This window comes from Helianthus annuus, chromosome 10 (genome assembly GCF_002127325.2).
Source record: "Helianthus annuus cultivar XRQ/B chromosome 10, HanXRQr2.0-SUNRISE, whole genome shotgun sequence".
NCBI classification, from domain to species: Eukaryota; Viridiplantae; Streptophyta; class Magnoliopsida; order Asterales; family Asteraceae; genus Helianthus; species Helianthus annuus.
In genome coordinates, this window is record NC_035442.2 from 32,820,632 (window position 1) to 32,892,720 (window position 72,089).

The 72,089-nt window shown below is 38.4% G+C and overlaps 1 protein-coding gene, 1 long non-coding RNA gene and 1 pseudogene across 2 annotated transcripts; all 3 read right to left on the bottom strand.

Annotated features, from left to right (window-relative positions):
- Positions 1-3,496: 3,496 nt before the first annotated feature.
- On the bottom strand, positions 3,497-34,212 carry LOC110881240 (annotated as a pseudogene).
- A 2,935-nt stretch (positions 34,213-37,147) lies between these two features.
- Positions 37,148-37,624, bottom strand: LOC110881070 (proline-rich receptor-like protein kinase PERK2). Its single transcript, XM_022129444.1, has one exon. It carries the CDS (start codon positions 37,622-37,624, stop codon positions 37,148-37,150), a length of 477 nt encoding a protein of 158 aa, XP_021985136.1.
- A 14,367-nt stretch (positions 37,625-51,991) lies between these two features.
- Positions 51,992-53,566, bottom strand: LOC118482954. Its single transcript, XR_004869340.1, has 3 exons — positions 53,396-53,566; positions 52,721-52,950; positions 51,992-52,621 (listed from the first exon to the last, which is right to left on the bottom strand). It is a non-coding gene; the product is annotated as an uncharacterized LOC118482954 (long non-coding RNA).
- Between the last annotated feature and the right edge of the window lie 18,523 nt (positions 53,567-72,089).

Genomic DNA, 72,089 nt, shown 5'->3' on the forward strand with positions numbered 1-72,089 from the left:
GGGAATAGTGACCTAAGTAACTCTAGTACACCTACTCATGAAAATGACCCTAGTACACCAACTCAAGAAAATAATAGTGATACCCATACAGAAAGTCTTACTGAAAGCGAAAATGTGAATGTGAGTCCCCAACCTACAGGAACCATTCGAGCCACAAGGATTAATCTCAACCGGGTCATTTAAAGGATTACACAGTGAATCTCCCACCTTCGGTAGACCATGCAAGCTCGTCTTCCAATCAAGGTAACTCCACTGTACATCCCTTAGCTCACTACATTTCATATGATAAATTTTCTAATGATCATAAGGCTTTTCTTTCGGCCATCGATTCACATGATGAGCCTAAGAATTTTCAGCAAGCTTCACAAGATAACAACTGGTGCGAAGCCATGAAGAAAGAGATCGCAACTCTTGAACGAAACGGAACATGGACCTTAGAACCACTACCCATCGGAAAGAAAGCGATTGATTCTAAATGGGTTTATAAAATAAAATATAAACCAAACGGTGAGATCGAAAGATACAAAGCGAGGCTCGTTGCGAAAGGATTTACACAGATGGAAGGTGTTGATTATCACGACACTTTTGCACCTGTTGCAAAGTTAGTAACGATGAGAACGCTTTTAACATTGGCGGTGAAAAGAGGTTGGTTCGTACATCAGTTAGACGTCAATAATGCGTTCCTTCATGGAGATCTCAAAGAAGAAGTTTACATGAAACTACCCCAAGGATTCTTAGTCGAAGGTGAAACAAGAGTTTGTCGTTTAAGAAAGTCCATCTACGGGTTAAAGCAAGCTTCCCAAAACTGGTACCACAAGTTTACAGCTGCGTTACAAGAATTGGGATTCAAACAGTCAAAGGTAGATTATTCATTGTTCACATACAAATCCAAAGAGATACATGTTGCAGCCCTAATATATGTAGATGATGTTATACTTGTGGGAAATGATATGAGTTGGATTCAAAAGACAAAGTCAGACCTTGATAAGAAATTTAGCATAAAAGACTTGGGAAATTTGAAGTATTTTCTAGGAATCGAGGTTTCAAGAACAAAAGAAGGTATGGTCCTAAGTCAAAGAAAATACACTTTGGACATACTTAATGACATGGGTCTTGAAGGCTGTAGACCTAGTTCAATCCCCATGGAACAAAATCTAAAGTTGGGCAAAGGAGAAGAGGAACAAAAGGTAGACGCTAGCCGATACAGAAAACTTGTTGGACGTCTGTTATACTTGCAGGCAACTAGACCAGACATCACATACTCCGTTAATGTGCTAAGTCAGTTTGTGGCAGACCCTCAACAGAACCATTGGGATGCGGCGATTCGCGTACTCAGATATCTCAAAACAACATTGGGCCAGGGCATCATGTTACCAAAGGAAGGAGGAACAGATTTAGTCACTTTTTGTGATTCAGATTGGTTGGGTTGTCCATTCTCACGACGGTCCAGAACTGGGTACGTATTACTAGTAGGAGGTGCACCCGTTTCATGGAAATCAAAGAAGCAATCCGTGGTTTCACGGTCCTCGGCTGAGGCGGAATATCGGGCCATGGCGACGACTGTCAATGAGGTATTATGGGTTCGATGGTTGTTAACAGAACTGGGGGCTATTCAAGACGGCCCGACTACGTTGTTTTGCGACAATGAGGCTGCCCGACACATAGCGAATAATCCGGTATTCCATGAACGTACAAAACATATAGAAATGGATTGTCATTTTGTTCGAGATCGGGTGGAGTCAAAGGAGATCATGCCAACTTATATCGAGACAAAACTCCAGGTGGCAGACTTGCTTACGAAACCGCTTGGAGCACAACATCTTAACTCATTACTGGTCAAGTTGGGCGTTAAAAATCTACACGCTCCAACTTGAGGGGGAGTATTGGAATTTACGTAGTTATCTTTTATATTTTCTTTGTTGTATCTTATCTTTTAAGTAGGCATGGTAGGTCCATTCTAGTAGGTGTTAGTTAGCTAGTTTTAAGCTAGTTTAGTTTGACTTTTTTGTGTATATTACTGTTTTCGATGAATGAGATAGTGTGAAGAATTATTCCCAAAACAACACCTCTCTGATTACCAAAATTTATAAAACACTCGTAATAAACACCCCCTAAACCTTTTAAAGAATATTCAAGAGCTTATCCTCAATCTTTGGCTCTTTGCATAGAATGACTCACATATCATGCACAATTAAGGGATTCTTTGAGTTGTATCATACAACCTACAATTAAATTTGGTATAACTGGTGAACCAACAGCCCAATTGCTCACCACGCGACCTAGTCTAATGGCGCCGAACAGTAAACCAACAATCTAAATAACACAAGATCCTTTGGTAGATGTTGGAGACTTTTAAGCAAAGCATACCACCAATTTAGACATTCAAGACTTTGTAATTGATAAAGATGAGTGCTTGTTGTTTTTAACAGAAGGTAATCCTTACATTTTATTCAATATATAAGTTTTGCCTTTAGATGTGATTATATAGTTATTTACCACATCAGCAAAAGCCCAACCAGATCAACTTCAAAAACTACCCTGAATGCTCAACTATAACACTTCACATACTTTACATAATAAAAAAAGAGAAATAGAATAAAAATAATAATAAGCAAAATTTGCAACCATCATATGAAGATTAAACTTTGCTCTAAAACAAAGACCCCATTCAACCGTCTTTTGAAAAACCGAATCTATGGAACCTGAAACACTACAAAAACACTAAATAATCATAATACGTGTGCGTACGTCTACGTGACCGCCAGACAACCGGAGCTAGAAGATAAGAAACTTATCAAAGGGTGGCGGCCAGGGATAATATAACCTTGGGTGAAAATTTTCAACTCCAAGTAACAATACATCTGTCTTATTCCACATAAACATATTCCTCCTACAAATGCATTAGTCTATTGTATGATACTAGTGAACCACCCCCTCCCCTTATTATAAATGGCCAGGGGTATCACATACGGATGGAGGATATATAGGCAATAGGCAGTGGAGTGGCCTATGGGCTATGGCCTAGCTGTGTGCATCATAAGTCTCATCAAATCTTTGTATGGATATGGATGTACGTTTGCTTCAGATTTGTAGACCCTTTAGGTATTAAATAGGGGCAAATATGTAATTTGTCGGTTGCACCGACCTTTGATTTTAAGAGTATATAAATTATTTTGACAGATTAATATCACATCCATCCAACAGAAACCATTCCAATCTGATAACAAACAAACGTACATGATAAAATTCCACTAGATAACAAACAATCTTGCATAGTAAAATTCCACTCAAGCAATAGTTATAAGTGTAGTGTATGTATGTACGTATGTATGTATGTATCCGTGTATATAATATACTTAGCATGCTTAGTGATGTAAAAACAACAAAACACACACAAACAAGATACCAAAAGATTAAACTGATATTAATAAGCCAACAAATTTACATCCATTAATCTGCTACAAATCCAACAATCCCAAAATCTACGTACCACTTTTCAAACAATCTCTAACCCATAAAGAACACCAGCATACTTCTCGGGTCCACCTGCGCAACGCTCCTTAATCTTCTCAAACACATGCCATGTCAACAAACTATCCGAACCCGCCTGATGACACTTCCCAACGACCCGCTCCACTTCAAGACTCTTAGCGACCCAATCCAACCAACCATACAACCCTTCACAATACCTCATAATATGCTTCACATCATACACATTCTCCCCAAACAACAACTTCATAACTTCAACAAACCCGCTCAACTTATCGGGCAAAACCCGACCCGTTAACGCCTTTACCAAGTACCCGAAAGCATACCCACTGTGAAAACTCACCCACCTCACATTCTCATTCAAGGTTTAAAAAGGCGGAAATGGGTATCGAGGCGTTTTCCCTTGGCCTCACGAGGCGTAAGCCTCGAGGCAGGTCGAGGCGTAAACCTCAAAACATTATTAAAAAAATTTAAAAAATATATATCTCATAAAATCACAAATTACCATAAAACAAGCATCATAAATAGAAAATAGGAAAACAAACAAGGTTTAACATAAAACAAACATCATAAAATAGTTCGAACAACTGAAATTAGTAATGTTATGGCATCTAAATATCATAGAACTCGTTTTCCTCCACACCATCATCCTCAAAGTTTTTATCTGGCATATTTAGATCGTCATCGTCATCAACCAAATTAAGAACTCTTTTCCTTTTCCTCCTAGACGATGAACTCTCACCTTTTTCCTTATTTGATATTATGACCCGCCAACTCCACCAATGCCATCTTCATCCCCACTCGGGTTAGCTATCCACTCATCATCTGACAAAACATCATCGGCAACTATCGGGACTTAATCATCTTTTAGATTCATCTTCTTTATAAACTTTTGCTTCAATCTCCTATTGTACATAACGTACCGATATCTTCTTTTCGATTAGGTTTTTTTAACCTATTAGATGTTTTTAAGTGAACTATTGGGTTGGCCCACCAATTATGTCACACCCCAACCAATGGCGGAATCATTGGAGTGGGACGAAGATAGATGCTCATCACACATAACGCTAATTGTGACAATATTTAAATCAAAACAGTTTTCATTGCATAACTCAAATTGTCAAATACATTACATGAAATTCAAATTACAACAAACAAAAGACAATACAACGAGTTCAACATAACATAATAAATCAAATCTAGTAATTTCTTGAGCGTGTTTCTAGTCATCCCTACTAGATTCATACGATCATCATCATCAACCTGTAATATGTTTAAAATAAAGTGTCAATGCGAAAGCATTGGCGAGTACACAAGGGTTTGTATAAATATAGCATAAGTATAAAAGCATTTTCTCGAATCCACATGGCAATTTGTAAACAAGGTAACTAGCATGCATCACAATATGTCAAACCCAAGTGTCCACTAGTATTTAGCATCCCTTGCCACAAAAGTGACGAGACCGTTTTAGAATAAAGACTTAACAAGACCCCGACGGGCGGCGTGCTACTCCTACAGCGCTATATATGTTAAGTTAGGGCTTAGCAAAGTTAATGACATAAAGCATGTATAATCTAGCATGAACCTAAGTAAACAAGTAGCATGCATATAGAATTGAGAGTATAAAGCATGTTTAAGTGTGTGAATGTGAAGTTTGTATATTACATGTTACAACCCAAAATGTTTTAAAAGTAAAACGGGTCAAGTGTACTCACGCTTTTGCAAGCTTCCACTTCTTAATCCGTGAAGAGTTTGTTGGTTGGTTTAGGATGGAACACCAAGTCCTTCTACACGAGGAAACATAGGTGTATGAGTATATAGATGATAACGGACGATTTAGATTTAGAATTAAAAGTATAACAAAGTAAATATACAAGAAAATAATCACTTAGACTTCGCACTCGTTCTTGACACTATGAAAACCCATAGGGGTTTTAATGATTTCTTAGGTTTAATACCTATTAGAATCGTAACGAGGAACTAAGCACTTAGGTGATGTAACTTAGTAACTTGACAAATAACCATTTGGTTATCATCAAGGGTTCGGTTTCTTACATGTATTATATGTATTTTTATATATATTTCATATAGTATATTATAAGTTTAGTCCAATATATAACAAGGATTATCATAGAAGTCATGCATAGAGGTAGGAGGATAAATCTTCCATTTTAAAACCTAGCTCTTTTGTATATTCACCAATGCACAAGTTGTCATAAGACAACAAGGATGGTCATGAATGAACAATAAAGAAATGAAATATACATATTAACTAGGAGAAATCATCAAGTGAAGTGTGGATTGTAAGTAGGATAGCCCAAGCTTTCCAAGTAATCACACATACACAAGTTCAAGCCTTGTTCAACACTTGTGGGTTAAAACCCTTTTAAAAACAGAAAGTTTAGAGGATTAAAACCTCTGAATTTGTATGTTACAACCTTGCTTTTTGTCACACCCCGATTTCCACGTGTCTCACCAGTGGGCCCGGTGGGGGATTACCGTGACGTAGTTGGCAACAATATAGTCAAACCACACAATTATATGAATGCACAGCGGAAGCATAAAGATAAATATATTTCAACCTTTACCGTAATATCAAAGTATCACTGTTCGTTGAAATAATATCCACAGGGGATCAGTTAATACATAAAAATATTGTTCAACAGACAAGGCATCAAAAGCTTGCGAGACTCTTTAAGATGCTAAGGAGCTATAGCCAGCCGATTACGTTTAGTACCTGCATTTAATCTTTTTGGAAAAATACGTCAGTTTACACTGGTAAATACGTTCAACCGACACTTTTGTAAAATGTTTAATAAAATTGATTTGAATGCACAAGGCACAAACTCTTTTATAACTTGGGAGAATTATTTAAATATATAATCTTGTGAACGAATTACATGTTTCTTATGCGTTCAGTAGCCCGGGTCAAAACCGGGTTAAAGATTAATAGACACACCACATGGCATAAACCGTGGTGGGTAACCAACGGCTATACCTTTATAATAATAGACATAATGCCGAGTGTACGCCTACACTCGGATGTCGAGGTCGTGGCCATTTCGTAAAATGCTGCCAAGGATATCCGGGACATGGTCATTAACCCCCCAAAGGCTTTTAAGTAACAAGACTGTTTAAATGAGTCACATTGATAATACCCAACTACAAATGAGTTGGGGTCAATTGCCCGATCAAGCGGTATGCTATATACCGTAACCCAAGCCCGTATAACGGAAAATAAGTTAAAAGTATTTACCTTTGCAAGTATAGTCCTTAATTGATTAAATCATAGATATCTTTTACTGGGCTCCTATTCTGGAATGAAGGTTTTAAAATAACCTATTAGAATCCTAACGGGTCTTTATATTAGCCGTAGCCTAGACCGGTCAGTTTCAAAGGATAGATACGGTTTACTCGCGTGAAAGGCGAAAACCGGGAATGGAATGTGATTCTGACCCAACAAGTTTGAAGGCTTGTTTTATATGGGTTTAATATTCACACTCTGGATTTTGGGGTCAAAACAATATGGTTTGACCCGTATCGGCTAATTTATGTAAACTAGTTACATAAGCCGAGCCGTGCGCGCAAAAGGCGCAACGGGTAACCGTAAGAGTCCTACACCGTTTTTCTAAGTCAATATACTTTAAAGAGGTTGTGGTATCAGTAGGATACCTTCCATAATGCCCGTAACGAGTTTAAGTTGATATTATGCCCCGTAGGGGTATTTCGGTCTTTTTAAAGATTAAAAAGATGTTTTTAGAGTTCGACAGGAAATCTGAGTTCCTCGAACAGTTTATAAAGTCTAAAATACTTTATTTATTATTTAAAATCAGTAGCAACTGGAATCGGGTCAAAAGACCTTGTAGAACTCAAGTTATGGCCGAAAAGGGCATATTCGGTATTTACCGAACCGTAGCCATAACCGCAGGTTATGAGCAGGTTAAAAATAATTAAAAATCTTTAAAAATCCCAAAGTATTATTTTACAACAGTGAGTAAAAGGTTTGGTGTCGAAATCTGGGTTTAGATAGGCGTTATGCTAATTGCGCTATTAAATTACTAAAGTTCCGTAATTTGCGCTATTTAGCATAACTCTTATTCTGGACCTCGGATTGACATGAAATTTTAGGGACATGTTTAGAAATCAGTAACTAAGGTTATGATTCCTTCACATGTCCGAAATCCTCGTTTTAATTTAAAAAGGGCGTTACGGTCAACTTTTAAGCAATTAACGGAAACGCGTAAAAGACTCGGACTAACAATGAACCGGTCACAGAGGGTTATACCATCATGTAACCTGGTCCTAAGAGAGTCCTAAGGCATATCTAAATCAAACTTTAACGGGTCAGAACTGAAGTCAAAGGAAAAGTCAAACTTTTGCGATATTCGGCTCCGAACCGGGTCAATATAGCAAATGGCCGGATCAAACAAGCTTAGACGTGTTAATATACTTATTATCATGTTTTATAAGTGTTCAAACAGGTTGCATACTGTCTACATTACAGATTATATGTAAAATCGCAAAATAGCTTTCTGTTGACTTTTTCTAAGCACGTTTGACTCGACATTTGAACTAGTTAGAGTGGTGATCAGAGGGAACCCTTCTAGGGGTTTATTACCCACATAAATACCAACACATAACTATTTTAAATTCGAGATATGACTGAGCCATTGTAGACTAATCTCGAAGTCAAACCGTAATTACGACGGTTTGATTTCTAGATAAATAACTAAGCTAAACTCAATTTAGAAAGGACTTGAATACTTACTGAAGTCCTAAGCTTGATTAGAGAACACTTGAGAGGAATGTTGAGCTCCAGAAGTGATCAATGAATGCAGAACAAGGTGTGAGGAAACTTGTTGCACAATGAGGCCTTTTATAGGCACTTTGATCCATTGTGATCATGACAACAAGGCCTAAAATGGGTTCTTGATGATCAACAAGTGTCCCCTGATGTCTAGGAGGTGTTTAGAGGTCGCCCATATCTTTGGAAGATCTCTACATTTATTGTTTACCGTTTTACACAGCCAACAGCCAACTTTCTGTCGCTGGGCATCGCTTACGGACCGTATGGCTTGGGCCTTGCGGTCCGTAAGCCTGTGGCGGAAAACTTTTACCCCTTCACCCTCCTTACGGTCCGTAAGGCATAACCCTTACGGTCCGTAAACGATCATCAGTGGCAAAAAAATAACCTTTCATGCATTGAACGGTCAACTTACATTATATAATTTTGGGTATGGGATATGTCAGTATAAGGCCCTATTTAACCCATGCTTGATCAGATTTTATAATGGGTCATGGGTTTGCATAACTAATTATTTGTGTTGCATTTTTCTTAAGACCCAATTTAACAACTTGGATGCTTTTGATTATTAATAATGACCCGATTAAGATTAGGTGCTTATAAATTCGCTTGGGGTCTCGGGATTTATAGAGTCGAAGTCGCTCAGAGGTATAAAATTAACATGTCGACATATTCGAAATCCTACCGCATATCTTAATTTAATTCCGGGTTTATAATATTTTGTCGTATTTGACACGTGTCATTTATTTATTGAACACAAAATTTCGAGGTGTTACATCCTCACCCCCTTAAAATAAATCTCGGCCCGAGATTTACTCATACAAATAAGGGTATTTTTCTTTCATCGTGGATTCAACTTCCCACGTGAATTCGGGACCTCTCCGGGCATCCCACTTGACCTTTACTATCGGTACATATTTCCTTCGAAGCTTCTTTACTTGTCGGTCTTCAATTGACAAGGGCTTCTCCACAAATTTCAAGCTCTCATCTATATGCACATCCGTATGTGGTATCACCAATGATTCATCTGCGAAGCACTTCTTTAGATTGCAGATGTGGAACACATTGTGAATTCCATGGAGCTCTTCCGGTAAGTTCAACTTATAGGCAACTGACCCGACACGTTCGATAACCTCGAAAGGTCCTATGTATCTCGGGCTTAGCTTGCCTTTCTTACCGAAACGCATCACCCCCTTCCAGGGTGATACTTTTAATAACACCTTATCACCTACTTCGAACTGAAAATCCTTACGCTTTGGATCGGCGTAACTTTTCTGCCTATCACGGGCAGCTTTGAGACGCTCCCGAATCTGGACAATCTTGTCCGTTGTTTCGAAGACTATATCAGGTCCTGATAATTGGACCTCTCCAACTTCCGCCCAACAAACAGGTGATCTACACTTCCTACCGTATAATGCCTCGAAAGGCGCAGCCTTTATGCTGGTATGGTAGCTGTTGTTGTAGGAGAATTCGATTAGTGGTAGGTTCTTATCCCAACTACCACCCAAATCGATAGCACATGCACGCAGCATGTCTTCTAACGTTTGAATAGTACGCTCACTCTGACCGTCTGTCTGAGGATGGTAAGCCGTACTAAAATTCAAGCGTGTGCCCAAAGATTGCTGGATGCTTTTCCAGAAATGAGACGTGTACCTAGTATCTCGATCAGAGATAATAGACACAGGTATGCCGTGTAAGGCTACAATCTTATCAACGTATAACTGGGCTAACATGTCGGAGCTATACGTCTCCTTGATGGGTAAGAAATGAGCTGACTTAGTCAGTCTATCGACTATAACCCATATTGTGTCATTTCCTTTCCTCGTCTTGGGTAACTTGGTAATAAAATCCATAGTTACACATTCCCACTTCCATTCAGGAAGTTCAGGCTGTTGTACCAAGCCAGACGGCTTTTGATGCTCAGCCTTGACTTGCGCACAAGTCAAGCATTTGGCTACATAAGCGGCTACAGACTTTTTCAAGCCTATTGTAGGACCGGTTTTGCGACCGTTCGATTGCGTAACGAACTTTTCACGTGCGGAATCCGTGAATGAACGTGACCGAACACACGATAACGTACTACTAATGTGATTCCATTGCTAAACTTGACGTGTACGGTACAAGAATCACAAAATACAATACTTTCTCTCTCTACTTTCTCTCTCTAGAAGTCTTCTCCTCCAAGTCTTCTCCAAATCTTCTATCAAAATCTCTAAATCCTGACATAATTCCCTATTTATATGGTCAAGGCTTTTTAGTGAAAGTTCACATTAATTACAAGTTTACCACCTTGCCATTTCTAACTAAATATGACATTATGCGCTTGATTCCATCGTTATCTCGCTACGGCTCGAATTGACGAAGGCGATAGACATTAAATGCATCAACAATCTCCCCCTTGGATATTGCCGTAGTCAATCTCGTAGCGACTTGTAGCGGCTTGTCTTTCTCTCTCTCTAAGACTCGAACAAAGATGTAGTCGACGGATAACTGCACTAACAAACTCCCTCCTTGAATGTTGACGGAATCTTTAGTGAGAGTCTTCAACTCATCTAGCTCGAACAGAATCCCGGTGGATCTGTCTTCAGCTTCCGTTGCTCTTTTTCTTCAGAATCTTCAGGCTCCCCCTTTCGTCAAGCTTCCGTGCTTTTGGGATCGACGCCTGGCTTTGCGTATCAACAGATTAAGAAACCTGCACATCTCAAACTCTCTATTACAAACCAATAAAGTTGTGATTCAACTTAATGAATCAACTAAACATTTGAGAATTATCACATTTAAAATTTTTAAAATTTGAAACATTTCAATTACTGATTCAAATTAATGTATCATCTTAAACATTTCAAATCAATTAACCAACCTGTCTGTTCATCATGTTTAGCCTTTGAGATTTTGAAAATCAGCTCTCCAACATCAGTTGTCGAAAATCTTTTTGAATTTTTGAAAATAAGAAACATAAATGCAAAAATTATATGCAGAAATGAAATATATACAAACATATTTTTGTGAGTTTGTGTAAGAGGATCATATCAGTTTTTGAGACACATCACACGCACCGTTAAGCTTCTAATCGTTTTAAGTTCTAAACGATTCACATAGATTGACGATATAGTTGTCCTCTTAAATTTTCATACAATTTTCAATCTATTCAGGATACTATTTAAGTGTTTTATGAACTTAGTTCGATTCATGTGTCCCACCTCTTGAATATACTCCCGTATCCAGAATCCCAATATTCAGTCTTACAGGTATGAACACTACAATGATGTCTGTACATAAATTAGGGGAAAGATGCGAGAACTGAGGGATCTCAGGTCAGAACTTCCGTTCAGCAGAGAGATATCAGCTTCGACTTAGCAGTGTGTCCCCTTTAGAGGATCTTTTCAGCTACAACAGATGATTATCAATTTTATTGTCTACTCAACTGAGGGCTTTATGCTATATTTCAAGCATTTTGTGGAAAGTATTAGCCAAGGACTAGGTCAGAACTACCGTTCAGCAGAAGTCCCGGAATAATACCCCAGACATCATAGAGTATAAACACCTAGTATATCAGAATACGAGACCTTTCAAACGAGATTTCAGGGGTTACCTATATATCCAAGTAGTGTTCCCCACGAATTTCATAAGTTTGAAATTTTAGGTTTATATCCCGAATAAATCTACTAAATGTACAAAAACCTATCGTCACATCATCAGTGAGACCGTTTATCACATTTGACATTACATTTCTTTAGCGTGCTGTGATAGTCCACTGATTTACTATCATTTCCTCTTTTTCACAACAAAACTCGTTTTGACTTTTTCAATGTTTTTGACATTTTCAAATTTTCTATTTTTTAAAAATTTTTCTCACCCTAAAATCAAAATATGTTTCAATTTTGATTTTCTGAGAAAATTTGAAACAAACTGTACAAACTTGACAACATGATGAGAATCACTTCAATTCTCCATCCACTTTGGCGTAAACAATCAGAACTCCCCCTCACAACAAACTATTTTCCCATTATGATTTCAAAACACTTAAGTTTGTTTTAATCAAAATGGTTTTTCCGGAAAATATAAGTTTGAATGATTTTACCAATTGTAGGTTACCATTTGTAAGAATATCCAATAAATGTTCGGGGTTGTGGTTCATCATCTTGTCTTTCTACCAATGTAGGAAAATACAAGTACAAGTTAATGTCCTCGATTTACCATTTGCAGTTCAGAATCCTCTGTACCACTTGCAAAAATATAAACTCATCTAATACCACTTGAAAGAAAAACACAAACAAACCTTTTTACCGTTTGTTTGATTGACGTTACCGATTAGAATTTTAGACAGATGCCGATTCATGATCCACGATACCATCTTGGGATCTCCGGCAAGTCAGGTTTTTCTATTTGAAAAGTTTCACCCAAGCCTGACTGTCCTTGGGTGATTTTGAATTCTTGTTCAACAATGGTGGAAAGTTTGTATCATCCATTTTTAAACCTGAATTCTCAGATTTTACCTCAACAACTGGCTCTTCTGGTTTTGACGAACCAGAATCATTGCCTGAAAGTGGCTTGTCTGACTTTATTGAGTCAGATTCATCGCCGACATGTGGCTCCTTTGTTTCCGAAGAAACAGATTCATCGCCACGAAATGTTACCTTCTTCTTTATCTCTTCTTTTGTCCTCAGATTTGCATCTGACGAATTCGGTTTACTTGACTTTGTTGTCGAGTGAATCGATTCATCAGCACTCTTATTCGATCTGTCGGGTGAACCCGAGGACAAAATCTTCTCGAGATACTCTCTCGCCTTTTTCCTCTTCTTTCGCAGTTTGTCTTTTTGCCCCTGAGAAAGCTTCACTTTCGTTTCTTGAACTTTAGGTTCTTGGACCTTCTGTTCTTTGACATTCTGTTCTGAAACTTTCAGTTTCTTGGGCTTGATAGTGACTGGTTTCTTTGCCAATTTCTGAGAATTACCCCTCAATCTTTCACTTGATTTCCTTGAGCAATCTCTGGCAATATGTCCTTTGATTTGGCAATTATAACATCTCCTCGTCTCAAATCTCTGTCTCTGGCAGTTAACAGCAATGTGTCCGTGATATCCGCATCTGTAACACACTCTGTTATCGTACCAATCACCATTTTCATACCAAACACTCAGATCAAAGCACTGTTTGGCTTGGTGATACTCTTTCCTCTTCTTGATTGTTGGATTTGACTTTCGAGCACTGTGGTCAAACCTGCACCACTTATTACCAACAATTTTTGAGTTTTCATTTTTCAATTTTTGTGCTTTTTGAATGCGATTGGATGATTGATCTGATGAGCTTTTATTTTTGTTTTGAACATTTTTCGATGTTTTAACAATTTGTTTTTGTTCAACAATCTTCTTAACAGGTTTCTGCTTTGAACATTCACCTATTTCAGTAGATTGCAAAACAGTATTTTTGAATTTTTCTTTTAATTCTAAAAACAATTTTTGTTTTTCAATTTTTTCATTTACATCATCAGATTTCTCATCACAATCTTCAACTTTGACATTGCCAAAGTTTGTGACATCGTCACTTATTGGAACAGAATTGATTGGTTTTGGACAGGGAAAATTCAAACTGTCTGATTTAGTCACAAAACCTATCAATTTCTTCTCAAGTTCATCAATTTTGTTCCTCGAATTCTCAGCTTCACTTTCAAGCTGAGATATTCTCCCAAAATGAGACTTGATTGTTTTTTCATTATCATTCTTCAAATTTTCAAGAACAGATTTTTCATTCATCAAAACTTTTATCTGTTCCTGAAATTTTGATTCATTCGCTTTCAGATTCTTGTTTTCAAGCTTAATCCAGAAATCTAAATCTTCTGAAGATTTCTGTTTGCTTTCAAGCTCTTTTTCCAACTCTTTGATTTTCTTTTGAGCACATTCACCTTCTTTTTCAAGTTCGATAATTTTCTGAAGATGGGAATTTATCATTTTCTGTTTTTCAATGTTGTTTTTACTGAACACATTTCTCCCATCTTCAAGAATTTTCATTTGCCCTGCAAATTCTTGATTTTTCAAAGTCAAACTGTTAAAATCATTTAACAGTTTGTCATTTTCTGCTTTTAGTTTCTCACAATTTTCATGTAACCAAAGAATCTGGTTTTCAGCAGCGTGCTTCTCGTCTTTCAACTTTTTGACTTCAGATGCCAAACTGGCCATGTCTTTCACAAGTTTGTCATTATCAGTCTTGACGTTATCGCATCTTGAGCACATTGTTTCATTCTTCACCGATTCTTCAGCTTTTGGAGTTTCTTCTTCCTTTGCTATGAATGTACCTGCACAAAAGATTTTAACGAAATCAAGAGGACTTCCATCATTATCAATATAACAACCTCGTTTGAAATCGTATTTCAGCACATATTTTGCCCTGACACATTTAGCAACCCTTTTGTGCATCTCTTCAATCACATCTGAACTCAGATCTAGCACATTATTCTCCAAAACCTTGATCATTTCTTTCTTTTTCTTTCTAACTTCAAGTTCATGAGTTTTAAGTTTGCTGATGAATTGATTTAGAGGTAGTTTTAAAAAATTTGAGTTCTCCCTTAAATTCTTCAAACATTCACCCCATTCAATCGGTAATGCATCTGCAAATTTATCCAATTTTTCAACATTTGACGGGTATATCTCATGATCTTTCATATAATTCAGTAAAACACTATATCGGTCTTTAAGATCATCCAACGTTTCGTCTTTCAAACACACAAAATATTTGAACCTTTTTGCCCATCCATCTTTGCTCACTTTCCTATACCCCTCATCTAGAAATCCGTGATGCCAATCATTAAATCTTTCGAAATAATAGTTCTCCTGTTCATCAAACACCATTGCCATTTTTCGCAAAAACCCGACACGTGTTTGTTGACAAATAAGCGAACCAAGGATAACGGAAAAGCGGACCAATCAGCAATTTGACACAAAGGCGGACCGGATGGGTTAAATGAGCGGACTGGACACAGTGAATATGTGATCTCAACACTTGGGCCTCTATGATTAAAGGGCGGTGCTGTAATGGGTTGTAACAAACACTAACAAGTTATCACACTTGGGCGGTGATGGCAGTGATGTTGGGCTGGGATTGGGCCAACTTAGTCAGTGGGGCAGTGCCTTTAGACAATCAACAACGACAAGTCAAAAAAAATGGTATGTGGGCGGTGTAAAGAAACTATAATTGGACCGATTTTAACATGTCACATGGGCCACTATATGTAAATGGGGGCGGTGCAATTGAAGAGCTGCCATTGGGCCAAATAATGCTAACCAATTATCTTAGTGGGGCGGTGCATTAAATCCAAACAAAAACACTATCAAGTCTTAGTGGGGCTGCACATGGATCTAAAACACATCACATGGGCTTGTGGGCGGCAACAGTGAACGGCAATGCATAATTGGACCTCTATTATAACAGACGATAAAATGACGGCACTTAAACAGTGATTGGACTTCAAACCGATTGTGGGCGGTGAACAAAGGTTGTCTTTGATGGGCTTCACATGGGACGGTGGACTTCACATTCAATTCAACAACATGATCACATTCAATTCTTAACACTTCAATTTACGAGGACTGTTCTGTTACTGAACTGACAATCTGTTACGCTCAGACAATTATGTGAAGAAGGTGACTAATAAGCGACCCAACATTCAAACCTTATAAGCGAACCACGTTTCACACAAAAGCGGTTCAAGAGTTGACTTATGAGCGATTCAACATGTGTCACTATGAGCGGTTCATAATATTTTCTTAAGAGCGAGTCACAGTAGTTCGTATAAGCGACCCTTAGTTGTTCACAAAAGCGAACCACCTCAAAACCAAATAAGCGATCCTGAATAATACCTTTCGAGCGGTCCTACTTGTTTGACGTGAATCGGACCGAAAAATCGCGATATCTCCAAAACGGCTTGGAGTTTCGAGCTGAAACTTGGTAGGGTTTTAGATCGGGTCTATGCGCACAACATATCCAAAAATCAGACGAAACGGACCGTATTTACCCGTTCAATTTGACGAAAAACAATGAAAAACGTGAAAAGTAGATAGAAGATGAAGAAATAGGTGAAATTGGATCTGAATTGGCTCAAATCTGGTACGAGAACGATGTGTTTGATCATGCAATCGAGCTCCTAGCTTTGATACCAATTGTAGGACCGGTTTTGCGACCGTTCGATTGCGTAACGAACGTTTCACGTGCGGAATCCGTGAACGAACGTGACCGAACACACGATAACGTACTACTAATGTGATTCCATTGCTAAACTTGATGTGTACGGTACAAGAATCACAAAATACAATACTTTCTCTCTCTAGAAGTCTTCTCCTCCAAGTCTTCTCCAAATCTTCTATCAAAATCTCTAAATCCTGACATAATTCCCTATTTATATGGTCAAGGCTTTTTAGTGAAAGTTCACATTAATTACAAGTTTACCACCTTGCCATTTCTAACTGAATATGATATTATGCGCTTGATTCCATCGTTATCTCGCTACGGCTCGAATTGACGAAGGCGATAGACATTAAATGCATCAACACCTATCCACCAATAATTTGCCTTTAGATCCTGATACATTTTATCTGCTCCAGGATGGACAGAATATTTGGAGCTATGGGCTTCCTGGAGGATAACATCCCGTAGTCCTCCATAAATTGGAACCCATATTCGCCCATTCAATCACAAAATTCCATCCTTGCTAAGAGTTAACTGCTCCTCAGTCACTCCCAGCTTCTCCTTAGGATAGTTAGCTTCCAACACAACTTCTCTCTGTGCAGCTAACACCCTTTCAATCAGATTATTCTTTACTTCAATGCTCTTAGCATTGATTCGGATGGGTTTCACCCTTTCTTTTCTACTCAGGGCATCAGCGACTACATTCGCCTTGCCGGGATGATATCTGATTTCACAATCATAATCATTTAAGGTTTCCATCCAACGGCGTTGCCTCATGTTTAATTCCTTCTGATTAAACAAATGTTGAAGGTTCTTGTGATCTGAATAGATCACAAACTTGATTCCGTACAGATAATGCCTCCACAGTTTTAGTGCGAACACAACGGCACCCAGCTCCAAGTCATGGGTGGTGTAATTCTTCTCGTGCACCTTTAACTGTCTTGAAGCATAGGCAATAACTTTGCCTTTTTGCATGAGCACACACCCCATGCCAGTGTGTGATGCGTCGCAGTAAACTACGAACTCTTCGGTACCTTCCGGTAGTGTCAACACAAGGGCGTTGCTTAGCTTTTGCTTTAAAATATCAAAGGACTCTTGCTGCTTAGGGCCCCAAACAAACTTTTCCTTCTTCTTGGTCAAGGAGGTTAAGGGCGCAGCAATCCTTGAAAAATTTTCAAGGAATCGCCTGTAGTATCCTGCTAACCCCAGGAAACTACGAATCTCAGTAGGCGTCTTTGGCTCTTGCCAATTCATGACAGCCTCTACTTTAGCGGGGTCCACCTGGATACCACGCTCGCTGACAACGTGTCCTAGAAATTGGACTGCTCGTAGCCAGAATTCGCACTTAGAGAATTTGGCATAGAGTTTCTCCTGATGTAGCAGCTTGAGAATACAGCGAAGGTGTTTCTTATGGTCAGCTTGGTTCTTCGAGTATATAAGAATGTCGTCAATGAAAACGATGACGAATTTGTCCAAGTACGGCTTGCAGACGCGATTCATGAGATCCATGAACGTAGCCGGTGCATTTGTGAGCCCAAAAGGCATCACTAGGAACTCGTAGTGACCGTAGCGAGTCCTAAATGCTGTTTTATGTACGTCTTCATCTCTGACTTTCAGTTGATGATAGCCTGACCTCAAATCGATCTTCGAAAAGTAACTTGCCCCTTGTAACTGATCAAACAAATCGTCGATCCTCAGCAAGGGATATCTATTCTTTATCGTGACCTTATTAAGTTCGCGATAGTCGATGCACAGACGCATCGATCCGTCCTTCTTCTTAACAAACAAGACAGGTGCTCCCTAGGGAGACGAACTAGGTTTGATGAAACCCTTTGCTAACCGTTCATCCAGCTGGGTCCTCAACTCTTTCATTTCGGTCGATGCTAGCCTGTAGCGCGCTCTAGCAATAGGTGCTGCTCCAGGGATGATATCAATCCTGAATTCCACTTGTCTATCTGGTGGCAACCCAGGTAGATCTTCAGGGAAAACTTCTGGATACTCCGAAATGACGGGAATGTCTTCTATCTTTGGTTTAGGCTCTTCAATAATCACTTGTGCCATGTAGATGACACAGCCTCTTTTTAAACATCTTGAAGCCTTGAGCATAGTTACGTTCTCGGGCAATCCATACTGCGTATCTCCTCGAATGGTAAGCGATTCACCAGTCGGAGTCTTTAGCACTATATGTTTTCTGTTGCAGACGATCTGAGCCTGGTTGTGGGATAACCAGTCTATACCCAGAACTATGTCAAAACCAGCCAGTTTAAAGGGAAGTAGAGATAGAGGAAAAGAGTGGTTCTTAATGGATATCACGCATCCATCTAGTATAGTGGAGACGGTTTCTACTGTGCCATCTGCTAGCTCTACCTCGTAATTCACATTTAAGGTTTTGACAGGCATATTCAGCAATTTGCAAAATTTTTGGTCTACGAAGGACTTATCAGCGCCTGAATCAAAAAGTACTCTTGCAAAGATATTATTTACGAGAAAAGTACCTGTGATTACGTTATCGTCTTGCAAAGCTTCCTTCACATCCATCTTGAAGACTCTTGCATTATTCTTTTTGGCTTCTTCAGGCTTCTTGGCGTAATTGGGGCAGTTGCTTTTAATGTGCCCCTTCTCATTGCAGTTATAGCAGGTCGCATCTTTTATCTTCTTGCAGTCCACAGTCTTGTGGTCCTTGGACTTGCACAGTCCACAAGCATACGACTTCGACTGGGACTGTGAGTTTGACCCGAGCCTACACTTCCCAAAGTGATACTTCTGGCAGTTTTTGCACTTGGGCTTCTCTCCAGATTGCTGCCCATCTTTCCTCGACTCTGACCCTCTCTTGCTATCACCGTTCCCACGGTGTTTCTTGCCCGACCTTCGTGAGGTATCGTCCTCACGCTTCCTCTTCTCGGCCTCTTTGTTCCTCAGCGAGGACCGCATCCTGAGTGAGGGACAAAGACAAGTCGGTCACAGATCTGAAGGTCGTTGGCCGAGAGGCCTTCACGCTTGCCTTAATCTCGGGGGCTAACCCACCGATGAAACGAGCGATTCTCTTTGGCTCCGGGGTTACCAGATATGGAACCAACCAAGACATCGTGTTGAAGCTCATTAGGTAAGCTTGGCAGTCAAGGTTTGTCATCACCAATGATATAAAATCGGATTCTATCTTTTCCACCTCATGTTGAGGGTAGTAATTTTCTTTGATGAGAGAAATGAATTCCTCCCATGTCATGCTGTATAGCACAGCCTTTCCCGAGGCCTGAACCAAAGCCCTCCACCAAGCCAGGGCCTCGCCCTTAAACGATTGCGACACAAACTTTACCACGTCCCTTTCCACACAGCCACTGATGTCCACCACGGTGTCCATCTCATCCAGCCACGTCATACAATCGACTGCGCCTTTCTCCCCAGTGAAGTCTCGGGGTTTACAAGACACAAAGTACTTGTAGGTGCAGCCCCTGGCACGGGATGCATCAGTATACTCCCTTTCATGACGAACACTGTTCTCATTGGACGAGTGATTATCATCGTCCTTTTTGGGCTTGGACAGTGGTTTGCTGTGGGATTTTGAGTGTGTCTTCGGCTTGGAGAGTGGTTTGGATACGGTTCTGCTCCGAGATTCGGTATGTTCCTCGTATTGTCGATCTAGAGCTGCCTGAACAGCGTTGTCGACAAGAGCCTTTAATTGAGCGCCCGTTAAATGTACTTGGGCGTTATCGTATTCGTCTTCATTCGTATGACTATTTTCTCCATTAGGGTCAGCCATGGTAACTTGAATCTGTTACAGAAGATAATGAAAATTTCATTTAGGAGTTTATTATGGAATTGTCTTTTATGGCAATTCTTTAACCATGGTAACAGAGACCATATCTGGTTAATTCGTTACTCACTTTTATTTAGGATTTGGACATACTTATCCTAATTACAATTAATATTGCTAGTGTCATAAAAGCCTAGTCACGAGGACGTTATTATAATATTAGCCGAGATTACAGAGAATCAAGGTATGAAGGTTTGAACCGTAGTCCTTTTTACCCTTTCTGACAGGGAGTCATAGACCACCACTGTCTTTTGTCTTATTATGACAATGATTATGGCCCATAGGCACTACATCACTAATGGATGTTTGATAATTCGGCCCGTAGGCACTACATCGCTAATGGATGTTTAACAAGTGATCATCTTCATTGATGATTTAACCCATGATTTATTATATCATTAATTTGGGCTTTGGAATCCTTAAAAAGGATTCTTATTCAAGAATGACGCGTGCGATTTTAACGAATCACATCTGCCACGAACGTTAACATGATTACAGAGGTTAACAGAGAAGCTGAATCTTTTAATCAGGTCTTACCATCTTGGCCGGATCTTATAAAGACACCTGGCTAGGTTTCACTCTTAAGATTCTTTATTTAGGCAGATTTAATTTAAAAGGAATGATTTTGATTTATTTCATATATAGTAATAACAAAAATGAAATTATAACATAACATTCCATAACTTCAAATACGATTACACGCTGCCCTAAACGGGACTTTTAAACAAGTACATACCTACATAGAGGTTAATAAAGAGACAAGTCCACGCAGGGACCAATACAAGATAGATGTCCGCGCAGGGACTGAAAGATAAGTCCACGTAGGGACTGAAATGCGATAAATGTCCACGCAGGGACTTGATTTAAAATAGACACTACATTAGAACATATATAAGGGCTAATGGTCACGTTTCTTCTTCTTGCCTTTCAACAGGTTCGCTAGACCCTTAAGGAATCCCCTGTTGTTCTTTCATTCTTCCTCGAAATCCCATTCCACACGAGTTAAGCGGTGGAGGATTTCTTCTTGTTCAGGAGGAGAGAAACGTGGTTGTGGCACCGGTTGCGGAACTGGAGGTCTAGGAGGCGCTGGATACCCATGAGCTGAGTAGTCCGGTATCCCTAGGTTTCCAAAAGCTCCGTCGGGATAGCGGGCATTATACCTAGCCGCTATCACATATGGGTCACGATCATAGTTGTAATTGTAATGCGCGTGCGACGATGGTTCGAACGGGTTGTATGCCGTTGGACCCGTGTATGCAGGTATTGGGTGGTCATACCCAAATGGTGGCGAAGACGGTGCAACTGGTGCGGAGTTCGCCTCCTGTACTGGACTTGAAGGTCCTTCTTCAGGTACTGACGGATAGTGACCAGCACTCGAGTGGCGAGGGGTGCTGAAATGAAATTCCCCTCCTCGGGTAGACATCCGTGCGCCTGATCTTCTACACCTTGGCGGATCTGGAACTACTGGTTGAACCGGTGGCGGTGGTGGTGGCGTAACTGCCATGAAACGTGGATCCTCGGAGGGATCTTGTTGTTGTTGCTGCTCGTGTTGCGATGTCTGATGGGAGGGTGTGAAGTACCACTCGTGTTGGTTGAACAACGCTTGAAAGCTATCTGGCCCTTGATAAGGTGTGCCATGAAAAGAAGATCCATCAGAGATCTCGATAGGATGTGTGGGCGTACCACGAGCAGGTTCTATTGGATCTGTGTCCTCATCCATGTGGTCTTCTGATGTGACAACTGGCACCAAACCGGTAACTTCCGTACACTTTAATTATTATTTAATAACTACAATTATGTGCTTAATTGTCAGCAATGTCTGAACACATGTTAAACAAGTGAATTCATGCACGTTGTATACTACAAAATATTGCTTTATGCATAAACGAGAGCGTTGCGTCAAAAAAAAAAATACTAAGCAAACTCACCGGTAAGACACAATGTGTCAACAGAACTGCAGAAAGCAGTCAGACATTAGAATGGAGGCCTAGGTGTAGGTCCTACGACAAGAATACATTAAAACCCAAGAATACATATAAGGGTTTAATTTATAGACATTGCGAAAGCAAAAATAAGCACTAAAAGCACCCGAAACACACATTAAGAGCAGAACTAATTACGACAAAACTGCGAAACGAACGTTGATGGCCGCCCGGATAATATTTAATCCCACAAATATTCTGTTATGATTAAAATTTAATTTTAATCAGGTTCGTGTTGAAAAAATAAGTTAAAACGCTTAAAAACGTTATTTTTTTTCATGTTTAAGCGCGTACCGTGTGTTCCAACGCGACACAGTGCTTACACTGCAAAACGCAGACAACGCAGAAAACCTAGGAATATGCTAGGAATATTCCAGGAATATGCTAGGAATATTCCAGGAATATGCCAGGAATATGCTAGGAATATTCCAGGAATATGCCAGGAATATTCCAGGAATATGCCAGGAATATGCTAGGAATATGCCATATGGAATGTCTATAAATACCTTGAGATGGCACATTAGACAATTCACCACCCAACACCATAAAACTACTCTCTCCTCTCCCTCAAAAACTTTCGGCCAAACACCCCTTGATCATCCATCATATTTTTCGATTTTGTTCTTCACATTCCAACATCATACAAGTGTCAAGTGTCACGCATAAGAAGGCTTGGTACACTCGGAGATCGAAGGACCTCATCCTCTAGCTTTTATCCACTTCATTTGCGCTTAGATTCCTCCCTAGCCTCGAGCTAGTGGTATGTTACTTAATACACCTTCTTGAACTATTTTGAAGTGGTTAATGTGATGTGTAATGATTAAAACTCGAAATCTTACAAAATGGTTCATTAAAGTCTACTAAAACATGAAAAACGATGGTTAAAAGCTCACTAGTTGTGTAAATGTTGTAGTAATTGAAATTTGTGATTATTTAGACCCGGTCTATGTTGTGGTAGCTCGGATCATCGTTTAACCCGGTTTGGTCGTGATCATGAATCATGACATAAGGTTGTTTTGAATGAAACAAGGGTTAAAGGGTGAAGCTCTACCACATACGAATCATGAACTTGTGTAAAAGCGTTTTACTTGTGAAATAGTGTTTAAAACTAGCCGATCTATGTATCTACAAGTGGTATTTTCAAAAGACCAAGCGTCAAAAGAAATCACATGTTCTAAACCGGATCTTACACAAACAAAAGTGATTTTTGTGAACAAACAAGTGTGTGGACACTTGTGTAACAAAAGTTTTTAGCAAAGAAATAATTTTCGTAAAAACTGACTAGAAGTTGTGAAACTTCATATTCTTTAAAAATAAGGTTTTTAAGAAATCAAACTTATTTATAAAGATAACAAGACTTACTAAATGTGCTAGTAAGTTACTACACAATTTTGGTAAGTATTCAAGTTCATGAAATGGGGAAAATTAGTGATTGTTGTTGATGATTATTGTTGATAATTGTTGTTGATGATTGTTGACGATTTAAAAGAAAATAAACACATGTTTTGAAAACATGGGAAACCTCCATTTTTAGGGGAAACTCTGTCAAAATTTTTATAAATCTTGACACTTAGAAAAATATAAGTTTTTTGAGAAACTTATTCCCTAAAAATGTATTTAAGAGTATTACCAAGGTTTCCCTAATTTTTGGTGATAAGAAATGAGGATTTCTTCAAGCATAAAAAGGGATATAAGTATGCATTTTTGAAAGAAAAATATATATATTATTTATCACCAACTTTTGTGCTAAGTGTATACCATATGTGTTATACATGCTAGCGTATTAAGACGTAAAAAAATACACTAAATACTCATGAGGAGTATAAACATGAAGATACACATACAATATACTAGACACATAATTCGGGTGCAAAGTACAAAACACAAAAGACTTACATTTATTTGTGAGAAAATAATATAAGTAAGACATTTAGTTAAAAATATAAAATATTTTTAACACAAGAAAATATACACAAAAGTGAGTGACTGAACTTGTGCGACGCAAGTCTAGTGACTAACGATAAGAAAACGCGTATAGGTTACGACGTTAATTAAGCAAATCCGGTGAAGTTTACGACGCAAGGAACGCAAAGTTGTGAGTTCATGCTCCCCCTTTTCTTTAACTGTTTTTGTTTTACACTTCGGGGGTGAAATACATGTCACAAATTGAATATTGTTTGCATATGTTATGATGGGTACAAAAACATTCAAGTGAAACATTCCAGACCATGTCTCGAATAGGGTACCATAAGCACCATTAATCAACGTATACATTCAGACCGCGGAACAAAAGGTTAGATCTAATGGGTTTCAGGCAACCCCACTCTTGGCCTACTTCTACCAATGAGTGCTTCTGTGTCTCAGTCAAGTCGACAAAAATGCCTAGGTTTGGTGGCTTCCTATGTCGTGACATATGTTAGTGGCCTTGCAAACCACTAGCAAAACTCACACATTCAAACAGTCATAGTACCCAGTTATACATACGTTTTACGAGTTACATTCAAACATTCATTCATTCTACCAGTTTTATACTATGTTTTCATTCAAGGATATTAAACATTCAAAAACAATCACTGCATGAATTCACACCAACATTATGTTGATGTTTTTCCAAAACTCACATGTATTTCAGGTAACTAAAGGTGGATGTGCGCGTGGTCCTACGCATGCTCGTGGATGTCGCTTTGTTTATCGTTAAATAAAGTTGTAACTTTTAAGACAATATGCTATCATGTGTTGTAAACACTTGACTTATGTTTTCGGTAATGTAATGTTTAAAGTTATTTTCGAGCATATAGTATGTTTACCTTTCGTATGCAATGAGAACCTTTCATGATCACACCTCGTGCTTCCGCCGCAGAAAAGGGGTGTGACATCTGAGAAGTGATCCTGTGGTCCTAACGGGACAAAGCCTGCACGCTCCTGAATGTAATCTGCTGGGTTAAACTGACCTCTGAAGTAAGGAGTGGGATCATCAAAAGCACGGTGCGATGCAGATCGCTGTAAAAAGGATGGTTGAGGGTTATTGGGATTATTTTCGGATTCTGGCCCGAACAAGTGACGGTACGATGGCGTCGAGCTATGCGAGGTAGAATGTCGAGCAGGTTCAAAAAGGTTTCTCCGTCTCTGGGGTTCTTCACTCCTTGTGCTGGAAGGAGCTCGAGTGTTTGATGGTCGTTCCTCTGCCTCTTCTTCCTCCTCCTCGTCTGATTGCAGGTGGCATTTTCCTGCTTTCAAAACTTTAAATAATAATAATAATAATAATAATAATAATAATAATAATAATAAAAAGACAAACTTGGAATAACAATTCGAATTTGTCCTAGGTTCTTGTCTAGACTCAAGTATGTGCAATTGTGTCACTGAGATTAAACACATTAAGATAGTGTTTAATTCACTCAACGTTGGCTCTGATACCAACCTGTCACACCCCGATTTCCACGTGTCTCACCGGTGGGCCCGGTGGGGGATTACCGTGACGTAGTTGGCAACAATATAGTCAAACCATACAATTATATGAATGCACAGCGGAAGCATAAAGTAATATCCACAGGGGATCAGTTAATACATAAAAATATTGTTCAACAGACAAGGCATCAAAAGCTTGCGAGACTCTTTAAGATGCTAAGGAGCTATAGCCAGCCGATTACGTTTAGTACCTGCATTTAATCTTTTTGGGAAAATACGTCAGTTTACACTGGTAAATACGTTCAACCGACACTTTTGTAAAATGTTTAATAAAATTGATTTGAATGCACAAGGCACAAACTCTTTTATAACTTGGGAGAATTATTTAAATATATAATCTTGTGAACGAATTACATGTTTCTTATGCGTTCAGTAGCCCGGGTCAAAACCGGGTTAAAGATTAATAGACACACCACATGGCATAAACCGTGGCGGGTAACCAACGGCTATACCTTTATAATAATAGACATAATGCCGAGTGTACGCCTACACTCGGATGTCGAGGTCGTGGCCATTTCGTAAAATGCTGCCAAGGATATCCGGGACATGGTCATTAACCCCCAAAGGTTTTTAAGTAACAAGACTGTTTAAACGAGTCACATTGATAATACCCAACTACAAATGAGTTGGGGTCAATTGCCCGATCAAGCGGTATGCTATATACCGTAACCCAAGCCCGTATAACGGAAAATAAGTTAAAAGTATTTACCTTTGCAAGTATAGTCCTTAATTGATTAAATCACAGATATCTTTTACTGGGCTCCTATTCTGGAACGAAGGTTTTAAAATAACCTATTAGAATCCTAACGGGTCTTTATATTAGCCGTAGCCTAGACCGGTCAGTTTCAAAGGATAGATACGGTTTACTCGCGTGAAAGGCGAAAACCGGGAATGGAATGTGATTCTGACCCAACAAGTTTGAAGGCTTGTTTTATATGGTTTTAATATTCACACTCTGGATTTTGGGGTCAAAACAATATGGTTTGACCCGTATCGGCTAATTTATGTAAACTAGTTACATAAGCCGAGCCGTGCGCGCAAAAGGCGCAACGGGTAACCGTAAGAGTCCTACACCGTTTTCCTAAGTCAATATACTTTAAAGAGGTTGTGGTATCAGTAGGATACCTTCCATAATGCCCGTAACGAGTTTAAGTTGATATTATGCCCCGTAGGGGTATTTCGGTCTTTTTAAAGATTAAAAAGATGTTTTTAGAGTTCTACAGGAAATCTGAGTTCCCCGAACAGTTTATAAAGTCTAAAATACTTTATTTATTATTTAAAATCAGTAGCAACTGGAATCGGGTCAAAAGACCTTGTAGAACTCAAGTTATGGCCGAAAAGGGCATATTCGGTATTTACCGAACCGTAGCCATAACCGCAGGTTATGAGCAGGTTAAAAATAATTAAAAATCTTTAAAAATCCCAAAATATTATTTTACAACAGTGAGTAAAAGGTTTGGTGTCGAAATCTGGGTTTAGATAGGCGTTATGCTAATTGCGCTATTAAATTACTAAAGTTCCGTAATTTGCGCTATTTAGCATAACTCTTATTCTGGACCTCGGATTGACATGAAATTTTAGGGACATGTTTAGAAATCAGTAACTAAGGTTATGATTCCTTCACATGTCCGAAATCCTTGTTTTAATTTAAAAAGGGCGTTACGGTCAACTTTTAAGCAATTAACGGAAACGCGTAAAAGACTCGGACAAACAACGAACCGGTCACAGAGGGTTATACCATCATGTAACCTGGTCCTAAGAGAGTCCTAAGGCATATCTAAATCGAACTTTAACGGGTCAGAACTGAAGTCAAAGCAAAAGTCAAACTTTTGCGATATTCGGCTCCGAACCGGGTCAATATAGCAAATGGCCGGATCAAACAAGCTTAGACGTGTTAATATACTTATTATCATGTTTTATGAGTGTTCAAACAGGTTGCATACTGTCTACATTACAGATTACATGTAAAATCGCAAAATAGCTTTATGTTGACTTTTTCTAAGCACGTTTGACTCGACATTTAAACTAGTTAGAGTGGTGATCAGAGGGAACCCTTTTAGGGGTTTATTACCCACATAAATACCAACACATAAATATTTTAAATTCGAGATATGACTGAGCCATTGTAGACTAATCTCGAAGTCAAACCGTAATTACGACGGTTTGATTTCTAGCTAAATAACCAAGCTAAACTCAATTTAGAAAGGACTTGAATACTTACTGAAGTCCTAAGCTTAATTAGAGAACACTTGAGAGGAATGTTGAGCTCCAGAAGTGATCAATGAATGCAGAACAAGGTGTGAGGAAACTTGTTGCACAATGAGGCCTTTTATAGGCACTTTGATCCATTGTGATCATGACAACAAGGCCTAAAATGGGTTCTTGATGATCAACAAGTGTCCCCTGATGTCTAGGAGGTGTTTAGAGGTCGCCCATATCTTTGGAAGATCTCTACATTTATTGTTTACCGTTTTACACAGCCAACAGCCAACTATCTGTCGCTGGGCATCGCTTACGGACCGTATGGCTTGGGCCTTGCGATCCGTAAGCCTGTGGCGGAAAACTTTTACCCCTTCACCCTCCTTACGGTTCGTAAGGCATAACCCTTACGGTCCGTAAACGATCATCAGTGGCAAAAAAATAACCTTTCATGCATTGAACGGTCATCTTACATTATATAATTTTGGGTATGGGATATGTCAGTATAAGGCCCTATTTAACCCATGCTTGATCAGATTTTATAATGGGTCATGGGTTTGCATAACTAATTATTTGTGTTGCATTTTTCTTAAGACCCAATTTAACAACTTGGATGCTTTTGATTATTAATAATGACCCGATTAAGATTAGGTGCTTATAAATTCGCTTGGGGTCTCGGGATTTATAGAGTCGAAGTCGCTCAGAGGTATAAAATTAACATGTCGACATATTCTAAATCCTACCGCATATCTTAATTTAATTCCGGGTTTATAATATTTTGTCGTATTTGACACGTGTCATTTATTTATTGAACACAAAATTTCGAGGTGTTACACTTTTAAGCACACCTAATCATAGTCTTGATTAGTGGCATAAGGACATAGGAATGTATGAAGAAAACATGAGTTTTCTTCCAAAACATGTTTGTGAGTGTTTTTGAGTGTGTTTGAAACTTTCTGAAATGTTGTTGAAACTCAGCTGTGTTTGGGAGGGTTTTTGAGTGTGTTTGAGAGTGGTAAAAGTAGGATAAAGGATGGGGAAGTGCTTATTATATAGGGAAGGGATTAGGGTTTCAATGGGTTGGGCTTTGGAAGTGTTTAGAAGGGGTTAAACATTGAAAAAAGTCCCCAAAACTCAGCCCAAGGACCATCTGGTCGCTGATTTAGGCAGCCCCTTTTCCTTTTTATTATTTTTAAAACATTATAAGGTGTAATTTGCTTATTAAGTTATGTAAATAATATATACCAATGTTCCCCTAACTTGTAACAAGGTATAACATGAAATAAAACACGATTTAACTAGACAAAAAGTGTGATGTATAAGTATGTAACATGTTTGCAAGTAACAAGTATATGTCACGTATTGGATGATTAATCGTTGTGTAATAAAAGCATAATATTAGGGGTTTTTAAGTATCATTAATATACAAGTATGGACATGTATGGTTAAGTATATGTATCGTAAATAAGTATCGTATGCGTATGTATTTGCAAGTTTAGCACGTTTTCACATGAATTATGAATAAGGATTCGATGTACAATGAATTCAAACGTACAAGCATATATGAATGAATAAAGTATAAATTGTAAGAGGTAATTGCATTTTATTATGATCCAAGTCTCGGGATTTACAAAGATACAACGAAAAGACGAAATACAAGAATACAAGATTCCAAAAGTAGAAACACAAGACGATCCTTCTAATTAAGGAAAGTACGAAAAAGCAGGGTGTCACACCCCCAAAATCCACATGCGGAGTATCACCGCTTGGAGGCGTGACATGACCAGAATCAAGCCACCAATCATATTGAACAATGTATTTAAGATAGATAGAATCCAACCACACAATATAATTGGTGATTAAAAGCTAGTTAACCAAGTTCAAATTAAACAGTGGAAGCATAAAACGTGAAACCAAAACATAAGTCTTATAAGTTCATAAAGTTCAAATGTTAAGCACGGGACATAACAGTCCATATCTCACAACGACCTCTTCCTCGTGCAAGCTCCGTAAGCATCTAACGACCTGTAAGGCATGTAACAACGAGTCAACAACAAAGTTGAGTGAGTTCACAGTTGGGTGTTCGTTTTAAGTTGTTTCAAAAACATGGTTTTCGTTTAGTTGGCTTACTTGTCGTGGGGGTTACCCCATAGTTGTAAATATGATTAACCAATTCCTTCTTTCCCAAACCATGACCCGTGGGGGCTTCCCCGTGTGAACCACTAGACCGTTACCATATCGAAAACTGACGAACAATAGTTGTGCCCTACGTCAATGTCTATCATCATTGACAGTTTGCCATAGTCCATTAGTACACGCCCGCCCGACTGGCACGGTGTGATGTTTGTTAAACCTAATAGCGCTATTAACTAATGACCCGCTCGCCATTGGCCTGGGCGATTAAGTCGATATAAAATGAGGGACTTAATGATAGAGTTTTGTCTAGTAGGTTTTAAGGTTGTCCTACCCAAGGAGGACGAATGTACGTATTCTACCCAAGGAGAATACGCAGGATTAATATTGGCATCCTACCCATGGAGGATGGTGGTACATATCCTACCCAAGGAAGATATGTAGGTTTCGTTTTAATTCTTTAACCCATTCCCAACCACCGGGAATCCCATGCCTTAGAAAGTGTGTGAACTCACCTTTGGTTGCTCGGTTTGACTCTATAAAATAGCTAACAATCGATGTTGGTCAATCACGTCCTAGTATGATTACCACTTAATTTATTAGTGACTTCAAATAAGCACGAAGTTCCTACACACATCTACCACATAACATGCACTCACTTTAATAGTTCACGCCCATATAAACATTCCACTTATAGCTACTCAAGAGCAAGCATACGATATTGCACATAACACTTTCATTGACATGTAACACGTTAGATCATTATCGGATAACATAACTGACATTTAGACATGCAAATAACTAGTTATATTGTTTCAGCTTGAACATCCAAAACTGGACTGTTTTCGGGTATTTTAATAAAATAGTTAACTTACTCCAAAAATTACCAAACTTTTACAGAATGTTTTAAACAATCCAAATATTACTATGTAAAAATATCGGGATCCAATTCATTACCAAAATTTTATAAAAAATCATTTACCGGACTGCAATTAGACTCATCACTTTCTGACTGCAGTCCACGGAATAATTCATTTAAAATTCGTCGTAAGTCCGATTGATGAAATTCCAGTGGGAGAATTACAACGACATCAATGGTCATCTACAATACATATTTCATGAGCTAATTCTGCACCGATTTCAAGTTATGACGAAAAACATAGCACACATTTTCTGCAGTAAAAACACAGCTTTTGCTGCTGTGAAAAATGCCCCTTTTAAAAATAGCAAACGAAGTCCAAAAATTATGATTCCAGTGCCATTAGAACCGTATTTCGAAATAACACGTTATAGACTCAAGAAAGTCAGTTTTTCGATAAGTATCGACCTGTTTACAGCCAACTGAAATTGGCTGTAAATGTTTGGACAGAAGCTGTTTTCAGTTTATAGCGTTCTAACGCAAGTTCTATTTGTTCCGTTAACATGTTTAATGATCAACAACGACATTTAACATCACTTTCAGCAGGTTATAGTTTATTTAACTCAGATTTATCATGTCAAGTACCATCATCAACATAAACAAGAAAACATCATACTAGCATTATTTCATCATATTACATATCTTTATGTTCAAGATTTATGTTTGTGTTCTTTTAGTGTTCTTGTATAAACCAATATGATATATCTATTAACCACCAAAATATGAAGTAAGCAAGGTTTAACAAGAGACTTACAACTAGCTTAAAGCTAGGGAAGAAACAAGATGAAAATGTGATGAATAAAAGCACACTAGAGAGGTCCTTCAAGATCCGAGTGTTCCACACCTTCTAATTTACCTTTGTGCACCTTGAAACAAGCTTGGAATGGAAGGATGAGGGTTGTAAGGTGGTGGTGGTGGCGGTTCTTGATGGAGCCGAGAGGGAGAGAGGAGAGTGAGGGAGATGGAGTGTGATCTTGAGTGAAGTGAGAGGTAATGATATAGACTTTACTTATAAGATCTTCCAACTCTATATTTTGGTTACTAGATCAAGCAAGAATCCCATAAAATATAGAAACAAATCTTGCAAGTATGGTGTGAGGTATGGTGGAGATGGTGGCGGCCTAGGCTAGGGGGAGGGGGTCTAGATGTAAGTTGTAACTAGATGGTTACATTCTAGTTAAAAATCAAGTGTATGCTTAGTTTAGTTAGTTACTAGAGAATTTAGTGAGTGTTATGGTGTACGGGAATCATAACTAGCCAAGAAATAATTAAACAATGTTTCTTGCAATATTTTGGTGTCCCGGATAATGTCCGGTTGTTCGGTTAGATACCGGTTCGTTAAAGTGCTAAGTTGTTTCGTTTAGTGTCTTTTATGTATCTTTTTGTAACACTTTTAATTCCCAACACTTAGGAAAGCATACATGACTACTTAGTCAATTTTCTGCACAAGACTAGTATGTTAACAAGTACATGTAAGTATGACGCAGTAATCAGAAAGCAGTTAAGTAATTCAGCACAGTCATCAAGCACTTTAACTAACATTTAATTAATCGTACGGATACATGTAATTAGGAGGGTTGTCACACAGGGTGTTACAAATTAAGCCTAATAAAAACTAAATGGGTCTAAAAAAAAGTCCAAAAAACCTAAAATTTTCCATTTTCACAAGGTCTGGTGAGGCTTAAGCCTCAGCGCCTCGGACAGCCTCGGATGACTGAGGCCTAGGTTTCACTTGACCCCTATGAGGCAAAGCCTTTAAGGCGTTTTTTAATAGCCTCAGCCGAGGCGGGCCTCGGAAAGCCTTTTTAAACCATGTTCTCATTACACCCCAACCCTGATGACGTCATCATCTCACCAAATTTCACTGTGTAAATTCCCTCGTTTAAATTCTTCTCAAAATCAACGCCTTGACGCTTCAACAAGTCAATGGATTCTGACGCGTGCTGGTCATGTGACGGGTCATATTCCCTAAAATTGAACTCCCATATGTAACTATTATTACCAAGATACGGTAAATTCCTGCGAAAATCGGTCAAAGTCAACCCAACTTGAATCAATTTCAACGCGTCAAAGTTCAATTTGAGTAGATTGTAGCATTCATTAGGGATTTGGTGACGCAAAACCTGGTAATTAGAGCAGAAAACGACTCATGGAAACTCTGTATCCATTGAAACGTATGGATAATCGTTGATAAGTGAATTGATTAGGTCAATTCGGACTCTTGGTTGTGATTCCACACAGATCGGATCACAATCGGCATTGGAGAGTGAAATTGAGGCCTAGATCTATTTGATTTTGGAGTGAACTAGATTTTAACACCGCGTGCGTTACGGCGCGCTAAACCAAACCGTCTGAGATTCTGAAATAAGCACATCGTAAGGTATGTTGTGACTACCCCCATTAAACTGAAACAAAGATGTCCATAATATGAAACGTTTGTCCCTAGATTATGAAATGAGCACAACATTTTTTTAGCCATGTCACCCTCCTTAGAATCTGCATCTACCTCATTCAAGTAAAACAAAGTTCCAAAAGAATCAAATCTTTGTAGTGCTTTACTACATTCCTCATTTCATGTAGCAGGAACATAGTTTGAGGATCATCTATATATAACTAAACAACATACACTAACCAAACGTCATTAACTAACGAAACTCGCCACTAAGTTTGTCATTTGCCGTGACTTGATGAATACAAATCAGCGAAAATTATTATATACACCACATGCTTAAAGCATAACAAATGTTATTCAGCTCCTAATCTCAATATCTCCATGGCAGTTCTCAATACGTGTTCCTACACCAAAGATTTAGTCCGTATTCAGTTTAACCTCATAGATAAGATGGATGAGTCATACAGAATGCATATAAAATAACTCACCGGTTGAGACAGACCAATGTCCTTGCTATAAAAGTCCACGTATTTGATCATAAATACACCATAGTCAAACCTTAGAGATGGGCATAATAACTGGTTCCAGACCTGAACGAGTAGAACCAACCTGGAACCGGTTCCAGTTCCTACCTGTCTTATAGAAGAACCGGTTCCGGGTTCAAAAAACCCGTTGGTTCCAACCCGGTTCCACATTTTATAAATAAAATCGGTTCGTATCCTGTTCCTACCCGTAGGTTCGTACTCGGTTCGTACCCGGACCAAAACCAGCATCAGCCTGACGGTAGAGACGTTGGGATGAATACAAAAGAGTGAAATTACATAGGTTGTAGCTTTTTCCGGTAGCCGGAGTTGATGTCTGCAAGTTGTGTTTGAGGTGAGATATGGCGATGTAGAGCAAAATAAAGGAAATGGTTTATTATAGCATTTTCAAGACTGAGATTTAGTTTACTAGCCTAAGCTAGGATAACAGCTGTTTACACAATGACAACTCATACATAAAAGATAAAACTTTAGTACTTGTGGTAGAGTTTTATCTTTTGCTTTTTTTTTTTTATATATTTTTAGCCTTTAGATTACATTATCATATATTCTATTAAATATAATGTAAATGTACTTTCCCATATCAAAATAATCAACATCCAAAGCAAAGAGCTTTAACAACTTGTACTTTATTCTACAGGAGTTGTATCTTGTAACCCTCAGCTTACAACCACTCCCCATATATAATCCATACACTGCTAGGGTTTTTTTTTCATATACTAGCGCCATGGAAGAACACAAGAAAACTAAAACTAAGAAGAAAGCCATTTGATGAGTTAATCAAGTTCATAATTTGATAACACATAAAAGATGAATGAAACGAGTTATCAAAATCAAATAAAAGAAAACGAAAATCAATTCTCAAACCTTCCACGCATCTTTCCTCGGGTCGGTTCGGGTTTAATGTGAGTTTTCCGGTTCAAAACCCAGGTAGGAACTGGTTCCTACAATATTTTTAATGGTTAAAACCCGGGTAGGAACTGGAACCGGTTACACCAAGAACCGGTTCCATTGACACTCATTCAAGAACTGGGTACGGTTTGGAACCGGTTCTGATTATTAAAAAGAATCGGATATACCCATCTCTATCAAACCTAGTATAAAACACATAACCATCAAAAAACACATGAAAAAGAGACTGTTGTGGTTCATGTTCTTGGGAAAACATCGGTTACTTTACATCTGCCCGCATTGGCTTCTACTACTCCAAACCCCTACCCCCTGGTGCTACCCGCCGAACTGGCGGCAGTGTAGCCGCACGAATAGCACCTATCTAAGGTGTTTTCTACCCATAACTTAAATAAATAAAATTAATCAAGTTAATTTCTAAGAAATCACTCAATAGTAGCGTGTTCCAATTAATAGAGACACTACGTTCTGCCACTCTGCCCACTATAGAAATACTTAAATGAGTAAGAATGATTCAGTACTTCTTAATAATCCTTATAAACGTACTTATATTTCTCCTTTTTAAACGGAGCAAAAGCGTCGCGAATCCTCTCCACCGAGTTAAACTCATCCGCATTTGCTCATTCCAATTATCCAGTTACCTGTTTAATCTTCGCAACCGCAATAGTTTGAAGATCTTCTTTCTCGCTGCAAAACCATTGAATCTAACGCCATTAGTGCCGACACGTTTTGGAATTATAAAATTCAATAAAAAGTGGCAAAAATTAGGGATTATGGCCTGTAGGATGACGACTGGCATTGCAACAGTTAAGACATAGGTGAGTGTTTTTTGGTTGTATTATTCATTGTCAATAGAATATATAATTATGCTTGAATTACTATTTATACCAATCAAACTATTGATTACATTCTAGTTAACTATGATTGTCCAAATAATATGTTAGAGCTAATATGTTATATGTTTGTAATCTTATTAGTAAGTCCTAAGAATTTTCATTTTTGTATGTAGACTCCCAAAAATATTGCTGCAGTTTAACCTAATAGCTTTTATTTGGTTGTATCGATAAATAACGTATTTTTTTTTTCTAAAAATTGCTACATTTTTGTTTGTTAATGATCTATGTTACGCACTTTTTAATTGCACTTAGGGAAATATAATGCAAGTGCTATAGTTATAAGTAATTAAGTATATAATTCATAAATTCTTATTAAAACAAAAATTTCTATAAAAGTTATAAAAACAAGACCATTTTTACCGTAACAAAAGGAGTGTTTGGGGTTAATTCATTTATTCGATGAGCATCCCAATCACCCCCAAAGTGTATACGCATGTACAACTAGAAAGTCAAATAAATAAAAAAGCTCTATTCCCGTATTCGGTCCACTAAACAACTAGATCTTCCCTACTCCACTAGGGCCCAAAAGGGGATACAACTTACGAATTATATTATATTATAGGTTTAAATAGAGATGGGTAATCGGGTTTTTTTATACCCGAAACCAGTTTTTAACTATACCCGGTTTTTGACTGAGTTTGAATGGAACCGATTCTTGTAGGAACCGGTTCCGGTTCCTACCCGGTTTCAAACCAAAATTACCAGAACTGTTAGTAACCGAATCCGGGTAGATTGTAATCGGTTCCTCGGAGGAACCGAGGAACCGGTTCCTCCTAGGGGCGAGCAAGTTTAGGTCCGGACCGAAAATAACCGAGAACCGAACCGAAAATATACCCAACCCGACCCGAACACAAGTACCTAGGTATTTAGATCGGTTCCAATTTTTCATATAAAATCGGGTTGGGTCTATTCGGTTCTCGGTTCTTCTGATGGTGAAACCCGACCTGGACCTATGGACCGAAACGGACCCTATATTTATGGTAGTGAATCGGTTCTGTATTTTATGTTTGATCGGTTCTCGGGTCGGGTTTTTTCTTTTGCTCACCCCTAGTTCCTCCGAGTAACTTTCAGAAAAAGCTGCAAAATCTGCCGGAATCGATTCCAACGACTACAATGTCGTTAAAAATCGATTTATTGCCATTAAAATCAGTTTCAAGTATTTATGTGCATATCACCATCAAACAAAACTTACTCCCACTCAAATCGGTTTCAACTTTCAAGTTACACCTCAAATCGGTTATAGCGTGCGACGATGAAGTGGTCATGGTTTTGGAAACCAAAAAAAAATCCCTAAGGGTCTGTTTGGTATGGGGTAATGGAATGGACGAGAGAATGGAATGGACGAGGTAATGGAATGGACAAAGGAATGAAATGGATCATTCCATTCCATGGTCTTGTTTGGTTACCATGTGGTAATGGAATGAATCATTACCTTGTAGTGTTTGGTAGGCAGGAAAAGAAGAAGGAATAAAATTGGTGATGGGTGGCGGTAGTGGATAGCGGCGGTGGGTGGCGGCGACGGTTGGTGGCAGCGGTGGTGTTAGTGGCGGTGGTAGGTTGTGGCGGCAATGATGTTGGTGTTCGGTGGCGGAGGGTGGCGATGGTCGGAACTGGTGCTAATGTTGTGGCTAAGGGTGGTGGTGGCAGGTAGGCGGTGTGAGTGGTGGTGGCCGGTGGTGGCGCCGTTGTTCGGTGGCGGAGGGTGGCGACGGTGGTGGCTTGTGGTGGCGATGGTCGGTGATGTTTAGTGGTTGATGGTGGTGTTGGTGCCAAAGTTCGGTGGCGGAGGGGGTGGTTGCGGCGGCGGATGGTGGCGGTGGCGCCGGTGTTTGGTGGCGGTGGTCGGCGGTGGCACGACGGGTGGCGGCGCCGGTATAAGTTGGTGACGGCGGGTGGTGGTAGCATTTGTGGGTGGCTAGTGGTGGAGGTGGTGAGAGGTGTTGGTGATGATTGTGGGAGAGGGAATGGAATGGAAAAAAAACAAGGGGTGTGGATGGAATGAATTTGAGGGAATGGAATGGCAAATGTAATGGGTGATTCCATTACCTTGACCAACCAAACACATTTTTCCCCATTCCCTCGTAATAGTCCATTCCATTCCCTCACTCATTCCTACATACCAAACACTACCTAAGTGTGGAAGCACTTTGACCTGTGCTTAATGACCGATAGCCATGAGATGGCACGGTGCAAAGGTTGCGGGTTATTTTCATGCAGTGGGTTATTTTGTTTTACGAATGAACCGGTTCCGGATAGGAACCTATTTTTTTTAATAAAATGTGGAACCGGGTAAGAGCCTACGGGTTTTTTGAACCTGGAACTGGTTCTTCTATACAGCGGGTAGAAACTGGAACCGGTTCCAAATCAAGTCTACCAGGTCAGATTTGAAACTGGTTATTATGCCCATCTCTAGGTTTAAAGATAGGGGTTTAGTTTACGAAAGTTTGAGGTGTATTAATATTTTAAGCTTAGGGTTTAGTTGATTTTATAATTCTAGTAATATGAAAGTGGCTACAAACTTGGATTATCGACAACAATGAAATAGCTAATAACACTTAAAATATGTTTACTCAACTGTCATAAGTAAATTAAATATTTTGTCATTTATGTGTATGTACATGTGCACGATGGGTCGTAAATCTTTATTAGCTACACTAGACGTCCTTAAACTAAACTAAGGAGTTTGCAAATATTAAGCCATTATTTATCGATGGATGTTAGTTTCGTCTGTTAAGCTTAGTTAGGAGGATAATATGATCTTTTTAACAAAAAGAAAATGTCACAAACCATTGAGAATGTTGTCTCTTTTACGATGGCGGGTAAAGAGGGGGGGGGGGGGCAGTAACCATCATTTTATGGGGCGGTTTTAGCATATAAACAACACCAACACTTTTTTCATGAAGGGCATTTGACCCATGATTATACCATGGGTCCTCCTCCGCTCTTTTAGATGACTACATTGTTACCTATAGCGTTTAGGCGTTTTTTGGTATAACTACAATCATTAGTGCTTCTTTTATCATCTTAAACATTCATGAACTCCATATGTGTGTAAGATTAATATTTTTGAATTTATCTAACGGATCATTAAGAAATGCATTCATCTTTCTTTCAACTCTTTTTATGCTATCGTCTATTTAAAAAGGATTCCACCTTGGTCAAATAAACTTTTGCATTGCCTTCAATAATTTCATCTTTTACTTTGCATAACAGATTCATTTTCAAGAATATATATTATATTGAATCAAACCGTCGATGTAGCCGGCTATTGGGCCGGCCAATCCGGGCCGTCGCTCGAGGACCAAGCTTTCAAAGGGCCAAAAGTTTTTTATAGGTTTTTTATTACAGGTTTTATATTATATACTTATTAAAAACACCATGTTTGCACTGAAATTGGTAGATCAGATGGTTCCTTACTGGCCTTTTCAAGGCCATTTCCCGAATTCGAGGCTTGCTCTTCCCTTGTATAATTAATTTTTGACCTTTTTATTTAGCTTCATGGTCTTTGTGGAGCACATCACTTTAAGTCTCGCACATTTCCACATTTTTTCTTTTTTCTTTTTTTTTTTTCTTTTTTAAACATTCATTATATTTCCCCTATATTAATTTACAATTTTTGTTTGTCAGTTAGTTTTACTATTCCTTTTTTTACAAGTTAATAATGCACATCAAAATTCTTAATGTACAAGTAGAGAAGCACATCAAAATTCTTGAGAGTTGATGATGGGTTGAAAGCTGTAAACGTTGGCCCAGTGACATACTTTATCAATCAATCCTATATATTTTTTTAAATGTTATTTATGTATTTGTAGTTTGTTACTATATATTACTTAACTTCATAAAAATATAAATACTTATTTTAGGGTTTTAAATTTAACATGTTTTAAAAATAAAACTTTTCTTTGATTTAGTTTTTAATAACTAAAAATGATTTGCATAACTAAGTTATTTACAAGTACTGGTAATTTCTTACATAACTAACTTAATTACAAGTACTGATAATTTCAACTTTCAAGTGTTCTTTGTTTGACATGTTCCCACATTTTACATACTAAATTTTTAATTATAGGCAATTTAATTTTTAATATTTTTTAAACACGTGTAATATATTTGAAGAGTCCATATGATTTACCTAAATTAGGTACACGAATTCAGGTCCGCCGTAATACGCGGGTCCTCAGTCCTAGTTAGTATTTTATTATGTAACCCTTTAACTTTATTATTTTCGTTTAAATTTAAGTTTATTCATATATATACACATTTAGTTTTTTTTTAATTTGTTAATAATATATACGTATACTCCGTCTACTTTTATTTCTTTTAGTATTTTGCATTTGAATGTGTTTCTCTCGCTAACATGACAAACCAAACTGATTCCAACCGAACACTATCGTTAACGTTATCAGTATTATAAGAACCGGTAGTTTTTTGCTTTTCCTATTTTGTCTTTTAGTGTTTTTTTATACGTATGTTGACGTTACAATGAACTTTTCCCCGTGGTTTTACGTTCTTTCTTACCAAGTGTCGATACTGTACTGATAATCAAACTTCCAACGCAACACGCAATGTAAAATTACTAGTTATATATAATGATAAAAGACCAAAAACATTGTTTATGCGCTTATGGCCTAGAAAAAAGGGGCTCAATTTTTTTTCTCGCACGAGGCCCAAATTTTTTTTATAATTTTCGGGGACGGCAGAGTATATTATATATAATCATGACATGGTTACACAAATTGAGACCATTTGCGATAAAGATTTTTGGCATTCATTGTATACTAACATTCAAAAGATAAAAAGAAAATCTATTTACTAGCTCAAATATTACAAGAGGGCATCATATATAAGACTAACAAGCTATGAAAAGACTATAATACTCATAATTAATCAATACTGATAATAATACTCTAACATGCCCATCAAGCTAAACACCAACGAGATTTAGCTTGAAACTTACAGAAAACACATAAATGTTGAAGAGTCGCGCATCTAGTTAATATTGAAGTCAAACATGGTTATAGAAGCATAACAAGAATTAGAACTATCGAATTTTCCTACGTCTATATATAAACCGAACCAGACCTTGTCCGTATTCATTTATTAAGCTTTTATTAGACAAACAATCGGTCCGTGAACATATAATCGGATGAAATTTTGATCTCATGCTTGTATGTTAAGGAAACGAATTTGTTCTACTTCGTTCGTCAACTCTATAGGCGAACATCAACAGATAAAAACAAACGTAAACGAACACAAATGAAAGTTCATGAATGTAAAAGAATAAACCAAACATAAACAACCATCTTATCGTACGTTCACAAACACAATTGAATTAACGTGGACTCTATCTATATCCATTCATTTACTAAACGAACAAACATAAACAAACTTCTCACCAAATGATTCACAAACGGTTGATTAAACATTCGACTCCATTACCGCCCTAGGTTTTCATACTATTTCTAGTACACATCTTAAACAGGAGGGGCTTAATAGCAATTAGCCCTTTCTCTTTCTCTAGCCCATCATCTTACTATAAATTAAACGAGATGTTAAGTTATTAAGTAGAAAAAGTTGGCAAATCAAAGTTGTCAATTACCAAAAAGTAAATCACGATTTTAGCCTCTGTGGTTATATCACTTTTATCCATTTAGCCCAAAAAAGAATTTTTTAACATCTGAATCCCCAACGTCTTTTTTTCTAACATTTTTGGCCCCTAACATCTTTTTCTAACCCTTTTGGCCCCTAACATTTAATGGGTAGGGTTAGTATTAGGGGCCAAAAGGGTTAGAAAACAAGACATTGGGGGCTCAAATGTTAAAAAAATTCTTTTTTGGGCTAAAAGATAAAAGTGATATAACCATAGGGGCCAAAATTGTAATTTACTCATTACCAAAAGTTAAAAGTGAATGCTTAACTTATCTAGTTTGAGAGTATGAATTGAAAGAACTAAAAATATAGAGATTAAAAAGTAAGAGTATAAGGATTAAAATTGTAATATATGAAAATTGAAAGGAAATAAATGTATAGAAGCTAAATGTGGATTTTAGTAAAAGTTGAGGACTTAAAAGACAAAGGTCCTACACGACCTTTGTCAACCGGACAAGAAAACATGCTGGTGGAATGTTATTGGTTAGTACACATTATCACAAATATGAAATTCTATTGGCTAGTACATTGGACAGGTTCTAGAAGGATTCTGGTGCACGTAACTGTGGTTGCGAGTCGGAACCCTTGGTTGCGACTCGAGACCAAAGCATGATGAACCGAGACGGGCTTCAGGGACTCAAGACCGACTAAGTCTCGACTCGAGACGACCTGATCTTGACTCGAGACTGGGCTCGAGACTCCTGAGATTGCGACTCGCAAGCAGCACACTCGAGACCAAAACGTGATTCTTCGAGATCTCCCGGTTGCGACTCGAGACCGTGTATCCTCGAGTCGAGACCACCCTTGTCTCGACTGGGCTGCCTACGTGTTATTGGGCCACGACTTGTTGGGCTATCCGTTGACTGGGCTGCATGTGTATCTGTTACTGTTTGTGAAAATGTTAGGACAGGCCCAAGAACCCAACTGTTTGAATGTATGCATGCTAAGTGTGTCTATACGTGTTTGCTATACGTGATTACTTGTACCCCAACTTGACCTATATTTGGTAACCATGCTAGAACGTGGTGACCAACGTGATTTACCGGATAATTAATCTACCGAGCAACCCAAGGTGAGTTCACAACTTAAAGCATGCGTTCCCGGTGGTTTGGGAAACGGAACTAAAAACAACACTATCCCCTTGTGAGGGATACAACTTACTTTTCTTCCCTTGTTATTGGGAACCTTTAGTTAATTACTGTTTATACGGAATGCAACAAGCAGCACTAAACGAAACTCTATCACTTAAGTCCCTACTACTTAATACCGATTAGTCGCCAGGGCCAGGCGAACGGGTTATTAGTTGATAGCGCTATTTAGGTCTTACCAACCTCACACCGTGCCCGTGTATGGGATCGGGAGTGAACTAATGGACTCTGGCATTCGTTAATGATGATAGAACATTGACATCGGGGCATTCTGCGGAAACATACGGTTACCTAGTATTCGGTATTGGAAAAACAGTTTAGTCGCTTACTTTTGGGGTAGCTCCCCTTGGCATGTATAAACGGGTAAATTAACTGGTGAAACAAGTTTTTGGTAATTAAAACTGGACAACTAGTGAACTCACTTAGCATTATTGTTGACACCTTACTGCATGCTTTGCAGGTAACCAGTGACTGAGGAGCTGCTGCTTGGGGATGTGTAGTGTTCGTCCACCCCGGTGTTGGGTGTTAAATAAACATGAACTATGAACCTTGTTTAAAATTGTTTTACTTATGCTTCCGCTACTTACTACTATTTGAACTTAAAACTTTAAACTCTGAACTTGATATTTGCTAATCGTATGGTTAGTAAGTATTACTTTGGCTATTAATCCAATTATTCAGTATAATTGGTGGCTGGATCCTGGTCGGTCACGCCCTCAAGCGGACGGTACACCGCAGGTGGAATTTGGGGGTGTGACAGATTTATAGGTAACTAGGGTTTCACTTCTAGTCTTCAACTCATCGGACTGCTGAACTTTCGAACCAACACCAATCGAATATCTCGATAATCAGGTATAATCCATGACTTATGGATCTTAATTTCTATTTAATTGGTTAATTGATTATAGATCTGGTGAAACATGCGATTTAAAACGATCGTAATTGTTCATAGTTACTTTTTTAAGCTAGACTTGATAGATCTGTATGTGCATCATGATTTTCAGTTCAGTTAGTGTGTAGTTCTGTATTTCGTTTTGATGTTGATTAGCGTTTCGAGAAATAGTAGCATAAATCAATATATGATTATATGAAGTTGCAATTTCAAGTAATTTTGTCTCAATTATTTATCCTGATTATACAGTGAAGGGGTATGGTCCTAGATAGGGCTGTTCACGAGCTGATTCGAACCGAGCGGATCTTTGCTCGTACTTGACTCGTTTACAACCGAGCGAAATATGAAAGAGCATATTCGAGTGCGTACGCGAGCGGCGAGCGAGAAACGAGCGACGAGTAATTTGGACAACCACAGATTTAGTATGTTTCCTTCGATGTCTCCGCTATCGGGTCACGATTAAGGTCCAACTGCCCGAGCATGACACTAAGATTGAGGTCAGATCGTCGGAGGATGAGTCTCTGGTTGAGGTAGGTGAGACGATGAACATACAACAAAGAACAATTGTCGCATTGTGGCGTATGGTGATAGCAAGAAACGATTGATGATGGCGCTTGATGAGAGAAAGATGTCAAATATTGTCGCTTCACAACTTAGAGTTTTAGTTTTAAATTTGGTGTTATTTATTTATTTGTGGTTTGATTAGCTAGTATGGATAAATATAATTGTATATTTGAGTATAGTGGTCCAAATCTAATAGAGCGATATGTATAAAATATGAATATACATGTAATTTGTGTGTGCATATATAATTATATATGTAATAAATTAATAAAAATTAATTTGAGCTGAGCGGACCTTTGCTTATGCTTGGCTCGTTTGCAAACGAACCAAACCGAGCGAGCATATTCTAAGCGTTTTCCGAGCGATCGGCGAGCGAGCAAGATCAGGACCAAAACAAGATGTATTCCAAGTTGCGCGCGAGGTTAGGACCGAAACAAGATCAGTTTTAACACTTAGCTCCTTGGATAAAAGATCTGGCTTCCTTGACCTTGCGCCAACAGCACGGGATATACCTGGGGTCGCGCGGAGGCAAGAAGTGCAAGTAAACATCAGACAAGTACAAAAGACACAAGTGGTAGAGCAGTGAGCCAATAAGCGTCTAACAGGCTGTTCCTGATCGTGCTGCACGATGGACAATTGTACAGGAGACAAAAAGGTTTACAAGGACGTATACAGATGAACAGTAACATTTTCTCTCTCATTCACTCACAACTACTTTTTATACTTTTTATATTATAAAAACTCTATACGTATAATTTGATTGTATAGATGTGAATGCTCTAACAGGTTCATGTTTGTATATGTTGTGGCATTGGGCTATTCTATGTGAACATTTTCCAATGTGAACAGTAGTAATTATATATAATATTTATTGGTCCTTGTATAAAGATATTTATTAGTCTGACTTTGTTTGAAGGATATTTTTTCTTTAAATAACTTAATTTTTAACTTTGAACTTTAATGATGTTATATTGTTATTATATGATCTCTAATCTTTAATAAGTTTTTTTTTCTTTTTTTTTTTTTGATAAATGAGTTATGTTTATACCTCTGAACTTTATAACATTTTTTATACGAAAGTTTAATAATAATTTTTTTTATAAATGATTTGCGTTTCGATCCCCAAACTTCAATAGAGTTATCATACGGCACTTAAAGTTTAGTAAAATTAATTTTGTACAATTATTTTCATTACCTCTTTTTTATTTTATGTATTATTTACTTAACTTATTATAATTAAAGTTATTTTTTAACTTTAGAGTTTATACATGTTATTTAATTGTGTTACTTGCTTATTTTTACCGTTGTTTAGATTAAAGAGTACATGGTGAAAATTAACCCTTCAATATACCAGAGAACAAATTAAATTATTGTTTTACTTACCTTATCGTAGTTAAGGCTAACTTTTAACTTTAAAAATGTTTGCTTAACCATGTTGTTTTATGCCATATAAATTAGCCTGCATGGTCTATAATAACCCACCGATATATCATGTAACAAATTCATTTTCGCCAACATCCTCCTATGACCCGTCGCGAAGTGCGGGCTCCGATGCTAGTTGGTTTTATAATAAAAAAGCCCACTTCAGACAATTAGAGCCCTTAGGTTTAAAAAAATGCCCAATTATATAAGTTAGGGCAGGCCTCAGGTTTTAACTTCTCTTCCTGCAACAATTGGCCATTGCATAAGCTACAATGGCTGGAGACGGTGTAAGACAAAACAAAATCCGATCATCCCATCTTAACACTTCTATATTCTCTCTTTAAAGGGTGAGTTTCAAAAGTTTATGGGGTGCGATTATAAAATTTAAAGGGGAGTTAACAAACTACAACAGATTTTATGATATGATCCAGAAACCAGTTGACCCAAACCCGCAAACCCGACCAGGTAGTAACCCAGCAACCGATTCAGTTAAGAAGGTAGAAAATGGATCTCCACTTCCAGCCACATAAAGAGAAGACCATTTCTAATTTAGTTGTCTCATTGCATTTTCACATTCCTGCATTAATTATTTAGGATCAAATTTAGCTGCATAATTCCTTATAAATTGTCTTTTATTTTGCATTAAGAAAACAAGAAGAAAATTGTTCCAGTTCTTGTGTTTTTTTACTTTAATCTTCTCGAGAGTGGTCCTCTCGAACTAACCTTGAAGGTGTATGGTCCCGAATTGCGCACCAGGCTTGGGCGCGAGTGACCATCACCTGACTTTTTTTCCCAATCGACAAAGAGCTTGCCATAGTTTGTGCAGGCACGCGCGAACCCAGTTTGCTTTTCCACTTGGGAAAAGATGAGGATCTCACCTTGTATATGAAAATGGCTGTTTTCGGCAACATACACGGAATGCCGTAATTGCTACTAAAGATGACGGTAGTTACTACATTCACTTTCTGTCAAACACATCTCCATGCTGCTGTCCTGCGCGGGCGCGCGCGTGACGGCGAAGGAAGTGCAGAGTGATGTACAAATGTGTTTGACCTATATGTGCACAATTTACCGCACGTTGCGAAGCTGCGCAACCCCGCATCCTATTGTTATACAAGTGGAACTGTCACTTTGACTTCTGTGACCAACCGGCAAGTGGTATGCGTGGGTACTGACAAGAGCGGTCAGCTGACCGTCCAATATGCATCTGCCCAGCCCACTTGCATGAAAGCTGATAGACAGACTGACAACCCCATTAGACCACGCGGCGGGTGTTTCTTCGTGCAATTGGTACAACAGGACACGTGGCAACACCTCCGCGTGCGCCCAACACTTTCGTGACCTACGCTCCTGTCAAGTCTATGAAAAGCTGCAAGTTGTGAGTCGGGCCCTCGGCCTATCAAGTGGCCCATTGACCCTTCTTCACTCTTCGACTATAAATACCCACTTCGAACCAGGTTTGAGGTAATGCTAATCTGCTCACTCACAATTACTACTTAACACTTATCTTGCTTCCAAAGAAAATACTTATTCTCACGCCGAAACGTGGTAACAAGGAGCAACCCCCACCCCATTCTCCTTGTTGCGACTCACGGTGTGTTTCACTGTGCAGGTGACATATTAGAAGGCAACCCAGCCATCGATCGAGGAATGTAGGGATTAACACTACTTGACGAAATTCGACCCGTAGACTAACCTCTTGGTTAACCACTCTTTTTCAAACCTCTAACCAGGGGCGGACCTAGAGTGATAGAAGGGGCAACCTCCGTTGCCCCTTGACGTTCCGGTGACGCTCCGAAGGTAGTGTAAATTTTAGAAAAATTTGACGTTTTTTCGATTTCGTTACCCCTTTTTATTGAAATGTTACCCCTATGCGGATCTTCTAGATCCGCCACTTCCCCTCTAACATTTTGCCATCAGATTATGGTGAAGATCCTAAATCAAAATACACATAACATTATAACTACCAAGTGCGGTTGATCGACCGTGCATATCAATAAAATTTGTCTAGACAAAAAAGAAAATGTAATACGTTTTTTAGTAGAAGAGATAATTTAAAACAAAAGCGTAACCTTAAGACAACAATTTCTATAAACACAAAAATAAAAAAAATGTAAATCTTTCAAATTTCTATAAACACAGAAATAAGAAATGTAAATCTTTCAAAAATAAACACTTTCTATAAACACAAAAATGAAAAGTGCAACTTACCCGAACATTTTCTATAAACACAAAAATAAAAAATGTAAATCTTTCAAACCACCTCATTCAAAATCAATATACTCTTGAGTTAATTCCTGAAGGGGTATGATCCTAAATTCTGCGCCGATCAAACGAGTAAATCTCAAGTCGCGCGCGAGATCATTTCAAGTTAAACCAAATTGATAACTTACCCGACCTTGCCGGCTAAACATATGTGTTCCAAGTCGCGCGTGAGGTCAGGACCAAAACAAGATCAATTTTGACATTTAGCTCCTTGGATAAAAGACCTGGCTTCTTTGACCTTACGCCGACAGCACGGGATATACCTGGGGTTGCACGGAGGCAAGTAGCGCAAGTAAACATCGGACAAGTATAAAAGGCACAAGTGGCAGAGCAGTGGGCCAATAAGCGTCCAACAGGCTGTACCTGATCGTGCTGCACGATGGACAATCGTATAGGAGACAAAAAGGAATACAAGAACGTATACGTGTCACCAATCAACGTGCGCCAACCACTGCTCCACGATCTCTACTTAGCTGATGATAGACCAGACAACAAGGAAAATCGTTAGGACACGTGGATCCATTTAGTATACGCCAGCTACCCTCTCGCCTGGAATCACTAACAGTCATGGCAGAGGACATAATGGATATTCCTTGTTGTCGTCTGCAAGCCCAAGGCCCATCAGCCTATCTCTTTCACAAACCACCTCGGCTATAAATAGGGAACTTCACCTCCAAGTTTAAGAATCGCTCTCTTACTTAATACATACACTATTATCCTCAAAACAATTACTTATTCTCACGCCGGGGGATGGTTACAAGGAAAACCCCATATTCTCCTCCTTGTAACGAGCTTATGGTGTGTTGATTGTTTTGCAAAATTCTCACAGCTGTTTAGACGAGACACTAACCACAAACTAATCACTAGATTAGTTTGGTGTTTTTTTAATTCCAAAATTCAAATCAAAGCCAAAGACAGTCACACATTTAATAAAAAAATAAAACTTAACATGATTGGATGATAGCTATTAGGGCCCATCCTCCTCTTCCTCACACCATGAATTAGACCACACGTCCACACCCCTCCCCTTTAGGTCCTCCATTCACGCCCCTTGAGCCAGTGTATAACACCTAATCACACCAACAATTTTGCCACTCACCAGGGCGTGAATCGATTACAACCAACCATATATACGGTCCACTGGACTTTTAGATACAAAAGGTCATATAATAATTTTTTTTTTCAGTGTCACATAATATACATAGGCAAAAGATCAAATACAAATAATCTTAACATACTAAACATACAAATTGAAGGAAAACCCAAAAAGACAAGGTGGCATTTTTGTAATTACCACCAACTATCAAAGTTACAACCAAAAATACCTAAAAAAACACAAATTTTTTTTTAACATTTTTTATTAAAAAATCGCTACATTTCGTTAGCAAAAAAAAAAAAAAAAAAAAAATTTTTTTTGGCTGCTACTAAAAGTAGCGATTTTTTAATAAAAAATGTTAAAAAAAATAAAATAAAATAATTTGTGTTTTTTTTTTATTTTTTTAGATTTTTTTAGGTTTTTTGGGGGTTTAGTTTTTAGCATTTTAGCTTGGGGGGGGGGGGGGTTAGGTTTTTTTTAGGTTTTGGGGGGGGGGGGGGTGGGGGGGTTAGGTTTTTTTAGGTTTTTGGGGGTGGGGGGGGGGGGGTTAGGTTTTTTTAGGTTTTTGGGGGGGGGGGTAGGTTTTTTTTAGGTTTTTGGGAGGTGGGGGGTGGGGGGTTTAGGTTTTTTTTGGGGGTGGGGGAGTGGTTAGGTTTTTTTAGGTATATTTGTAGAGTAACTTTGATAGTTATTGATAATTACAAAAATGCCACCTTGTCTTTTTGAGTTTTCCTTCAATTTGTATGTTTAGTATGTTAAGATTATTTGTACAAGAACTTTACCCAATATACATAAAGGGTTGTTTCAACTTTTTTTGAAGGCATAAGTCAAAATCCAATTATGGGGCCCTTTTTTCTTCTTAGATTGTTATAAACGATACTTCATTTGTGTTTGGAACTAAGTAAAAATCCAAACAGGCTAAAACAATAAGTTTGCACCACTATTAACTAACAGGGGTGGCCCTGGGGGTGGGCGGGGAGCAGTGGCGGACCCAGGAATTTTTCCATCAGGGTGCGGAATATTTTTAAAAATTTTAGGCCCCTAGGTATATAAGTAAATAAATCCGTTCGTATCGCGTCGGGTCGGGTCATGTAAAACAAACGAACATCAAATTAAATTTATATAATCATCAAAAACATGTCAAACCTTGTTACAAACATAATTAAAACGTCGACGCCCTACGGGTTTTCATTTTTTGAAATCTATCCAAAACATCATCTAAAATAATTTCTTAAGCAATTCTTTCTCTATATAACATAAGTTCATCGCTCCATAACATAATGTTTCAATTTTAATTTTAATTTTCAACTATTCATGCCCTAGAAATCATAACGTAAGTTGTAATCACCCTAAAAATATATAAACAACATAATCACCCTAAAAATCATCAAAACAACCATAAACAACGTCAAAATACACAAAATTTTAAACTTATTTAACAACTTTATTACCCTTTTTTCTCCTATAATATCAACCAAAATCATCAAAATAACAAAGAAACTTACCCGTTTTCGGATTTCGGTTAAATTTGGTGTCAAACGACGGTGGTATGGTGGCTGATTACGGTGGTCACCGGCTGTTGGACTGTTGTCATTGGGTGATGTTGTTCGTTGGCAGTGCAGGAACGCAAGAGAGAGAGCGGGAGAGAATTTCTAAAGGTTTTGGGCTTTAATTATTTTATTATAGTCTGAAATATTGTTGGGTTTGGTTAATGGACTAAGACTTAGTGGGCTAGCTAGTTAGGAATTATAAGTGGGTAAAGGTATGTGTATTTGCCATTTGGGTTTAGTTAGTTAGGTATTAAAAGTTATATAATTTAGGTATATTTTTTTTAAATAAGAGTTTACTAAAAAAATCTAAAATATAAATTGATAACACTTTTTACCTAAGGGGTGCGGACGAAAAAATTTCAAGGGTGCGGTCGAAAAATTCCAAGGGGTGCGGACGAAAAATTCCAAGGGGTGCGGACGGGATTTTCGACGGAACTTAGCACTATTTTTTTTTCCCCGGGGGTGCACCCGCCCACCTTGGGCTATACTTGGGTCCGCCCCTGGCGGGGAGGACCACCGGCCAGGGCGATATGTATATGTAAAAAAGAAAAATTTATTAGGGTATACCCATACAAACACCAAAATAGATCCACTAACAAAACTATTCTTATGGTTTAGATTAGTTATTAGTCATTGGCATTAGGTTTAGACCTTTAGTGAGCCCAATATTCAGTTTCGTTAAGGTCTAAGGGCATGTTTACCCATACAAACACCAACATAGGTCCACTTACAAAACTATTCTTATGGTTTAGATTAGTTATTAGTCATTGGCATTAGATTTAGACGTTTAGTGAGTCCAATATCCAGTTTCGTTAAGGTCTAAGGGCACGTTTTTCGAGCTCGAACATGGTACACGAATTCTTAAGGCCGGCCCTGACTATTAATAGTTCGCATATTAATTTTCTTTTAAGTGTGATCCTTATATTTTTGAAGGCCCTAGGTATAAGCCTGAATTACTTACTATAGGCAGTGAGAGAACCAGATTTTTATAACCGAGGAGGGGGGGGGGGCACAATACAATTATTAATTATTAAATACACCAACGAATATTGATTACTTTTTTTGATTATATACTACGACTCATATTACGATTTTAAGATATATCTACAATCAATTTATGTGTTAAGGTTTTTTTTCCTGTTCTAAAGTATGTTATATTCACTAGTGGGGAACTCGTACGTTACGGCGGAGTTGATAATACGGGTGTGAATATAATTCAAACCTTAACGCGCTTCGTGCCGGGGTAATTTTTCAATGGCTACAGGAGATAGTTAAATTAGGGCATACTCTGTTCTGTACATAGTTTGGCACAACAAAATGTTTTGAGGGTTCTTAAGTTTACATTAAACATAGGAAGCAACAATTGTTATAAAGAAATGCGCAGTCTCCTTAGACTTAGAAACTTTCGTTAGAAATGCTGTTTTCCAAAAAAAGCTTGGGCTTGTTTTCAAAGACTATAAAACTAAAATGTTAATATGAATTCAAAAAAGATAGAGAAAGCACAACATATTAGCTAAATGTACACGCATTGTTGACATTTTCACGTACTTAAAAAGTTAATATAGTGAGGTTTCTTGATGCTTCTAAATAAAAATAAAAATAATTAACAAAACTTAAAAGAAACTTGCATGTGCTTGACCGATTCATTACTATAAATTGGAACCTCAGCTGAGTGTTCCTGTAAATACAGAGGAGAAGATGATATATTAGATTAATTACTCGTATATCAACATAGAAATATCTTGAATAAACCCTACATGGAATGCTAGGATTCCCCTTTCAATACGTAAAAAGAAGAATAATAAGTTGCATAAAAGGAATGTAAAGAACATAATTAGTAGTGCCAAGTTATTCTTTAAATCCGTAAAAAGTTGCATAAAAAGCCAGTTAAAATGAACCATTCAATAAATGCAAACCCTCATATAACAGTTTTCAATATTATGGAAGTTACAATCTTATCCTTCTCAAATAACTTACACACCCTTAACTCGCAACAAAAGCAAGCAATTTTGACCTGTTCACAAATGAATGAGATGTCTAATCAATAAAATAGCCTCTTTGTCATTTATCTAATTATATCCTATCAATATAAACACCTTTGCAATATAAATGGGTGCCTACAATTTCACACTAAATGAAAAAGTTGCATGTTGAAATCTTAACACCCAAAGCAAATCCTACAGCATCCATTGCTAGGCTCATAAAAAAACTGCTCGACCTCAAATACCAGCAACACTTTTTGCGCGCAGTGGTTGTGGATGAGAAGAGAACTCCACAGTATCACACTCAGGCAATGAATACCAAATTTGTGGCCTCCTTGTGAGCAAAGCAGGCAATAATGGTTAGTATCAAGGTCAGAGTTAGATGTTACAATAATAATGTTTAATAAAAGAAAATAGTTAGTATAAATCTTACCAACTCCAATGGCATAGACGTTCTTTAACCCACTTACCCACCCATAACTTCATGAGTGATAAGATCACCGTTATCCCATACAGTAAAGTGTGGTTGCCTTAGAAACTTGGCTAGTGCTTTCCTCCATTTCTCTGGTCCACATATCCGCGCATTTGCATACTCCTTATTATATATTTCTGATGCGGTATTTGGTCCACCGAGATATAGAATATTTTTCATTGGAATTCCAGCTGTAACAAGACCAGAAATAAACTCAATCTTTCTTTTCAGTCAAAACAAGAACAAGAAGAATAACGAAATAGTTGGCCCGCTTAGTATTCCTTGATGAAGCAAAAAAGTTCAGAAAAGATTACAAAAGTAATAGAGATGCTTATCCCTATTTAATAGTTAACCTAACCCCACAAGCTAATTTAAATTAAAAAAAAAAAAAAACAAAAACTTGAGAAGCATATCCTACGACATCTTTATATCAAAATAAGCGGGGAAACCGCGCGTTGCGGTGGAGTCCAGAATACGGGATGAGAACATAATTCAAACCATAAAACAATAAAAAGAAATCACGTATGAGTTGTATCCATAAGTCTTGGTAAGTGTATATATAAAGAAGAAAGAATATACTAATTAGTAACTTCATGTCAACAATAAGTCTTGGTCAACAAAGTGATAAGTTGAAACCTGTATCAAGCATCTGGACACCAGACACATAATAGTTTATCTTCCCCGCCAATTGCAATAATTAGGTTTTTCCATGAAACACATGTATGACTGTTACGCTTGGCTGGTGGAATTCCTGTTGTTGCCACTCGTTTCCATACCATCGTGTCTGAAAAGAATGGATAAAAATGCCATTTACATTATAATACTGATAGCATGTAAAGATACACCTAACACTCACCTGTATTTAATATGTATAAAGAGTCAAAATACTCTTCAACAAGTGCAAGAATGTGGCCTTCCCCTATTAGAAATAGTGTAATCCACGTATTTGTGGCTGAAAACAGTTATACTTCCAAAATTCCCATAGATAACCGGAGTTGGCCACAAAAAAATAAAAAATATAAGATATAACTGAAAGTGGCTTTATACCAAACAAAAAATTATAAGAAAACTACTTACCATATAGATTGGGACTTCATGTATACCAACCAAGTATAACCAGAGTAGGTTAACACTTTAATACCAATAAAAATGACCCATACACGAACGTTCATTCATATCCGCCTCGAACATTAACTCGAGGTAAGGAAACAACCTGGCCACCCCTAACTCTAAACCCATTCCTTACTTCCTTTATTGTACTTGGACCACCATTTATATGCCTATGACCCGACTACACTTGACTTTGACCCAAACAGACCTTGACCCAACTACACCTGACCTGACCAGACTTGAACTTTGGCTCAACGGGGCATACCTTTGTGACTCCTTTCAGCCGTTAAAACTGAAAGATATGATGTAGTGGCTGGTGGTCCCTTGTCACCTCCATCAAATATTTCAACAATCCATTAAGACTCCTTAATAGCCAAAATAGAAGCTCCTTTTCTTCCAATAAGGACCCACATCTTCCATGGTGGAACATCAACAACCGATAGGATTTCTTCATCGGGAGCATTAGGGGACATGGGGTGGATACGTTATTTACCGTGATACAATAGTATCACTCGTGGAACACCGCCGCCTCTATTGTTTATCACGAGTTATAGGAATAACTCGTTGAATGTATAACGCGTTGAACTTGATCAAATGAATGTGTATTTCTTGTACATTGGGTATTAATACTTGTACATTGGAATCTCATCACTAGTGATACCCCCCCCCCCCCCCACATTTCTATCACTAGTGATATAATATTGGGTGATGACATGGCATGATTTGATTGGATAGTGGGAGTGATAAAAATCCATCACTAGTGACCACCCCACCTCCCCTTATATCAGTATTAATGTATTAATGTTCTCTGCAGTAAACCATTTAATTAGAAATATACAAATAAATAATGTTGTCTATTTAGGAACTTACATGAACAAAAAAAAATCAAGTAAAATTACAAAGAAAAAGATACAAATAACATACCAGGACCCCGCCACTGTTTACCTCGCCCCATGTCGCTGCCCTCATATAAACATTTTATAAAGTTTTGAGATCAATGATCGAGTTTAATTGTAACATCCTGACTTTTCGAGCATTTATTTATATTAAAATTATAATAATATATAACTGAAGATTTCGATTCTAGATAAAAAACATATAAGTAGGTTTTATAATATATAACTGCGGATCAGATAATTAAGATTAACATTACAAAAATAACGATCTACAGAACAAGTTCTTCATCATCATCACAATCTACAGGACCCACTTCTTTGCCACCAGGCTCTTCCCTCTAGTCCTCTTCAACTCAATCTCATCTACGAACAGCCACCAAGCAAAAAAAGAGAAATTCAATTATAGAAAATAGTAATGGTGAAACAAAAGCGTTGCAAAAAGTGAAGTTCCACAAATTCAAACCTGGTTTATGCAGATCCACTGAAGTTCAAATTAGATCAAGAAAAGACAGATTTACGACTGGGATGGTGATGAAAGATCAGACCTAATCGAACTCAAAACAAAAAGTCTATATATGATGCAAACCAAAAACCCTAGAGAAACACACAATTAATCATAACCACTTACTATTTCACCTGTTCGTATCCAAGCAACTGTAGAATAAAGAAATCGAATCTCTGATATGTAACACCTCGAACTTTTGCGTCCAATAATGTGTTAACACGTGTCATTTGATTACACGTGGCATTTATATTAAATAAAGGACAAATTTTGACAAACCTTGAAAGTATATAAATTCGAGGGTTATAAATGTCAAACAAGGGTAAATATACTGTATAGTAACCCTAAATGGTGCTTGTACATTCAAACGAATAAATGATGGATCGTACGGAAGCGAAACACGAAAGGAAGTGAGAGATTACAAGCTACAGGGGTTAACTGTGTCAACATGTTTAATTATACCTCTTAGTGACCCTTTAACGTTCCCAAAGCTTTGTAACAGTGTTATACACTCACTAAAATATAATATATAAATTTCGCGAAGTTTCGTTATGAAACAGGAAAGTTACGATCGAATTCGTATAAGAAGGGTTAAAAGCGTCAATCATGAAAGTTAAGACTTTCTGAATAAATTAATAAACTAACCGGGGACTTTATAATGCGGGTAAATAACACGAGGCCCCTATCGTTAAATAACCGAGGGCCAAACCGCAAAGTTACCCCTTCAAACCCGAAAGGTCAGGTAAATCATTACGAAAGATTTCGTTATTAATTACCAGGATTTCGTAATCATTTCAAAAGATTTTAAAAATCTGAAAAACAGGCCCTACGCGACCCGCATTGCATGTTTGGTTAAGTTGAGGCGGGCCGCGAGCCTCCTCTTTTACTCGTCTGGTATTTAAATCCCAGGCGGCCCGCATTAGAAACGCATGGAACTCCCATGCGGGCCGCATTAGACGCCCAGATGCAGAATGTTTGGACAGACTTGCCTTTTGAGCTTGTGAACGATCAAATCTTCAATTAATGAAGCATGGGCGCCCCCTACTCGACCCATACACCTTAGGGACACCTGCCCATGATCCATGATCAGTATAGGCCAATGTGGAATGATCTTGGGGTTCATTTTTCACTATAAAAGGCCATGTTGTGGTTACAACATTCACACAACTCAAAACACAATTTCTGATCATTCTAAGAAGCTCCCAAGCATCCATCTCTGCTCTATAAGCAAGACTCAACTTCTGTAAGTGATCTAACCCTTTGTGGTTTCACATTTCCATAGTTTTAGCCTATAAACACAACCGTCGTAACTAACGGTTGTCATTACAATAACTTGCAAATGGTTCAGTCTTATGACGGATCAAAAGTGGTTATGAGTTGGTATTTATGTGGGTAATAAACCTCTAAAAAGGTTCCCCCTGATCACCAATCTAACTATGTCAAATATCGAGTCAAACGTGCGGTTAAAAAGTCAACAGAAAGCTATTTTAGCGATTTATGCATAATCTGTAATGTATATGTTATGAAACCTGTTTTGACACTTATAAAACATGATATTAAGTATATAAACTTGTTTGCGCTCGTTTGAATCGATCATTTGCTATATTGACCCGGCCAACCATATTAAAAACATCCATTAGAGGTGTAGTGCCTATGGGCCGTAATAATTGTCTTATAAAGACAAAAGGCAGTGGTAGTCTATGACTCTCTGTCAGAAAGAGGTAAGAGAACTACGGTTCAAACCTCTATGCCTTTGATTCTCTGAAATCTCGACTAAAATTATAAAACATCCTCGTGATTAGGCTTTATGCCGCCAATACTATTTATATAGCTGAAATAGGATATATTCAAATCCTAATATGTAATGAAATAATAAGTTAACCAAATATGGTCTCTGTACCATGGTTGACAAATTGTCATAAAAGACAATTATATAATGATCTCCTGAATAAAATTTTGTTATCTTCTGTAACAGATTCAAGTTACAATGGCGGATCCCAATGGAGAGAATAGCCATACTAATGATGACGAATACGACAATACGCCAGTACATTTGACAGGCGCACAACTGAAGGCTCTGATTGACAATGCTGTTCAGGCAGCTCTTGATCGTCAATATACTGAGTCCCAAGGCAGGACCGTGTCGAAACCACCCTCTAAACCAAAGACACACTCCAAACCACCCTCTGAACCCAAGAAAGATGACGACAAACACTCGTCCACTGAGAACAGCGTTCATCGCGATAGAGAATATACTGATGCATCAAATGCTAAGGGTTGCACCTACAAATACTTTGTATCTTGTAAGCCTCGGGAATTTACAGGGGAGAAAGGTGCTGTTGATTGTATCACCTGGCTAGATGAGATGGACACTATTGTGGACATCAGCGGGTGTGCAGCGAGGGATGTGGTGAAGTATGTGTCACAGTCTTTTAAGGGCGAGGCCCTGGCATGGTGGAGGGCGTTGGTGCAGGAATCTGGTAAGTCTGCTTTGTACAAGATGACATGGGAGGAATTTATTGCTCTCATTAAGGAAAACTACTGCCCTCAGCATGAGGTTGAGAAGATTGAGGCTGACTTTGTGTCACTAGTGATGACGAACCTGGACTGCCAGGCGTATTTGACGAGTTTCAATACCATGTCTCGTCTGGTCCCATACCTTGTGACCCCAGAACCTCGAAGAATCGCCCGTTTTATTGGGGGCTTGGAGCCCGCAATAAAGGCGAGTGTAAAGGCATCTCGGCCGACGACCTTCAAGTCAGTTATTGACCTTTCCTTGTCTCTCACCTTGGACGCTGTCCGTCTGAGGACATTAAGGAGCAAGGAGGCTGAGAAGAGAAAACGTGAGGATGATACCTCACGAAGATCAGGGAAGAAGCACCGTGGAAACGGTGACGGCAAAAAGGGGTCGGAGGCAAAGAAGGATGGGCAAACTGGTGAAAGGCCCAACTGCAAGATCTGCAAGAAACCCCACTCTGGGAAATGCAGATTTGCCTCGAACTCACAGTCGCAATCAAAGACTCCTTCCTGTGGACTATGCAAGTCCAAGGATCATAAGACTGTGGAGTGCAAAAAGATCAAGGATGCAACTTGCTATGGTTGCAACGAAAAGGGGCATATCAAGAGTAACTGCCCTAAGTATGCCAAGAAGGCGGAAGAGACAAAGAAGTCAAATGCGAGAGTTTTTCGCATGGATGCAAAGGAAGCGGTCCAGAACGACAACGTGCTTACAGGTACTTTTCTCGTAAATAATATATTTGCAAGAGTACTATTCGATTCTGGTGCTGATAAATCCTTTGTAGAACAGAAATTTTGCCAACTACTAAATATGCCTATCAAAACCCTTGATGCGAAATACGAAGTAGAGTTAGCGGACGGCACGATAGAAACCGTCTCTACTGTTCTAGAAGGATGTGAAATGTCCATTAAGAACCATTCTTTTCCTTTATCTCTACTTCCCTTCAAATTAGCGGGTTTTGACATTGTGCTAGGCATGGACTGGTTATCTCGTAATCAGGCCCAAATCATTTGCGGCAAGAGGCATATAGTGCTAAAGACTCCGAGTGGTGAATCGCTTACCATTCGAGGAGATACGCAATACGGATTGCCCGAAGACGTATCTATGCTGAAAGCTTCAAGGTGTTTGAACAGAGGCTGTGTAATTTACATGGCTCAGGTGATAATTGAAGAACCGAAGCCGAAGATCGAGGATCTTCCTGTCATTTCTGAATATCCCGAAGTTTTTCCCGAAGAACTACCTGGTTTGCCGCCAGATAGACAAGTGGAGTTCAGAATTGACATCATTCCTGGAGCAGCTCCGATAGCAAGAGCACCTTACAGGCTAGCTCCAACGGAAATGAAAGAACTGAGAACCCAGCTGGATGAACTGCTGGCGAAAGGTTTTATCAGACCTAGTTCATCTCCCTGGGGAGCACCGGTCCTATTTGTAAAGAAGAAGGACGGATCGATGCGGTTGTGCATCGACTACCGAGAGCTAAATAAAGTTACCATAAAGAATAGATATCCTCTACCAAGGATCGATGATCTATTCGATCAGCTGCAAGGAGCGAGCTACTTCTCAAAGATCGACTTAAGGTCGGGCTATCATCAACTAAGGGTCAGAGATGAAGATGTACACAAGACTGCATTTAGGACTCGCTATGGTCATTACGAGTTCCTAGTGATGCCTTTTGGGCTCATAAATGCACCGGTTGCGTTCATGGATCTCATGAATCGCGTTTGCAAGCCGTATTTGGACAAATTTGTCATAGTCTTCATCGACGATATCCTTATATATTCCAAGAACCAAGCAGACCACGAGAAGCACCTTCGTTGCATTCTCGAATTACTACAGCGTGAGAAACTCTACGCCAAATTCTCGAAATGTGAATTCTGGCTACGAGAGGTTCAATTTTTAGGTCACGTTGTAAGTGAGCGTGGTATCCAAGTGGATCCCGCTAAGGTAGAGGCAGTCATGAACTGGCAAGAGCCAAAGACGCCTACCGAAATCCGTAGTTTCCTAGGATTAGCAGGATACTACCGGAGGTTTATTGAAAATTTTTCAAGGATTGCTGCGCCCTTGACTTCCTTGACCAAGAAGAAAGAAAAGTACATTTGGGGCCCAAAGCAGCAAGAGTCCTTCGAAATACTGAAGCAAAAGCTAAGCAACGCACCTGTGTTGACATTACCGGAAGGTACAGATGAATTCGTAGTTTACTGCGATGCATCACACACAGGCATGGGGTGTGTGCTTATGCAGAAGGGCAAGGTGATTGCCTATGCTTCAAGGCAATTAAAGGTGCATGAAAAGAATTACACCACCCACGACTTGGAGTTGGGTGCCGTTGTATTTGCACTGAAGTTGTGGAGGCATTACCTTTATGGTATTAAATTTGTGATTTATTCTGATCACAAAAGCCTCCAGCACCTGTTCAACCAAAAAGAGTTGAACATGAGGCAGCGCCGTTGGATGGAGACTCTGAATGACTATGATTGCGAGATCAGGTACCATCCCGGCAAGGCGAATGTAGTCGCCGATGCCTTGAGCAGAAAGGAAAGGGTAAAACCTATTCGAATCAATGCCAAGAGCATTGAAGTCAAGAACAATTTAATTGAAAGGATATTAGCTGCACAGCGAGAGGCTGTGTTGGAAGCTAATTATCCAAATGAAAAGCTGGGAGTAACTGAGGAGCAGTTGACTCTTAGCAAGGATGGAATCTTGAGGCTGAACGGACGTATATGGGTTCCGATTTATGGAGGACTACGAGATGTTGTTCTCCAGGAAGCCCATAGTTCCAAATACTCAGTCCATCCTGGTGCTGACAAGATGTATCAAGATTTGAAGGCAAATTATTGGTGGATAGGCTTGAAAAAGTCTGTAGCCGCCCATGTAGCAAAGTGCTTGACTTGTGCTCAAGTCAAAGCCGAGCACCAAAAGCCGTCTGGCTTGCTACAACAGCCTGAACTTCCCGAGTGGAAGTGGGAATGCGTAACTATGGACTTCATAACCAAGTTACCCAAAACCAGGAAAGGAAACGATACAATATGGGTCATAGTCGATAGGCTGACTAAATCAGCTCATTTTCTACCCATTAAGGAGACGTATAGCTCCGATATGTTAGCCCAACTTTATGTTGATAAGATTGTAGCCTTACACGGCATACCTGTGTCTATTATTTCCGACAGGGATACTAGATACACATCTCACTTCTGGAAGAGTTTCCAGCAATCTTTGGGCACGCGTTTAAACTTTAGTACGGCTTACCATCCACAGACGGACGGTCAAAGTGAGCGTACTATCCAAACGCTAGAAGACATGCTTCGTGCATGTGCGATCGATTTAGGTGGTAACTGGGATAAGAACCTACCCCTGATCGAATTCTCCTACAATAATAGCTACCACACCAGCATAAAGGCTGCGCCTTTCGAGGCATTATACGGTAGGAAATGTAGATCGCCTGTTTGTTGGGCGGAAGTAGGAGAGGTCCAATTATCAGGACCAGAGATTGTTTTCCAGACAACGGACAAGATTGTCCAGATCCGGGAACGTCTCAAGGCTGCCCGCGATAGGCAGAAGAGCTACGCTGATCCAAAGCGTAAGGATTTTCACTTCGAAGTGGGTGAAAAGGTATTACTTAAGGTGTCACCCTGGAAGGGGGTGATGCGTTTCGGCAAGAAAGGCAAACTGAGCCCGAGATACATAGGACCTTTTGAGGTCATTGAACGGGTCGGGTCAGTCGCCTATAAGTTGAACTTGCCTGAAGAGCTCAATGGAATTCACAATGTGTTCCACATCTGCAATCTCAAAAAGTGCTTCGCCGATGAATCGTTGGTGATTCCACATACAGATGTGCATATAGATGAGAGCTTAAAGTTTATAGAAAAACCTTTGTCGATTGAAGATCGACAGGTGAAGAAACTTCGAAGAAAGCACGTACCGATTGTAAAGGTCAAATGGGATGCTCGTAGAGGTCCCGAATATACGTGGGAAGTCGAAGCTACAATGAAAGAAAAGTACCCCTATTTATTTGAGTAAATCTCGGGTCGAGATTTATTTTAAGGGGGTGAGGATGTAACACCTCGAATTTTTGCGTCCAATAATGTGTTAACACGTGTCATTTGATTACACGTGGCATTTATATTAAATAAAGGACAAATTTTGACAAACCTTGAAAGTATATAAATTCGAGGGTTATAAATGTCAAACAAGGGTAAATATACTGTATAGTAACCCTAAATGGTGCTTGTACCTTCAAACGAATAAATGATGGATCGTACGGAAGCGAAACACGAAAGGAAGTGAGAGATTACAAGCTACAGGGGTTAACTGTGTCAACATGTTTAATTATACCTCTGAGTGACCCTTTAACGTTCCCAAAGCTTTGTAACAGTGTTATACACTCACTAAAATATAATATATAAATTTCGCGAAGTTTCGTTATGAAACAGGAAAGTTACGATCGAATTCGTATAAGAAGGGTTAAAAGCGTCAATCATGAAAGTTAAGACTTTCTGAATAAATTAATAAACTAACCGGGGACTTTATAATGCGGGTAAATAACACGAGGCCCCTATCGGTAAATAACCGAGGGCCAAACCGCAAAGTTACCCCTTCAAACCCGAAAGGTCAGGTAAATCATTACGAAAGATTTCGTTATTAATTACCAGGATTTCGTAATCATTTTAAAAGATTTTAAAAATCTGAAAAACAGGCCCTACGCGACCCGCATTGCATGTTTGGTTAAGTTGAGGCGGGCCGCGAGCCTCCTCTTTTACTCGTCTGGTATTTAAATCCCAGGCGGCCCGCATTAGAAACGCATGGAACTCCCATGCGGGCCGCATTAGACGCCCAGATGCAGAATGTTTGGACAGACTTGCCTTTTGAGCTTGTGAACGATCAAATCTTCAATTAATGAAGCATGGGCGCCCCCTACTCGACCCATACACCTTAGGGACACCTGCCGATGATCCATGATCAGTATAGGCCAATGTGGAATGATCTTGGGGTTCATTTTTCACTATAAAAGGCCATGTTGTGGTTACAACATTCACACAACTCAAAACACAATTTCTGATCATTCTAAGAAGCTCCCAAGCATCCATCTCTGCTCTATAAGCAAGACTCAACTTCTGTAAGTGATCTAACCCTTTGTGGTTTCACATTTCCATAGTTTTAGCCTATAAACACAACCGTCGTAACTAACGGTTGTCATTACAATAACTTGCAAATGGTTCAGTCTTATGACGGATCAAAAGTGGTTATGAGTTGGTATTTATGTGGGTAATAAACCTCTAAAAAGGTTCCCCCTGATCACCAATCTAACTATGTCAAATATCGAGTCAAACGTGCGGTTAAAAAGTCAACAGAAAGCTATTTTAGCGATTTATGCATAATCTGTAATGTATATGTTATGAAACCTGTTTTGACACTTATAAAACATGATATTAAGTATATAAACTTGTTTGCGCTCGTTTGAATCGATCATTTGCTATATTGACCCGGTTCGGAGCCGAATGTCGCAAAAGTTTGACTTTTGCTTTGACTTCAGTTCTGACCCGTTTTAGTGAGGTATAGATATACCTTAGGACTCTCTTAGGACCAGGTCACATGTCGGTATAAACCTCTGTGATCGGTTCATGAGTTATCCGAGTCTTTTGCGCAATTCCGTCATTCGCCTAAAAGTTGACCGTAACGGCCTTTTAAAATTAAAACGAGTATTTCAGACACGTGAACGGACCAAAACCTTGCTTATTTTTATTATAAGCATGTCCTTAAAGTTTCACGTCAATCCGAGGTCTAGAATGAGAGTTATGCTAATTAGCGCAATTTAAATAAACTTTTGTAATAAACGGCGCAATTAGCATAACACCAATCTAAACCAAGATTTCGTCACAAAAACTTTTACCCACTGTATTAAAATAATATTTTGGGAATTTTAAAGATTTTTAATAATTTTTACCTCGCTCATAACCTGCGGTTATGGCTACGGTTCGGTAAATACCGAATATGCCCTTTTCGGCCAAAACATGAGTTCTACAAGGTCTTTTGACCCGATTCCAGTTGCTACTGGTTTTAAATAATAAATAAAGTATTTTAAGCTTTATAAGCTGTTCGAGAAACTCAGATTTCCTGTAGAACTCGAAAAGCCCTTTTAAAGTCTTTAAAATGACCGAAAAGCCCCTACGGGGCATAATATTAACTTAAACTCGTTACGGGCGTCACGGAAGGTATCCTACTGATACCACAACCCATTTAAGACATATTGACTTAGGAAATAAGCGTACGACTCTCATGGTTAAACCGTTTCGCCCATTGCGCGCACGGTTCGGCTTATGAAACTAGTTTTCATAATTTAGCCGATACGGGTCAAATAATATCATTGAACCCCAAATTCCAGAGTGTGAACCATAAACCCATATAAAACAAGTCTCTGAACTTGTTGGGTCAGAATCACACTCCATTCTCGGTTTTCGCCTTTTTGCGCGATTAAACCATATCTATATATATCGGAACCAACCGGTCTAGGCTACGGCCAATATAACGACCCGTTAGGATTCTAAGAGGTTAATTAAAACCTTCGTTCAAGATTAGGAGCCCCAGTAAAAGCTATCGGTGATTTAATCCAAATTAAGGAAATATACTTGCAAAGGTAAATACTTTAACTTATTTCCCCTATATGGGCTTGGGTTACGGTATATTAATACCGCTTGATTGAGCATTATATTCTTCCATCGCTTAGGTGGTTAATTAAATAATATGATCGGCTCATTTAAACAGTTTTGTTGCTTATAAGCCTTTGGGGGGTTTAATGACCGTTGTCCCGGATATCCTTGGCATCATTTTACGAAATGGCCACGACCATCGACATCCCGGTGTAGGCGTACACCCGGTATAAAGTGTCGACATTAAATTAAAAGACGTAGCCGTTGGTTTTTATACTACGGTTTTACGCAAACGTGGTGTGTCTATAAATCTTTAACCCGGCACGACCCGGGCTACTGAACGCATAAAAGAACATGTAAAACGTTCACAAGATTTTATTATAATTTTCCCAAGTTATAAAAGAGTTTGTGCCTTGTGCATTCAAATCAATTTTAATAAACATTTTCAAATGTGTCAGTTGAATGTATTTACCAGTGTAAACTGACGTATTTTCCCCAAAAAGATTAAGTGCAGGTGCTAGACGAAATTGGCTGGTATTAGCTGCCTAAGCATCACGAATAGTCTCGCAAACTCGATGCCGTATCTGAATGAACAATATTTAATTATTTTGATCCGCTGTGGATACATTCGACTTCTGTAATACATTTGATATTAAAACCAGAGGTTGAGTTTATATATTTATCTTATGCTTCCGCTGTGCATTATATAATTGTGTGGTTTGACTATATTGTTGCCAACGTCGTCACGGTAATCCCCCACCGGGCCCACCGGTGAGATACGTGGAAATCGGGGTGTGACAGGTAGCATTTGTTGTTAACCTGACCTAATGATAGTCGATTTCCTATTTGAAGTCGGAGGTGGATGCTTATGCAGTGGCGACGCCATCCCCAAGCCTGCACCTAAGACCTTACCCTATCTTTGATTTGGAACGAAAAGGATCTAAGGTTAGTGAAAGGGTGAACGGTGACTTTAGAGAACCTTTGTGGTTGCAGAAGTGGAATTCGGAAGAGGTGATGCAACCCAACCGACTTCAACTTCATTATTACACTGCTCCGAAACCGAAGAAATTAGTGAAACCTTGTTAAATGAGGGGCAAATTTGGAAGCGGGGTTGAAAATAGTGGAACTTATCTTCAGACCTTGTACATGGCGTCTTAAAAAATTGAAGTCAAATTACATTTTTATCCATGGAAAATTCTTTATAAAGATGTATGTATAAATATATAACAAGCACACAATGTGCCATCCGTATTATTAAAGAAGTTACAAAATGGTAATTATATTATATATAAATAATTTTAATTTTAAAATAATATGTAGCTTTTTGATAGTTTATTATATCAATATATCATTTTATATAATTACTGTTAACTTTTAACACATTTTTAGTTTTTTCTTTTATTATTATATTTACTTTTAGCTTTTAACGTATTTTCATTTTTTTCTTTTTCTAAAACCATATTCCCTTTATCATTTATTTTTGTTTTAATAATTCTTTTCTCTTTTTTTTTTTAATTCGTCTTTGCTTTCTCAATTAGTTTGATATTTCTTTAATAACTTATGTTCGTTATTTTTTTAAGCTTAAGTACGTAGTTTTGTTTAATTTTTACCCTTGATCCATATAAGTTTTATTAAAAACGAATTTATATTTCAAAAAATGTATTTATTTGGTATCGTAATATGGTACGATGATATCATCTGAACCGATTATAACGGTTAGGCTTTCTAAACAACATGCTACATTTTTAAATAACGTTTGTTTTACATTATCATTTGCTCAATTTTGCGGCAACGCGCGACGTAAAAAAACCTAGTAAGTAATTAAATGAAAACAATAAAGAAACAAAAATGTGATAATAAAATTGTTATTCGATTTATTAAACAATGTATTATGTCATTCAAGTAATATGTCAAGGCCAAAAAGTAATTAAATTGGACCATAAACTAAATATTAAAAGCCCACATAATAAATAGACCGTTGACCATCTTCTTTCTCACTTTCGTCTTCATCTAACCTGCACCAATAAACATGTCGCCATACTGCCGGAGAAATAAGATATGTAACCTTCTCGCTTTTTTTTTTTCTTGGTCACGTATTGAGTTTGATCGATCGGAGGGTGGCCGGAGGGTCAATGACCCTTCTTACCCCTAGTTCCGCCGCAGACTATAGGTCTGAGATATTAAAACCATAATATACACATGTATATATTAAAAGTAGAATCAGTTGTAAACTTGTAGTTCTTCCATAGGAATAAAAAAACAAAATAGACTTTCACGTGAAAAATACGACATTTGTGAAAGAAAAAAAAACAACATAATGTTAGATTTAATCTTGACTTATGGTTTATTATTTGTTTTAATTAGTATCTTTAGTTTGTTTTATTAAAAGTCACGTTATGAGGAGCTTGAGAAGTGGTCGAAGTTTGACCGAGATATGTGGGGGAATGTGAACGTTCAAGTCAAAGCTGGTAGAATAATTCTCCTCATTTATGTGGCTGTAGTTTGTTTACGTTAGGTAGCATGTGGGTTATTGTAAGGCTATAAATAGCCTAGTCTTTTGTTGAATAAAGTGTTCATTTTTCCTTTTACAAAAGTCTCTTATTATTTTCTCTGCATATTTTTTCCACCACAAACACCAACAGTTCGAAAACCTCAGATTCATATTCGAATAAGAAGGGGCCTGAATACCAACATTTGGTATCAGAGCACCCAGGTTAGGGGTCGATTAGAAGAAGATAGGAAGCAGCGATTTCATGTGAATCGCAAAGGAAGAAAGAAGACCGAGAGAGAGACCGACATTGGCGAGAAGAACAAAGCCATAACTGACCGGTGGCTTGAAAATCAGACCGAAGAACTCTCGCCAGAAAGACCGTAGGTGTGAGCCAGAGACCGAAAGCTTACATCAGATAAGACCGAAGACCGTGACCGCTGCCGGAAAGTGAACTCCGGCGGAAGACCGAGAAGACCGACGAGCCGCAAGAGGCCCGCGACAACTAGACCGAGACCGCAGAGAAGACCGTGACCGGCGGTTCGACCGAAAAGGAAAGCTCAAGACCGAAAAAGAAGTGAAGCATGGCAATGGTACCTGTTAAAGAGGCTGGTTCGATGTCGTTTCAAGTTCCGGTTTTGACCCCAACAAACTATCCGGTGTGGGCAGTCAAGGTTAAGGCCATTATGGATGCAAATGGTGTATGGGAGACTGTTGAACCGAGGGCGTTAGGTGCTGAACCGGATGAAAAGAAAGCAAAACAAGCTTTAGCCTTTTTGTTTCAAGCTATTCCCGAAGAGATGGTGCTGCAAATGGCTAGCTACACCGATCCCAAGCAAGTGTGGGACGGACTGAAGACCCGGTACTTGGGTGTAGATCGGGTAAGAGCGGCTCGACTTGCAACATTAAGAAGGGAGCTTGAAACTATGCGCATGAAAGAGGGTGAAGCGGTTGATGATTTCGTGGTGAAATTGAACGGCATAGCATCGAAGGTAAGGTCTCTAGGTTATGAACTTGAAGAAGTTGATTTAGTGAAAAGGTTACTTGATTCGATGCCAAAGCCATTCTTTCAACTTGTGGCTTCAATCGAACAATGTTTTGATTTGGAAACAATGTTATTCGACGAAGCCGTTGGAAGATTAAAGGCGTATGAAGAGCGTATGAAAAGCCATGAGGAAAAGGAGGGAGAGCAAGGCCAACTCTTGATGGCTAGTGAGCAAAAGAATGGTGATGGTGATAGGCGATACGGTCGAGGAAGAGGTCGTGGAAGAAGCAGTGATAGAGGCGGAAGAGGCCGTGGAAGAGGCTCGGGTCGAGGTGACAAAAGTGGAATTAGGTGTTATGATTGTGGAGTTTTTGGGCATTTTAGCTACGAGTGCACGAAATGGAACGACAAAGACAAAGAAGCCAACTTGATCGAAGAAGACGAAGAGCCGACACTTCTTTGATGAAGAAACGGGTCAAGATTAAGGGGGAGAATGTTAGATTTAATCTTGACTTATGGTTTATTATTTGTTTTAATTAGTATCTTTAGTTTGTTTTATTAAAAGTCACGTTATGAGGAGCTTGAGAAGTGGTCGAAGTTTGACCGAGATATGTGGGGGAATGTGAACGTTCAAGTCAAAGCTGGTAGAATAATTCTCCTCATTTATGTGGCTGTAGTTTGTTTACGTTAGGTAGCATGTGGGTTATTGTAAGGCTATAAATAGCCTAGTCTTTTGTTGAATAAAGTGTTCATTTTTCCTTTTACAAAAGTCTCTTATTATTTTCTCTGCATATTTTTTCCACCACAAACACCAACAGTTCGAAAACCTCAGATTCATATTCGAATAAGAAGGGGCCTGAATACCAACACATAAACCTTCACGTGAAAAACTCGACTTTTGTGAAAAAAAAAACAATGGAAAATAACAAAAATGGTGCTCCATCTAAGACCACTTTCAGATTTGGTTACCTCTCGCGTCAACGCATCATATATGGGATCATACATACACAGGATGCGTCTTGGAATTTGTCAAAAATAACAGGTATCAAGAACAGAGATACAAAAACAAATCTGAAATACAACGATTTACAATGAACAAACTCTCACAATACTCCTTACAAACAGATTATCAATACGATAATCTGTATAGACAATACACAGGAATCAAAGAAAAGAGAATCGGTGTTATTCTCTTACAAACCCTAAATCGCCTAAGAGAGAGAGAGAGTATACTGATGAGAACTGAGATGTAAAAGTGATGTAAAAGTGATGTTCACAACCCTCGAGATGACTTTTGTACTTATCCAGATGCAACGAACATTAGGAATATCCGGAAACTTCTAAACTCCAAGCTTTAGTCCAATAAGCAAGCCCAGGTCCAGTAGATAAGCAGCTCAATAACCAATATGCAAGCCCAGGTCCAGTAGATAAGCCCAAGAGACATGAAACAAGAGAAAACAAAAAATTAAATAGAATTGCAAATAGAAAAAAAATGTAAAAGTGATGTATTATTTTTTACACCCCCCCACAATTCTATTAGTTAAACAGATCAAAAAGTTTCAATTTCTTACAAAGAACTTGATGTATCTTGACCAACACTCCTTTAGTAAATATGTCTGCAACTTGATTTGCGGACTCAATACCAACACATTTCAAAACACCTTTTGAAATCAAATCTCTTAAGAAAAATAAATCCAGTTCAAAATGTTTGGTCCTATCGTGAAAAACTGGATTTGCTGCTATAGACATAGCAGCATTATTATCACAATACAAGTTGATAGGTATATCAATATTAATTTGTAACTCTCCCAACAAATTTTTCAACCAAATTAACTCACATGCAGCAGCACACATCGACCTGTATTCAGCCTCCGCTGAAGACCTTGACACTGTACTTTGTTTCTTACTTTTCCACGATACTAAACAATTACCCAAGAAAATACAAAAACCTGTAACTGACTTTCGAGTAACTAGACACTTAGCCCAGTCAGAATCAGCAAAACCGTACAGATTAAACGAACTACTCTTACTAAACAAAATACCTTTTCCTGGGGCAGATTTAAGATATCTCAATAAGTGAAAAGCAAGTTTCAAATGTCCTTCAGTAGGACTATGCATAAACTGACTAAGAACATGTACTGCATATGAGATATCAGGTCGAGTATGGGACAAATAGATTAATTTACCTACCAACTGTTGATAACCAGTAATATTTTTTAAAGGACCAGAATTAATGTTAAGCAAATTATTAACCACATGACTTTGATCAATTGGTATATTAACAGGCTTACAACCTAACATACCGTATTCCGACAAAAGATCAGTACAATATTTCCTTTGTGATATACATATACCATCATCACAAGACAACACTTCTATGCCTAAAAAATATTGCAACACACCAAGATCTTTGATCAAAAATTTCGTTTTTAAACTTTGCTTAATATTTTCTATCTCAGTCAATGAATTACCTGTAACAACAATATCATCTACATATACAAGTAAAACAACAAAGATACCATTTTTACTTTTAATAAACAAAGAATTATCACACTTGCTTTGTATAAAGTCAATGCTAAGTAAAACACTAACCAATTTTTCATTCCACATTCTAGGAGCTTGCTTAAGCCCATACAAAGACTTATTAAGTTTACACACTTTGGACAAATCATTAGACTGATAACCTTCGGGTAATGACATATAAACTTCTTCATTTAGATCACCATATAAAAATGCATTATTAACGTCTAATTGATACATGTTCCAATTGTTTTGAACAGCCAATGCGATAATACATCTAACAGTTACCAGTTTGACCACAGGAGAGAAAGTTTCTTCATAATCAATTCCCTCCTTTTGGCTAAACCCTTTAGCAACAAGCCTTGCCTTAAATCTTTCTATTTCTCCATTAGATTTATACTTAATTTTATAAATCCATTTACAGCCTACAATACTTCTATTTTTAGGTCTGTCAACAATATCCCAAGTGTGATTTCTATGCAAAGCTTGAATTTCATCATTCATTGCAGAAATGTAACACCTCGAAATTTTGTGTCCAATGATGTGTTAACACGTGGCATTTGTTTACACGTGGCATCTATAATAAATAAGGGACTAATTTTGACAAACCTTGAAAGTATATAAATTCGAGGGTTATAAATGTCAACAAGGGTAAATATACTGTATAGTATCCCTAAATAATGCTTAAACCTTCAAACGAATAAATTATAGATCGTACATATATAAAACGCGGAAGAAAGTGAGAGATTACAAACTACAGGGGTTAACTGTGTCAACATGTTTAATAATACCTCTGAGTGACCCTTTAACGTCCCAAAGACTTTGTAACGGTATTATACCCTCACTAAAATAATATATATAAATTTCGCGAAGTTTCGATATGAAACGAGAAAGATACGATCGAATTCGTAGAAGAAGGGTTAAAAGTGTAAACAGTGAAAGTTAAGGCTTTCCAATATAATTAATAAATAACCGGGGACTTAATAATGCGGGTAATTAACACGAGGCCCCTATCGGTAAATAACCGAGGGCCAAACCGCAAAGTTACCCCTTCAAATCCGAAAGGTCAGGCGAATCATTACGAAAGATTTCGTTATTAATGGCCCGATTCTGTAATCATTATAAAAGATTTGAAAAATTCAGAAAATATAACCTTAGGCGACCCGCGTGAAGTTTCAACATAAGTTGAGGCGGGCCGCGAGCCTCCTCTAATTCGCGTCTGTTATTTGAACTTTAGGCGACCCGCGTTAAAAAGCATGGAAAGTCCCATGCGGGCCGCGTAAAGTGCCCAGATGCAGAAATATGGTAACTACTTGGCTTTTGGAACTTGTGAACGATCATGCACATAATTATGGGGCATGGGCACCCTATGCTCAACCCATATCACTTAGGGGACACCTACCATTACCTCTGGTCAGATGGTAGTGCTTGCAATGATCAACAAAGCTTGGCATTGGCTATAAATAGCATGCCTTAAGCATAACAATTCACACAACTCAAAAACACTTATATCTGATCATTCAAGAGCTCTCTAGCTTTCCCTTCTGTTCTCTCATCAAGAGTTAACTTCTGTAAGTCGTTCATAACCATTTTGGTTTCACATTTCCATAATTATAGCCTATAAACGCAACCGTCGTAACTAACGGTTGTCATTGCAATATCTTGCA

Excerpts from the sequence above, each read along its gene's own strand:
- LOC110881070 (XM_022129444.1), bottom strand. The coding sequence starts at position 37,624 with ATGCTACCACCACCCGCCGTCACCAACTTATACCGGCGCCGCCACCCG.